This window comes from Cetorhinus maximus, chromosome 21, assembly GCF_964194155.1.
Source record: "Cetorhinus maximus chromosome 21, sCetMax3.hap1.1, whole genome shotgun sequence".
NCBI classification, from domain to species: domain Eukaryota; kingdom Metazoa; phylum Chordata; class Chondrichthyes; order Lamniformes; family Cetorhinidae; genus Cetorhinus; species Cetorhinus maximus.
In genome coordinates, this window is record NC_135899.1 from 4,283,475 (window position 1) to 4,344,422 (window position 60,948).

General features: G+C 44.5%; 1 protein-coding gene across 1 annotated transcript; it reads right to left on the reverse strand.

Annotated features, from left to right (window-relative positions):
- Nucleotides 1-23,688: 23,688 nt before the first annotated feature.
- On the reverse strand, nucleotides 23,689-54,849 carry LOC144695600 (zinc-binding protein A33-like). The gene is made up of 7 exons (XM_078566499.1): nucleotides 54,235-54,849; nucleotides 54,049-54,144; nucleotides 53,722-53,955; nucleotides 51,584-51,606; nucleotides 51,371-51,486; nucleotides 25,547-26,059; nucleotides 23,689-23,928 (listed from the first exon to the last, which is right to left on the reverse strand). Exons 1-6 carry the CDS (start codon nucleotides 54,640-54,642, stop codon nucleotides 25,551-25,553), a joined length of 1,386 nt encoding a protein of 461 aa, XP_078422625.1. The 5' UTR covers nucleotides 54,643-54,849; the 3' UTR covers nucleotides 23,689-23,928; nucleotides 25,547-25,550.
- Nucleotides 54,850-60,948: the final 6,099 nt, after the last annotated feature.

The following is a 60,948-nucleotide window of genomic DNA, read 5'->3' on the forward strand; positions in this document are numbered from 1 at the left end:
AAGGAAAAAACAGGGGCTTTCTAGAAGAACTGGGGAAAATCAAGGGCCTGCAGGCTAAGAGCTATGTTGACTCTGAAGCAACTCCTCATCTTTTTAAAGCTAGGCCTTATGCCCTGCAAGAGAAGGTTGACACCAAATTAAACCATTTAGAGAGGCTGGGGATCATCCAGCCAGTTCAATTCTTGGAGTGGGCAACACCCATAGGCCCTGTCTTAAATCTGGATCAGACCATCTGGATCTGTGGGAACTACAGGTTAACAGTAAACAAGGCCACCAAGTTGGACAAGTACCCCATCCCCAAGATTGAGGATCTCTATGCTAAATTAGCAGGATGGAGAACTTACACAAAATTAGATATGAGTCACGTGTGTCAGCGGCCGGAACTGGATAATACATCCAGAGAATTTGTGACCATGAACACATACAAAGGGTTACATCAGTATTTACAGCTGCCCTTTGTTGTTTCTTTGGCCTGTGTGATTTTCCAGAGCTTTCTGCCAGCACTATCTCAAGTTGTAGTCTACCTGGACGTCGTCCTAATAACTGGGTTCACAGAAGCTGAACACTTGACTAACTTGGAGGAAGTCTTGAAATGATTCTTGGAAGCAGGGCTGCACTTAAAAAAAGAAAAGTGTACCTTTCAGGCAAGTGAAATCCTTTACTTGGGCCACCAGGTGGATGCCCAAGACTTACACCCAGTAGAAGAAAAAGTTAAAGCTATTAAGGAGGCACCTTCACCTAAAGATGTCTCAGAGCTCAAGCCAATCTTGGGTATAGTTAATTACTATGGTTGATTCCTACCCAGGTTATCAATGGCTCCCCTACACATTATTAAACTAAAACCAACGTTCGGTTTGGAGGTCACCCCAAGAAGAAGCCTTCATGAAAGTCCAACAGCTCTTGCCTTCTTCAAACTTGTTAGTACACTACGACATGACGAATGAACTGGTACTAACCTGCAACGCGGCCCACTGTGGCATGGGAGCGATACTATCGCATAAAATGGATGATGATTCAGAAAGGCTGATAGGCTATATATCCAAGACCCTCTCTAGTGCCGAGAAAGGGTATTTACAAATTGAGGAAGAGGGATTATAGATTATTTTTGGAGTAAAAAATTCCATCAGTATGTACATGGGCGACACTTTACTATAGTATCTGATCACAAACCAGTCTTGGGTCTGTTCAGCAAAAAAAAAGCTATCCCTTCCATTGCTTCTGCAAGAATTCAAAGGTGGGCTTTGATTTTGTCAGCATATGACTATACCTTTATGCACAGATCAAGGATGCATATAGCCAATGGAGATACCCTAAGTCGCCTTGCTTTGCAGCAGAGCATTGAACATGCTCCAATCCCCCAAGGGATCATATTAGTGATGAATTTCCTGGATTCTTCATCAGTCTGCACAAGGCAAGTAAGAAACTGGACGAACCATGATCCAGTCTTGTCTAGAGTGTGAGACCAAGTTTTGAAAGAGTGTCCCAGGAACCAGTCCTGAAGAATTGAAGCCATTCTTCACTCGAAAGAATGAATTGAACAGGCAAGATGGTATCCTGTTATGGGGTCCATGAGCTTCGGTTCCTTCACTAGGAAGGGAACCACTCTTATCAGAATTGCACAGTGCACATCCAGGAATTTCAAGAATGAAGATGATTGCACCAAGTTATATATGGTGGCCAGGTATGGACGATGATATCGAGAAGATGGTCAAACACTGTCTCTAGTACCAGCAACGACAGACATTGCCTGTTGCAGCCCCACTGCACCCATGTGCATGGCCTGGTCAACCCTGGGTGAGACTGCACATAGATTATGTTGGTTCATTTCTTGGCACCATGTTTCTACTAATAATTGACACACATTCCCAATGGCTAGAAGTGTGCGAGGTTAGATCACCAATGTCAGGTGTGACTATAGAAAAGTTACACCAAAGCTTTTCTACAAATGGATTGCTAGAAGTCATCATCTCAGGAAATGGTACTGCATTTACTATTGCTGAATTTCAAAGATTCATGAGCCCAACTAGTATCAAACATATATAGACAGCAGCGTATCATCCGTCGTCTAATGGATTAGCTGAGAGAGCAATACAAACTTTTAAAGCTGAGATGAAAACATTATCAGGAGGATCATTGGAGACTAAACTTTCACATTTCTGGTTTCACTATAGAACAACTCGCAACACTACTACAGGTTCAACACCTTCCGAGTTACTTATGAAGGGCCACCTTCATATGAGATTGAGCCTGGTACTTACTAATTTGGAGGGGAAGGTAGAGAAAAGTCAAGGGAATCAAAAAGCGACTCATGATTTGCATAGTCATGAGCGAGAATTTACCGTTGGTGAAGCAGTACACATACAAAACTTCGGTGGTGAATTGAGTTGGTTAGGTGGTGTAACGGTTTCTGTGACTGGGCCATTGTCGTACCACATAGAAGTGGAGGGCCTGATCATCTGAAAACACGTGGATCATTTGAGAAGAAGGGAAATACCCCAACAAACCGATGTTCCATCTGTAACCATCGTAGAACCTGTGGTTTCTGTAGTAATTGATCAACCAAGGATAGACATACCAGATGTCTCTGTTGGAATAGATAACACTTAACTGACTGTGCCTAAGGAGTTACCTGATGTTGCTACGGTTCTAGGTAATGTGGATCCTGTAAGAGATTCTAAAGCCATGGAGCTATGACATTCCACCCGGATCAGCAAACCACCTGAGACTGGACTTCTAATTCCATGACCCATGTATATATTTGTAATGTCATGAATGTAGATGTTCTTGTAAATACAAACTGTAAAAAAAAAAAATGGGGGAGGAATGTAGTAATTGTAGCTTTAAGGAATGTAATGACTGTAACTTTAAGACTCATTGTATTGCATAGTTTCACAAGACAGTGTGAAAAAATCAGCCCTAAGAGTGGGGAAACTTAGGGGTGGAGTTATCGTCTAATTGTGGAGCTTGATGGAAGCATGTAACTGCTGCTGCAGCCCTATAAATTAAGTTCACTGTTTCGTATGTAAAACCTGTCTGGAAAATGAAGCCCATAACAATTATTGAGTAAGGATGCCATTTTCTTTCCTACCACTGATTCTAAGCTACCTGCTGGATGGCTTTATCAGTGTTGATCTATTTCTGTTTTAAATATGGGGATAACATTAGTTGTCCACAGGTCCTCCGGCAGAATTTGAGTTTTGAATGATTTTTTTTTACTAAAACTTCTCAGTATTTTTGGATGCAATCCATCCCAACCACAAATTTTATATGGTCTTTGATTATTTCATCAAATATCTCCCTTTCAAACTGGATTGGCCTGAAGTGGCCTGATAATCAATTATTATTCGATAGTTCAGTTCCTCCTCTCTTAGATCTTTCTCTGTTCTTTAGTCTCTGAATCCTTATTCACTGGTTCATTCTGCTCTGACTGTCCCACAACTGGTGTAACGTCTTCCCAATTGAGGCCGGAGCTGTGCTCCACTTGTCCGAATGGATAATATTTCAGTCTTGCCAGTTTGCCTCTCTCTATTCATAAGCCTAGTAAACCCGAGCTGTCATTAAACTCACAGTGAACGGGATCTTACTTGACACAATGATGTTGTTGCTATATTGGTTCCCCCCACCCCCTCCGCGACCCCCATGTTGTCCTGCTGGGATTTTTCTCAGGCGCCATCTGGAATTGATCTGTTTTGTTCAATTCACTTGCCATTCCCATTGGAATTAATCTCGGATTCTGGGGTGGGAAATGAAACATCAACTCTGGTCTCTCGATCCTCTGTTTACTGGAATGTTCTACTTTTAAGCTGAATGAGAAACAACATCCTATGTTTTTCATTAGACATGTCATTGTCTGTCAGACAGAGTATTGGAATTAAAACAATCAGATTATAATCACTGCTCCCATTTTCTCCAATGACGTGCCGAGAATGTAGGTTGATTACTTCAGAGCCACTGGAATTGGAGGAGATTTGTGCTGATGCTCTGGATGGGGCTTCACTAGTGGTCGCCGGCTGCTGCACATCACTGGGGTCCCTTTTATGATTCTTTTATGGGACGTGGATGTCGCTGGCTACACCTGAACTTATTTCCTATCCTTAATTGCCCTTCAGAAAGTAATGGTGAGCTGCCTTCTTGAACCACTGCAGATGATGTGGTTTCGGAACTGTAAAGAAACATATATTTTCATTTTTGTTCGACTGTTGCAAAGAGCATATCTTTTTATTTTCTGTTGGACTGTGGATTACAATTACAGTGGCTGCAGTTTAAAAGACATGCCCACTGGAACAGGATGAGAGACATATAAAATGCTGTAGTCCTGGAACAGAGTGTGCCATGAAAAACAGCCTGGTGCAGAAAGGAGTCCTGGACCAAGGGAGCTACCTGGTAACAATGTTTTAATTGGCTCCTGACCAGATGACTAGGTTTTGTGTGAGAGCAGTGCAGCAGAATAGCTTCTCGCCTGAAAGGAACAAGACCTAAAACCTCTTTCTCCTGTGTGTGAAAAATTTCATTAATTCCACAATAATAGCAAGCTGGCTTTTTCTTCCAATATCTCTACAACCTGCTTTCTGTGAAAACCCCTGTCAAGAGGCAACAGGGAAAATCACTGTTAGAACATTGATAGGCAAGTGCTCAACCATGAACTAAGTGCTGGAAGACCACCTGTGTCATCAACAAGAACTGAAAGGAATTTGGAAGAAATCAGTCAAAATCAGCCCATCGAATCCTGTACACCGGAATTGGTGCTATTGAACTGTTTTATTCCACTCTTAAAATCTATGTTTTTGTGTGTCTCATCTGTCTTGTATGTGTGTGTTTCGGGACTTAAGAAGGTGTAGAGCTTAGGTTCTAGAGTTAGTAATTAGCAGTTCGTATTTCTTTATCTTGCCACTTGTTCATGACAGTTTGTTCAGTAAACAGTTATTTACTTTTAAAGTTTACAAATCTGGTGTGTGTACTCTGTTAACCTAAATTAAACAGATAGGCAGAATTGGAGTAATCTGGTGGTTTGGTCAAGCCTTTTGGCCATTACTGAGACTAACTTTTAATTCCAGTTGCCATGGTGCGATTTGGAGCCATGCTACCATGTCCGAGCATTAGTCTGGGCCTCTGGATTACTAGTCCACCAACATTACCACTATGCCACCGCCTCCCCCACCTTTCTCCTGACATTTCTCCACCTTGTCATGTTTTCTTTGCTTCCTTTCCCTTTAGTTATTTTTCTACAGCCACGTACACGTCCTCTGGATCCATCTTTCCTTTCTTCAATAACACCATTCACCTTGCACCACCTTCCCTTTGGTCATTGAATCCCTCCCACCTGCCATTCAGCCAATCAGAGACTTTCATCTTTGTTATTTCCTCCTCCAACTCCACCATTCTTTGTCTCCATTATTCATTTTAAAAGTTAATTGCTAAGATATTCTAGTTCTGATGAAAGGCTATGGACATGAAACATTAACTCTGTTTTCCTTTCCACAGATGTTGCCTGCCCTGCTGAGCATTTTCAGCTTTCTCGGTGTTTTATCCAATTTAGAGCATTCTCACTACTTTGGTTTTACTCAAATGCTTTGACCTGGATATTATTAGGATCAGGTTATGTAGGTGGGGAAGATTTTCAGATAGTCCCATCTCTGTACATTGATCCCGAGAGGGGCAGAGTCTTGTCCTGGTAGGTTTCTAGTTCTTGCTCCCCACCCCACACTTAGAGTCTTGGGAAACCAGACCATCACAGTGAAATCTGAGAAACATGTCAAATCAGCTGCTGCCAGCCTCTTTGCAAAATTTAAATTATCAATGTATTTCTTGAGAGAGGTTGGCCACCTGCTGTACCTCTATTAAGCACATTAATTAGTAGATTAGAGTCCAGTTTGAGTCAGGGAGGAGATTTTCAGATTTTATTTTCTGACAGAACACTGACTTGACCGGTTTATGCATGCTAGAATCCAACCTTTACTGTCTGAACTCAGGCACAGGGAATATTTGATTCATAACTTCCAATATCTTTTCCTTGTTTTCTTGGGAAAAAAATGACAGTTAATTTGCAAGCGATTGTGAATCTGTCTCTGGAAAAATACGTGCTCTCCAATTGCATCACTCACTACCTGGTAGCTATCACAATTGAGCATCTGCTGTTTATTGTCACTAATGTCATACTGAAGCGGATAAATGGTTATTATTTTCGAGGATCTTTCCTGGACATCACTCCTGTGTGCAGTTATCGCATTGTCATGAATTATGCAGCCAGAGGCTGTTCTGTTTGGTTCACCGTCACTTTCTCCTTTGATTAATTCTTTGCTATTTGTTGTCAGAAGGTGAAATCAAAATATTGCACTGAGAAAACTGCAGCTGTGGTTCTAGCAACAACCAGTTTTCTGCTGTGTTAAACATTCCCACTTAATTTGCCATTGAAATTAGAGGGATGATTGACAATGTATTGTTTTGTTGTCAAGTTAAACCAAACTATTTTATCAAGCCCAGATGGTTGGGACTTGATGGAGTGATACAATTTTGACCCCATTGCTCCCTTTCACTTTAATTTTGTTGCTCAACCTTCTAACGGTCAGATATATCTTACTGACCAGTCGAGTCTGTGAGAGACTGAGGTCAAAGCAATGGAGAAAATCACACTGACCCAGTAATGGAGAGTAGAAGGAAATCTGTGACTTTACTTTTCACCATATCAGGAAGCTTCATACTTCTATGGTTGATACATGTTGCACATTTCTTATACTATAGCATTTCAGGAACAAATCCTGCATATTACAATGTTTCTTTATATACCCTTGAACGGGAAGGATATATGCTGTGGAATTTAAGTTGCTGCACAGATATATTGATTTATGGAGTGACTCAGTCCAAGTTCAGGGAGCAGGTCGCGAGTGCAATGAAATATCCAGTTACCTTATTTATTCAAATAATTGACAAACAAAAGAACTGAGAAGTTTGCCTTTCCCTTCATAAATGTTACATTTAGCTTTCTATCTGCAGAATTATACCAGGAATTGCTGGTGACCTGAAAACTCAGCCAGCGACGTCACAAGCAGCATATTTTTCTGACACGGCTCCATTTTGGGTGGACAGTTCTGACATTTCTATTGTGATGGGGCCGCTAGTTTGTTATATTCTGTCTGAGCTCATCCATCAGGAGTCAGTTAAACTATGCAGTGAGTTGCACATTCTAACCACTCTGAGTAATTAAATAATTCCTCATTTCCCTGTTGGATTTATTAGTATCTTCTATACATTTTTTGTATTTGCAGCCCCTATGATTGAATTTCCCCACAAGTGGAAACATTCTCTCCATATCTACCCTTTACAACCGGTTCAGTTTTATACATCTCCCTCAGATCTCCTCTAAGTCCCCAGTTTCCTACAGAAAAAAAGACTGAACTGTTTGACCTTTCCCAAGAGCTGCAATATCCCAGTTCTGGAAAATCTTCTTACACTTTTCCCAGTCATTCTATGGTCCCTTTTTTAATCTGGAGACCAGAACTGTGCACAGCACTAAGTGCAACCTGAAGAAAGAAGACAGTTGTCTGATAAACTCCTGTTAATATATTTTATTTCCAGGTGCTGGTAGGTTACCCTATATCAATCACTTGTTTGCATCTTTCCAACCAATGAATATGGGACAGGTACCCAAGATGTCAGGGTGATCACATCACCACCACCCTACCCACCCCCACCCGTTCCCCCCATCGCACCTCCCACCTTGTCCATCACTTCAGCTCAAGGTCACCTTTTTGTTTCCCTTATGTTGATTGTTATTTGTTAGCTCTTACCAAACACTTGCATGGATAATTGGGTACAAGATGCTGTCCTATTGACTTCGGAATGTCAACATGGAAGCCTAAATAAAGAGACCTCGACATTTCTAGGGATTGTTTATATGTTTTTCCAGAGAGAGAAAGGAAAAAAATTCTCTGCCAAGATGGCCTTATGCTATGCTGAGCAATTCCATAAGAATTATGTACTTATTCTGAAAAGTTTCAGTTATTAAAGGTTCCATTTCTGAAAGCCCTCCCAATTTTACACAAGTCCCCAGAGGTTAGTGAGGGTGACTTTGCAAGGTCAGTTGGGCAGGTTGTGCTTTTGTCATTTCTGGTGCCTAGGTACCTGATGGCCTATCCAGTTTTATTCTTATTTGACTTTTGTGTAGTGGTTCATTAAATAATGAAAATGGTCATTAATCTTATTGTGAGCTTTTCCTGACAATTGGTTCAAGTATAATTTCCGGGACTGTAAAATCACACGATTGATACAACGATCACCATCTCATTAATGTTGAAGGAAGTTTCAATGCTTCCTTATTTGTCACCAGTTTCCCATATTGGGTGTTTTATCAGACGCACAGGATTCTGAATGTAAATATGTGATGACATTATTCAGTAGCCTGAATAATAAAAATGTGGAAATTATTTGATGTTGTTCAATATACAACAAAAACCTAATCTATTGACTCAGTGGTAGTAGACAACATAACATTGAGCAAAAAAGAGCAGGAAAATGCTAGGTTAAATCCAGTTAGTGCAGTGTTCCTAATCTCAGCAAAAGCTGATAAGGGCTTGGTTTATTAGGGATGAGGGAAGCCATTCTAAAACCCAGAGCATTTGAGTTTCATCATGCCCCATCAATTTTGCAACTAATGTTGCATTTTTACAAGCCTGACAAAGGGACCTGAGCAGTGAATCTAAACAAGTGTGACTATGTTAACAAAATGTACACCGTTCCTAATGACGGTGCCAAAATTGTATCTATTGGATCTGCTGCCAAGCATGAAAGCACAACCTTGCTCGAAAGCCAGTTTCAAAAACGCTTGTTAAACTTCTGTAAGAGAACAAACTGCCTTGCGACCTATATAATAGGATTCATCTTCATGGCCCACAGTGTCCATGGATGGACTCCAGAAGACATACAAAAGTGATGCCCCATTACACTCTATTTTATCAATGACCAGTTCTACGCAGCATGATTTAGCCAATTTTTTTAAACATTCATTTACGGGGTGTGGGCCTTGCTGGCTAGGCCAGCATTTTATTGCCCATTCCTAATTGCCCTTGAGAAGGTAGTGGTGAGATGCCTCCTTGAACCGTTGCAAATTACTGTAGCCAATTCTTAGTAAGTTATCCACTTACATGATGAAGGATTCCTTCACCTTTGCATAGACTATGCGTGACTTACATGTTGATAGAAATGCCTTGTCTTTGTGGTTGTTCAGCATTGTGAGCTTATTTACAAACGTGCTGCTGAAGGAAGCCATCAACATTTGCACCACATCACTATATCACAGCAATATAGATGGGCTACCATTTTCTGAATCTGTTTTCATTAAACTTATGAACAGATGAGTTCAGTTTTAATGACACCATGTATGCTCAAATGGTTGGTGTTGTGATTGGAACACTTCTAGGTCCAGCCATTGCTAACATTTTCAATGGTTTCCACGTGGAACATATTTTTGATGCAATGAGCCCTAACCTCCTACCCCATGCATATTTCTGATACATAGATGATATGATATGATACATAGATGACAATCTTTGAATCTGCAACTGTAATGATTTTGTTACAATCTTTAATGTAAAACTGTGTTCAAATTCACTTTTGAGATGGAGTAATGTAGCATGCTCCCTTTCCTCAATGTGGTAGTTAAGAAATCAACTAATGGGTTCTCCATTATTGTCCACTGCAAGCCTACCCTCACCAATCAATATACACCTTGGGACTTGTATAGCTCCATGCTATAAGATTGGTCTTATAAGCAATTTACTCATCTTGCAAGTCTGACACAAAAATAGAATACATCAAAGCTATTCTGCAAGAGAATGTCTATCCTGGTCAGATCATTGTTCACTGAGTATCCTGCAAACTCGCAAATGGGCTGAAGACCACCACTTTCAGACTTCAAATCACCTTGAAAAGGTAAAGTATATAAAAAATTTAAACAACATGTTAGGCAAGCCGTTTCACGCTGCTATTATACAGTGGCTATGCGAGTGGTATTTTCCATGAACAGGATGCTGTTGTCAGTCCAAAAGGATGTTCTGCTTTTCACACAATTGGATTCCAGTGCTGCTGTGATGCCAGATGCCTGGGCCCTACATTCTAGTGATTGGCTGATCAAATCCAGCTTCAGTTGTTTGTAATAGGCTAAGTACTCAACCAGCCCACAGTTGCAAAACCCTAAACAAACATCTACTGGAAGATGTGATCCCATGATTGGGTAGCACTTACTAAACAATCCTAAGTGTGCTAATGGCTACACAAACAATCAATTTAAGATAATAAATCGAGCTCATTACATGGCTCATTTATGCATGTTAGAAATGACATAAACATTGCACTTATTTTTAATTGCCCGGGCACCTGGGGAGCCTATAATTCCCCTTTACTTCCTTCATGGCAACGCTTCAGCCAATCGTTGCTGACTTGCCAACCAATCAGCACTATTTTGCCCTGTGGTATAAGTTGTTATGATTGTTTGAAATTTTTCTTTCATGCATTTGCCCTGATCAGTGCAAGGTGAAGATCTTCAGCAACATGTCCCTCTTTTCAGCAATCTTCAAGTTCTGCACTACTAATTGACTCAAAAACAGAAAATGCTGGAAAAACTCAGCAGGTCTAACATCATCTGTGGAGAGAGAAACAGAATTAACGTTTCCAGTCCATGTGACTCTTCTTCAGAGCTACTAACTGATTACTAGTTTGAGAACAGATCCCTCATGATTTTTCTTCCATTCATTTCAATAGGAATCTATTTTGAATTCAGTAACCAGCATGTGCGCTCTCCCAGATTTTCCATCTGCTCTCCATCCAAAAGTTAATGCACATGGTAAAGGTTAAAATCTACCTAATGTTGGATATGCTGACAGAAATGAAACATTTTGCACGTTAGCATTGCATATTAATTCGATGCAGAAGAAAAATAAAATTCAAATCAAAGATATAAAAATGTCCATAATGTTTTTGGAATTTATTGTAAAATAGTGGTATTTGTGTCTATGTGTGTCTGTGTGTGTGAGAGAGAGACTTAATTGGCAGCATTTCAAATAATCATAACTGAAGACTTGTGTTCCAGAACTTGCTCCTAGCCAAACTGTTCCAGTACAGCTACAACACTGTCATCTACCAGCAATGTGGAAAATTGTCCAGTTATGTCCTGTAAACAAAAAAACAGGACAAATCCAACCTAGCTAATTACTGCCTTATCAGTCTACCCTTGATCTTCCGTAAACTGATGGACAGTGCTATCAAGCAGCACTTGCTTAGCAATAACCTGCTCACTGGAGCTCAGTTTGGGTTTTGCCAGTACCACTCAGATTCTGACCTCATTACAGTCTTGGCTCAAACATGGACAAAAGAGCTAAACTCAAAAGGTGATGTGAGAGTGACTGCCCTTAACGTCAAGGCTGTATTTGACGGAATGTGGCATCAAGGAGCCCTAGCAAAACTGGAGTCAATGGGAATTAGGGGGATACTCTTTGCTCTTCGGCGTCATACCTGGCACAAAGGAAGATGGTTGTGGTTGTTGGAGGTCAAGCATCTCACTTCCAGGATATCACTGCAGGAGTTCCTCAGGGTAGTGTCCCAGGCCCAACCATCTTCAGCTGCTTCATCAATGACCTTCCTTCCATCATATGGTCAGAAGTGGGGATGTTCGCTGATGATTGCACAATGATCAGCACCATTCGCGACTCCCCAGATGCTGAAGAAGACCATGTCCAAATGCAGCAAGACCTGGATAATATCCAGGCTTGGGCTACAAGTGGCAAGTAACATTCACGCCACACAAATGTCAGGCAATGACCATCTCCAACAAGAGAGAATCTAACCATCACCCCTTGCCACTCAATGGCATTACAATTGCTGAATCCCCCACTATCAACATCCTGGGGGTTATCATTGACCAGAAACTGAACTGGACTAGCCATATACGTACTGTGGCTACAAGAGCAGGTCAGCGGCTAGGAATCCTGTGGCGATTAACTCACCTCCTGTCCACCATCTACAAGGCACAAGTCAGGAGTGTGATGGCATTCTGTTCACTTGCCTGGATGAGTGCAGCTCCAACAACACTCAAGAAGCTTGACACCATCCAGGACAAAGCAGCCCGCTTGATTGGCATCCATTCCACAAACATTCACTCCTCCATCACCGACACACAGTGGCAGCAGAGTGTATCAGCTACAAAATGCACTGCAGAAATTCACCAAGGCTCCTTAGGCAGGACCTTCCAAACCTGTGAGCACTACCATCTAGAAGGACAACAGCAGCAGTTACAAGAGAACGCCACCAGTTGGAAGTTCCTCTCCAAGCCACTCACCATCCCGACATGGAACTATATCACCGTTCCTTCATTGTTGCTGGGTCAAGATCCTGGAATTCCCTCCCTAACAGCGCTTTGAGTGTACCGACACCACAGGGACTGCAGTGGTTCAATAAGGTGTATCCACTGCCCTGAATGTAGACAGGCATTTTTGGAAAGAAACCTCAGGGTAAATCGTATTTCATTGAATCTGGCTGAGAAAGTTCAAAAATTAAAGCTGAATCGGAAGGGAAGTAAACTTCACTGTGAGGAACATCAGGAAGAGCTGATTTTCTGCACCTGAACAGATTTGCTGCGCCTGTTCATGGAAGGCGTCATGGTGGGTGGGGGCGTGGAATATTGTGGCAAGGCCAAATATTAGTTTCACGGCGTTGTAAAACCAGGTTGCTGTTGTGCACACCAGCTGTCAATGGCGGGCCGTGTTTCTTGCGCTGGAACGTCGGGAACATCGTTTCAATGTTTTTGCATGACATCATAAGGTCTCGTTGGTCGGATCGTACCCCCAAGCTGGATCATCTGAGCATGTCGACGTGCAGTTAGAACAATGTGTTTCATGGGATATAAGCGATGTGCACCTGGTGACCTGCACTTTGCTCCTCACTTCGATGTTAGTTTGCCTACCTTGCATCGCATAGTGCACGCAGGAATCAGCGCCAGGCTTCGCAGGCAGCACCACTTTGTTTTCAGGGGGGTCTCACAGGCAAGTCTCTACCTACCAGACCAGTGGTAAGGCAGGAGTGTCTTCTTATAGGCTGCAGGGCCAAGGCCTGCACGGGGGAAGGGGGTGAAGGGGCCTCACACTGGAGAAGGGGCTGCACGGCTAGGGCTGTACTAGAGGTAACGAGTGGGGAAGGTTGCACTCCGACACATGACTAGGGAGAGCGTGCGGGGAAGAGGGGAAGTTGAACATTGTAAGTGGCTTTGAGATGGGTAGGGGTGAGGTCCACATGAGCCATAGACACACCCACTTCAAAATGGTCAGGGGGTTCACAAATGGACATGCACCAGAAGCACAACGGGATCAAGAAATTCACAAGATTGATGGAGAGTTCTGCGAGGGAGGGAAACCTGAACATGAAGCTCCTCCGGGACTATGGGAGGGGTTTCCATACTCAGTCACGGAGGTCCAGGCTCCTCTGGCAGTGAGCGTTCTGCACTACCATCTTCCAACCTGCAGCGATGGTGCAGTGCAAAATTAAAATGAGGAGAATCTCTGCTGGTGAGGACTCTGCGGATGGATTGGAGGGCAGCTGCAAGTACTGGGGGGATGATTACATTGACATGCAACTGAACTGTGCATTCGCAAATGAGGAGAGAGGCATGGCTGAGACCTGTTAGGAACCTTTCAATGACCGTGCAGGGAATCAGGAAAGTGAAGCAATGATACCCATTCATGCCAGACTAATCCCGCACAGTGGCATTAATCGATTTCCTTGTTTTAACCCCTTGTTAAAAGCACTGAAATTCCCCAGAGTAACAGTGAACTCCAGAGCAATTGGGCGAATGGACAAGCTTCAGAAGCCTGTTAGGAATTTGGCACTGGATGGTTCACAGAGGAGAAGCCTCAGACCCCCCTCAATAATCTCATTTCCTGAATGAACATTTACCCTCAGGTTTATTCCCAAGAGCGTAGTATTAGAGTGCAGTGATTGAGGCTCCCAGCGCCTGGACTGAAAGCAGCACATCCAAGCATCAGGCCAAAGCAATGTCATAACAGACGGTCATATTGGACAGCGGACCTTGACACATATCCTGCACTGGCCATCATTTCAGGGGCAAGTACTCTCCAAAATGGGAACAAAGCTCTCGAACCCACATTCATTGACAAACCATTGACAGAAGGAGGAACCTTGGAGACTAATGCTGACACTTGTCTTTCTCTTATTGATACTGCAGAGAGGGGACCATCAGGAAGATGGAGGCTGGATTTATCATTGCCTGCTTTCTCACTTACAGGTATGAGGGAAGAAGAAGAGTGCAGCAGAGGTGCCAGACTCACCAAAGAAAGGAGCAAGACCCTCAAGACCAAGGGCCATCAGGGCCTCCTCTGGATGCAGAGGATGAGGCTCACAGAGAGACTTCGTGCATAGGTGGCTCGCAAGAACCAGGGTCTACAGAACTCGTATGTCTTATCTGCAGATGAGCGAGAACCAGTGTTGCCAACGGCTCCGCATGTCCAGTAAACCGGTGACCCATATTTGCCACATTCTCCAGGACCTGGTGCCATGGGGACTAGGAAGGCATCCATTTCCAGTGGCTGTGAAAGTAACTGCTGCACTGAACTTCTATGCCAGTGGTTTCTTCTAGGGCTCCCCTGGTGACCCCTGTGGGATCTTGCAAGTGTCCATGCACAAACACATTAATGAGGTCACAGATGCCCTTTTAGTTGAGGCCCTCAATTACGTCAACTTCGACAGGTATCATACAAGCCAGGACACCAGAGCACTGAGCTTTGCTGAGATTGCCGGATTCCCACAGGTGCAGGGTGCTGTCGACTGCACTCGTGGCTATAAAAACTACCAGCAACAGGCACTGCAATACATAAAGCAGAAAGGCAACCACTTGCTCAATGTACAGATGTTCGGTGACCATAAGAAACTGATCATGCAGGTTTGTGCCCCATACGCAGGAAGTGTCCACGACTCATGCATCTTGAGTCAATCGCAGTTCCTGTGCGCCTTCAAGGGACCAAACAGGATCCAGTGCTGGCTCCTTAGTGACAAACTTCCGCAAAGGAAGTGGCTGATGATGCTCTTGCGGCGGCCTCAGACTCCTGCAGAGAGAAGCTGAGCATTGGTGGAGCACACCATAGGGATCTTAAAGATACAATTCCGATGCCTGGACAGGTCTGGCAGAGCACTCCAGTACAGTCCCTAGAGGGTCTCAGAGATCAGCATGGCTTGTGCAACCTGGCACTGCAAAGGAGGGAGCAATTGCCAGATGACGAGTTGGAGGAGTTGCATGTCTCCTTCGATGAGGAGGACCTTGAAGAGGACGACGGCGTTGAGTTTCAAGGAAGCTGAGGCTGCGGGGGCAGAGGCCATAGCACAGGCCAGATGAGGCAGGCATGTGCATGAAGCCCTAGCCATCAGATTCCACCAGGAGGATGATGAGTTGTAGTGAGTACCCTCTTGGACAAGTGCCCTCCATCATTGCCTAGCATGAGCATCAGCATTGCAATTCCTCCAAATAAATGGTGTGGCTATGGGTGCACGGATGGGCCCCAGTTATGCCTGCCTCTTTATGGGGTGTATGGAACATTCCTTGTTCCAGTCCCACTCAGGCCCCCTCCCACAACTCTTCTTTCAGTACATTGATGACTGTTCCGGTGCCGCTTCATTCTCTCACCAGGACCTGGAAAAATTTTATCAATTTTGCTTCCAATTTCCACCCCTCCATCATTTTCACATGGTCCATCTCTGACAGTTCCCTTCCCTTCCTTGATCTCTCTGTCTCAATTTCTGGTGATAGACTGTCCACCAATATTCATTACAAGCCTACCGACTCCCACAGCTACCTCGATTACAGCTCTTCACACCCTGACTCATGTGAGGACTCCATCCCATTCTCTCAGTTCCTTCATCTCCGTTGCATCTGTTCTGATGATGCCACTTTCCAAAACAGTGCTTCTCACATGTCTTCCTTCTTCCTTAACCGAGGTTTCCCACCCACGATGATTGACAGGGCCCTCAACCGTGTCCGGCCCATCTCCCGTGCATCCGCCCTCACACCTTCCTCTCCCTCCCAGAACCATGATAGGATTCCCCTTGTCCTCACTTTTCACCCCACCAGACTCCACATTCAAAGGATCATCCTCCGCCATTTCTGCCAACTCCAGCATGATGCCACCGCTAAACACATCTTCCCTTCACCCCCACTGACGGAATTCCGTCGGGACCGTTGACTCCGGGACACCCTGGTCCACTCCTCCATCACCCCTACATCTCATCCCCTTCCCATGGTACCTTCCCAAGCAACCGCAGAAGGTGCAACACCTGCCCCTTTACTTCCCCTCTCCTCACCGTCCAAGGGCCCAAACACTCCTTTCAAGTGAAGCAGCATTTCACTTGTACTTCCCTCAATTCAGTCGACTGCATTCGCTGCTCCCAATCCGGTCTCCTGTACATTGGAGAGACCAAACACAGACTGGGTGATTGCATTGCTGAACACCTTCGGTCCGCAAGCATGACCCAGACCTTCCTGTCGCTTGACATTTCAACACCACCCTGCTCTCATGCCCACATGTCCATCCTTGGCCTGCTGCAATGTTCCAGGGAAGCCCAGCGCAAACTGGAGGAACAGCAGCTCATTTTTCGATTCGGCACTTTACAGCCTTTCCGGACTTGACATTGAATTCAACAACTTCAGACCATGAAATGTCTCCTCCATCCTCACCCCCCTTTTTTCATCCCCCTTTTTTTTCATATTCATTTTAATTGTTTTTATTTTTTAAAAATGTTCATTAATTTTTTTGCCACTTATTTTCATCATTATTATTTTAAAAATTTATTCCCATTTTCTTTCATTGTTTTTTCTCCAGCTTTTGGCCTATTTTTGATCTTTCTTCCCCCACCCCACCCCCACCAGGGCCATCTGTCACTTTCCGGAGTGCTTACCCTGGTCCGGCCATTATCACATTTTGCTTTCTTAATGTCACCATTAGCACCTCCTTTAGCCAGTACAACCACCATTAACAACCCTTTGACCTTTTGTTTATGACATCTTTTGCCATCTCTCCTTTGCCTCCACCTATCGCTGGCCTTCTATCCAGCTTCACCGTTTCCACCCCCCTTAATCAGCATATATTTCACCACATCTCTACCTCCGTTTAGATCTGAAGAAGTCATAGGGACTCAAAACATTATCTCTGTCTCTCTCTCCACAGAAACTGTCAGACCTGCTGAGTTTTTCCAGCATTTTTTGTTTTCGTTACAATTCCTCTCATTTTGCCCATGCACTTCAAAACGAGAGTGAATAGTTACACACCAGGCTCACATTGTCCTGATCCTTTGAAGGATGATGCGCCCTCATGAGCATGTGTCCTTGCTGAGATGAGGTGCTAACTGGAGGAGGATGTCCCGGCATCAGACATCGGAAGGTGCTGCCTCTTCATGTGTCTCTCCAGCATCCCAGTCTGTAGGGGGTGGTAGTGTGTGTCAGTTTCACCTCTGACTTCTGAGTGATTCGAATCGCTGCCACTCCCTGGGTTCTAGACCTTGGACTTATTTGGGGGTTGTGACAAAGTGCAGCAGACAACTGGTTTTGGTGCAAGAAAAAAACTGTGTTTATTGAAGTCACAAATGAACTTATAACATTAGAATTACACTGAGATTATACAGACCTACAAAGTATACTTAGTCAAGAATGGGGAACCATGGCATAACGAGGGAAAATCACGCTACTAATCCCCTTACCCTTGTCCCTCCCCCATAACCTAATGAAATTGAACTAGGAGGTCAGGGATCATGCTCACCAACCAGGGCTCCTTGACAGTTCGAAATCCAGACAGGTAAGCCGGTTGCAGTTTTGGGGTACGCTTTTTGTGTCCTCTGGGGTTTGCCGTCCCCACTTGGTCTGTGGAATCTGCGAAGGTTCTTCAGTTGAGTGGAGGACGCGGTTGTGGCTGGTCGATCTTCGCGGAGGGCTGCGGTTGTGGCCTTGTTGTCTTTGTTTGAGCCTGCCATTCCCCTCGCCATGATGTTGCCTGCGGGCCTGCAAACCTCCAGATCTCCTTGGTTAAACTCTGTTTCAACTGTCTCAGAACTGCCCAGCCTCCTGCTAACTGGTTTCTCTCTCCCTCCTTCATAACTGACTGGGCCAGTTATACTGTCTTTCGAATTTCTTATTGGAATCCAAATCAAGGTTAGTTCTTTATTTGAGTTTGGTGGGTTTCCCCCGGTGATTGTTGTCTCGTTGTTTTTAATGGGCTCGCATGATGTTTATCATTGTCTTCCTGCCCCCGTAACTAGTTTTGAACTGAAAGCCATTGAATGTGTGGAGTATTGATGGATTCACATAATTGCATTGACTGTGCCTTCCTGCCTTAGTAGTTAGTAGCGATTATTTATGCAAGATTTTGATGGGCTTTAGTTTCGTGTAACATGAAGTCTTTCTCTGGTTTGATTGTTTTAAAGGGAAGAATGCGTATTCTGTCTCCTCTCGTCTGGTTTCAGGCAAAAAAAACCACACTGCACTCAACAAACCCGGGCATGTCCAGTTCCAGGCCTTCATGGGCCTAGCCTCCTGACTGTAGGGTTTTACACTTAACTCAGCAGTTTAAACGTCCAAAAGTCATATCCTTGTTGATGATATGAAAAATGTGGGAATTTTGAGAACCCTTCAATCGCAATGCCATCCAACAAGAGGCAGAAGCTGTCTGTCGATCCTCAATGGTCTCATAGCTGAATGCTTTCAATGTGACAAGGCTCCTCAAGGAGATCCATCTCAACCAATGGGAACTACATATGCTGCGTAACATCGATGGTGAATCAGTTAATCCACACTTGGGACAAGGCAGCCGATGATATTCCACTGCTGTGAATCCATTTAGAGATGACTCATTCAGCTGTAGTGCATTCTTCCAAATCACAATGACATTCGGCACTCTCAGTTTGAGATCCTCGTCTGCACTTATCCTGAGCTTGACCAGATTTGAACAGGAGGCCCTCGACCTGGAGAGGCGCCATGCGCCCAGTTCCAGTGGTATTGGTGAGGCTGGGGTGCCTCGGGCAGGTATGTTTGCCCAGCACTGAGGTCAACATTGGTCTCCCAGCAGCCTACTGGTTGCTCAGAATGTGAAATTTGCAACATGGCTTGCCCATTGCTTATGGAAGGATTAGCGCATAAAGATCTGGGGGACAGGCATGTATATTGACATTGTCTCCATGTTAACTAATCAAATTTCCTTGCTCTTGCTTTCAGTATCAGTGGCGCAGGGCCAGGAGGAGGAGCAGCAGGGGACCCCTCTCACACCTGAGGGGCCGGAAGTTGCAGCATCACGTGTGTCACACCATCTATGCCAGGCACCAGCACAGATACTGGCACCTCGGTGGCAATCAGATCTTCGGCTAGTGTCCCGGGACACAGCAGTGAGGGCACTTCAGATTTGCTGTGGGAGCTGGCAGAGACAGAGTGCCAGTGGCGCCAGCAGTTGGAGGACTGCAGGGGACCTGCCCGTGGCTGATGATGAACCTTTGGAGTCGTCAGCGATGGAGCCAGCACACGAGATGCGGCAGGGTCATCTGGTGGAGGTACATGAGGCTGTGCTTGGCTTGGTGTCCATGGTGGAGGAGTCTACGTGGACCGTAGCTGATGCTTTGAGCCTCATGGATGAGCGCCAAGCTTCCCCCATGGAGAGGGTGGCGACTCTCATGGAGAGGCTCTTCCAGGAGAACAATCAGTGTCTCCTGGGGTTGCGCTCGGACCTGCAAGCCCTCACAGCGGTATTGACCTCAGCTGGTCAGTGCCCATCTGGGCAATGGTTTGGGCACCAGGTATCCCAGCCCCATGCCCATCCATCTATGGTGAGCAGGGAGGTCCGACCCGACCTCACGTAGGCGCAGCAGCTGTCTGCCATCTCTGCTGGCTCCTCTCAGGCCCCTCTGCCAGTGACCGCGGCATCCGATGTGGCTGCGATGACTGGGGAGATGCCAGCCATGGCACTGGCCGCTCCTTCCCAGGTGGGGCCAGCAGAGGACCCTCAGGCCAGAGGACGTCCGCCAAGGTCATCGAGGCCAACAGGACAGCAGAGTGAGCAGGCTGGCTCAGATGCCAGTCCCAGCGAGGGGGCAGCACCAAAACCTAGTACCTGCAAACGTAAATTTAACGCACCTTAGGCACACCACGGGTTTATCACTGGTGATTTTTTTATTGGCCTGAAGTGAGTTCCTTGTTATTTTGTCTGAGGTTATAGACCATTTTCATTTTGTGACGTGAATCGCCTTTTGTTAACAGCATTACAGTGAGAAATGTTACCATGGCTGGCTGTGCCTCCTTTCTTGTGCAGGTGGATGGTTTCCAATCATGTTATGAGTGATTTGTGTGACATTCAGCTTTATTGGCAGGGCCCATCGTTAATGTTCCTGTCCAGGCAGGTTTCACACTGGGATAATCAGTGTGAAGCCTACAGCCCAGGCTTGTGCTGGAGGGCCATATGTGGTGTGCTCGCTGAAGGTGCGTTGGATTGGAGTGTCCCGGGTGTTCCTGCCTCCCTGGAGTATGCCCTGGTCAGCGTCTACCCCCTCAGCATTTCCCTGTACGTGGTCATCCTCGGACTCACTGCTGGACTCATCGTGTGCAGTCGCAGCCACTCCTTCTACATCTTCCTCATCCACAGCATCCCCCCTTTCCAGCGCAAGATTGTGGAGAGCGCAGCATGCAACCATTATCAGTGACACTCAATCTGGGGGGTACTGGAGTGCGCCCCCTGAATGGTCCAGGCATCAGAAGCACATCTTGCGAAGACCGATGGCTCTCTCCACCACAGCCCTTGTGGTGCCATGGCTCCTATTGTAGCGCTGCTCAGCTTCTGTTCTTGGATGGCGGAGAGGCATCATGAGCCACCTTCTGAGGGGATAGCCCTTGTCACCCAGCAGCCATCCATCCAGCCGAGCCAGCGCACTGAAGAGCCCCGGCACCTGGGAGTGTCTGAGGATGTAGGTGTCATGGGAGCTGCCTGGGTACCTTGCACAGACTTGTAGAATCAGTATCCTGTGGTCACACACTATCTGCACGTTCATGGAGTGGAAGCCCTTTCTGTTGACGAAGGCACTGGGTTCACCTGCTGACGCCTTGATGGCCACATGTGTACAGTCTATAGCACCCTGGACACGGGGGAAGCCAGCAATGGCCACAAAGCCTCTCGCTTATTGTGTCTGGCTGGCCTCGTCCCAGTGGTAGTGGATGAAGGTCAGTGCATGCCTGAACAGAGCGTCTGTCACCTACTTGACACAAGTGTGGACAGCTGATTGGGAGATACCGCAAAGATCACCCACTGAGCCCTGGAAAGAGCCGGAGTATAGAAGTTGAGGGTAGCTATGACCTTTAGAGCCGCTGGCATGGGTTGTCCACCTACACAGTATGCGGAGATCTCGGGCCCAATCATCTGCCAGATAGAGTTGACTGTCTCCCTTGAGAGATGGAGTTTTCTTCGGCACTGCACCTCAGACATATAGAGGCAGCTGCTTTGCCGTCTGTAAACCCTGGCAGCAGCATGGTGGCATCTTCTGTGGCCCCTTCTGCCTTGGACCACCTCTTGGCCTTGCGCCCCTTGTGCCTGCGCCTCTCCTCCCAAAGGTGGCTCCCCTGGAGGCTGAATGTGCACTCCTGGCCTCCTCCCCCTTCTAGCCCTCCCTTTCTCCACTGAGGAGGTGCCTCCAGGGGAGAGTTCAGCTCTCATTCCCCGGCTTAGGGAAGGCTTCCTGAACCTTGCAGGCCCCAAAACAATTCCTCACTGCAAAGTGCTGAGCTGAAGGTTTTGAGTCCAGTCCAGCAGCTGGTATGCGTTCTGAAGTTTGGCAGCTCACACAGGTAAGTATCAGTAACTTTTCAGACTAAACATTTAAAACATCAGACTCGCTATCCCACTCACCCTTCTTATCCCGCCCGTGGATGAGGTTTATACAAATGTGTCCTACCTGCCTGCCCGTTGCACCCATGCGATGACCCGAAGATAGCACGGGCCCCGAAAAATCGGCATCAATTGCTAACTCAAGGGCCTTAAGTGGCCCGTTAATTAATGGCGAGTGCGCATCAGGGACCATAGCGCGCACGCCCAACGAAATATCGCGATGGTGCGCAGATACATCGGGACGCTCACCCGACGTCACCGTGCGTCATTTTGCGTGTCAGCGTGTGGGTCCTGCCCCTGCATGCCGACGGGAAAATTCTGCCCTTAACGTCTCCCGACTTCTTTCCTATCAGACTTTCCTTTTTTTACCCTCCCCCATTTCACCTCTTTAAAATCTTTATATTTCTAACTTTTCCCAGTTCTGATCAAAAGTCATGACCTGAAATATTGACCCTGTGCCTCTCTTCACAGTTTCTTTCTGACCTGCTGAATAGTTCCAGCATTTTCTGTCCACGTTCTTGCCCTTCCCTATCTTTGTAACCTTCTCCAGCCCTACAAACCTCCCAGATATCCACACTCCTCTATTTTTAGCCTCTTGTACATCCCGGATTTTCATCGTTCAGCCTCTGCCAGCTATGTATTCAGCTAACTAGACACTAAGCTTCTGAATTCCCCCCTAAACCTCTCCACCTCTCTACCTCCTTTTCCTCCTTTAAGGCTCTGTGACCATGCTTTTGAAGACCTGACCTAATATCTCCTTATGCTACTCAGTGACAAATTTAGTTTGATCATGTACTTATGAAGCACTTTGGGACATTTTACTACACTAGAGGCTTTGTATAAATATAAATTGTTTTTGTTTGATTCAAATCCAAGACCAAGGGCTGAAGTAACGGTTTGACACAGACCGAGGGCACTGCCTAGGATAATCCAGTAACGACGTCTCCACTCACTTTTGACCAAAGTATCTCCCAGACACATCCCAGAAATAGATTTCATGTCTTCACACCCATTTCAGTGATTTTTAAGCCTTTTCAACCAATTAATCTCCTCTCTGTACTCTGGATGCAGTCCCACGATTTTAAATCTGTCTCTCCTGACACACATCAAGATCCCAAACTGGGAAATTTCACACTCCCAACCTGGGCTTTTTGGAACATTGTACAGACCGGCAGTGTGGAATTTCCCGATAGGACGTTGGTGTGTGACAGGAACATGGAAGTTTATTTTCCCTCCTTTTTTTGATCCAATTCTCTTTCAGTTGTGAAGAAAGGTCCTGCCTGAATTGTCTGATCAGCCGAGTGTTGCAGCATTTTCTGTTTTTGGTATTGCCGCCAGTCCCATGTCTCCAGCAGCAGGTGGCGATACTGCGCCGTAAAACTTGACTGATCTTTGTACAGCTCAACATCATCATCTTCTGGCTGAAATCGGCACTACAATGAACTGCAAGGGATTTTCACCGGACACAAAACAGGCGTTGATATCAAGGCAAAATACTGCGGATGCTGGAAATCTGAAACGAAAACAAAAACTGCTGGAAAAACTCAGCAGGTCTGACAGCATCCATGGAGAGAGAGACAGAGATAATGTTTCCAGTCCGGCGAGGACTGCTGAGCTTTTCCAGCATTTTTTGTTTTTGTTGGAATCAAGTGTGGGTGCAGAGGGAGAAATGGAAACCCAGAAAAAACCCCAGCTACAGACTGGGAAACAGGTGAAGAGATGGAGGATGGGACTGGGTGGTTTGACTGACTGAAGCAGGGTGTAAATGAAGGAAGGAGACACAAGATATTTCATTTATATTTTATTTTAATCCTCTGACATTGATATTTGTATTGGTTTTATTTAAAGTCTGATTGGGATTTTACAATTTGGAGATTAAATGACACATTTAGTGACAACCTGTTGTCAATGGTGGTTTCTAACCTCCAACCCCTGACCTCTGCTCCTGACCCTAATCACAGGGTCAAGTATGACGTCAGGGATGATGTGACCCCCCAGAGGCCCCGCCCCCTTTCCAGATCCGGATCAGATTCTGAGATAAAAACAAAAAGCTAAAAGCTACTGCGGATGCTGGAAATCCAAAACAAAAACAGAATTACCTGGAAAAACTCAGCAGGTCTGGCAGCATCGGTGGAGAAGAAATCAGTCAACGTTTTGAGTCTTCATGACACTTCGGCAGAACTGAAGCATAGTTAGGAGAAATATGAAATATAAGCTGGTTTAAGGTGGGGGGGGCAGGGGGAGAGAGAGAAGTTGAGGGTGCGGTGATTGTGGAGATAAGCAAGCAGTGATAGGAGCAGATAATCAAAAGATGTTACAGACAAAAGGATCAAAGAGGTGTTGAAGGTGGTGATATTGTCTAAGAAAGGTGCTAATTAAGAATGGAAGACAGGGCACTCAAGGTACAGCTCTAGTGGGGGTGGGGTGGAAAGACTGACAGGGCATTACAGGTATAGATTTAAAAATAATGGAAATAGGTGGGAAAAGAAAAATCTATATAAATTATTGGAAAAAACAAAAGGGAGGGGGAAGAAACGGAAAGGGGGTGGGGATGGGGGAGGGAGTTTAAGATCTAAAGGTGTTGAATTCAATATTCAGCCCGGAAGGCTGTAAAGTGCCTAGTCGGAAGATGAGGTGCTGTTCCTCCAGTTTGCGTTGGGCTTCACTGGAACAATGCAGCAAGCCAAGGACAGACATGTGGGCAAGAGAACAGGGTGGAGTGTTAAAATGGCAAGCGACAGGGAGGTTTGGGTCATTCTTGCGGACAGGTGTTCTGCAAAGCAGTCGCCCAAGCCCATGCCCACGCAGAAGATGCAACACCTGCCCCTTCACTTCCTCTCTCCTCACCGTCCAAGAGCCCAAACACTCCTTTCAAGTGAAGCAGCATTTCACTTGCATTTCCCCTAACTTAGTCTACTGCATTCGTTGCTCCCAGTGCGGTCTCCTCTACATTGGAGAGACCAAACGCAAACTGGGCGACCGCTTTGCAGAACACCGGTCTGTCTGCAAGAATGACCCAAACCTCCCTGTCGCTTGCCATTTTAACACTCCACCCTGTTCTCTTGCCCACATGTCTGTGCTTGGCTTGCTGCATTGTTCCAGTGAAGCCCAACGCAAACTGGAGGAACAGCACCTCATCTTCCGACTAGGCACTTTACAGCCTTCCGGGCTGAATATTGAATTCAACAACTTTAGATCTTAAACTCCCTCCCCCATCCCCACCCCCTTTCCGTTTCTTCCCCCTCCCTTTTGTTTTTTCCAATAATTTATATAGATTTTTCTTTTCCCACCTATTTCCATTATTTTTAAATCTATACCTGTAATGCCCTGTCAGTCTTTCCACCCCACCCCCACTAGAGCTGTACCTTGAGTGCCCTGTCTTCCATTCTTAATTAGCACCTTTCTTAGACAATATCACCACCTTCAACACCTCTTTGATCCTTTTGTCTGTAACATCTTTTGATTATCTGCTCCTATCACTGCTTGCTTATCTCCACAATCACCACACCCTCAACTTCTCTCTCTCTCCCCGCCCCCCCACCTTAAACCAGCTTATATTTCATCTTTCTCCTAACTATGCTTCAGTTCTGCCGAAGGGTCATGAAGACTCGAAACGTTGACTGATTTCTTCTCCACCGATGCTGCCAGACCTGCTCAGATTCTGAGAAACTGGTTTTCATTGCAAGTCCAGAAGAAAGGATAAAGTTTCTCAGTGAATTTATTCCCAGTGAAGCTGTGGAGATGGGACTTGGTGTCCGCGCTGTAAAATGAAACTGTCCCAGACTCAAAACTGAGATAAACTCCCACCTTCCCGGGGATCTGACCGATAGGGAGACGGGATCCAGGAGAGGATTTCATATAAAACTGATCCCCAACCCGCGCAATGGTCCAGAATCCAGTCTCCGGGCTCAGACTGACCCAGACCTTCCTCTTCACAGACTCTGCGGCTACTCCCAGACTCCACCACCGATTCCCCGTCACCTCCACCTCCCAGTAATGTCTCCCCGATGTGAATCCCTCTGATCCCAGGGCACAGGGCCAGAATGTAAACCTCTTCCCGGTGTCAGGGAGACTCCTCTCTGTCCGGGTCCATCTCAAACTCTTCAGATCCTCAGACACCTCGAGCCGGGGATGCGCTGTTTCCACATCCAGGGTCACAGAGACTGGGAGAGAAAAGCAGAGAATTAGAGACTCACTGGGGATCGGGGGAGAGACTCACTGGGGATCGGGGGAGAGACTCACTGGGGATCGGGGGAGAAACTCGCTGGGGATCGGGGGAGAAACTCGCTGGGGATCGGGGGAGAGACTCGCTGGGGATCGGGGGAGAGACTCGCTGGGGATCGGGGGAGAGACTCACTGGGGATCGGGGGAGAGACTCACTGGGGATCGGGGGAGAGACTCGCTGGGGATCGGGGGAGAGACTTTCATCGATTTGACCATTTTTGATTTGTTTTCCTCTTGTTCAACATGAAAAAGAGCCGCCCTGAGGGGAGGAAATGAGAATCTGACAACAGCAGAAAACTCTGGGACTTCCACAGAGGGAGGTCACAGCTTCTGGAAATATCAAACATTACACCCACCCTCCTCAGCTCTGTGGGACTGTGTGGGGATAGAAATACGAAAATGAACAAAAGCTGGAACTGGGTCCTGAATGTAAAAATAAATACTGTTCCCAGTTTAATGCATCACAAAAGGGATTTACAATATCTGGGATTCAAACACCCACCACACTGCTGAGCAGATTACTGATTGAGGAAAGTCACTCTGTAGCACTGGGGTTATGAGTGTATCTGCGGATAGGTTTGTGTGTATCTGGTGGGTATGTGTATGGGCAGGTGCATCTGAGAAGACGTGTGTAAATGCACAGATGTGTTTGTATCTGGTCTGTGTGTGGAAATGGACAGGCGTGTAGGGGTATGTGTGTGTGTGTGTGAGAGAGAGAGAAAACGTGGGATGAAAATTACCCACAAGTTACTCCAGCAAATTCCCCACAGGCATGGAGATATTTTACCGAACAGATGGGAAAGTGTTTTGATGGATGGGACACTGACGCCAGTACTGGGGACAGAGGGAGCTGTACCATTGGAACAGCCTTCACCTGAACTGCACTGGGACCAGTGTGCTGGTGAATCATAGAAATAGGGCTGCAGTGAGAGCTTTGGAGGGCAAGTGGGTAGTGTCCCTGCCTCTGAGCCAGAAGCTCCAGGTTCAAGTCCCACTCCAGGACTTGATGGCTGAGGAATGTGTGTTCATAACACAGTCAAAAAGGTTGAGAATCAACTTGTAAATCCTTCCGACATATGCCAAAGGTAGGCGGTAAGAGCGGGAGAGTTTCCATGCAATAGAATTGAAATTGGAGCCTTGACCATCAGTATTTATAGCTCCGGACTATAGCATGCAACTCTGACCCCTTTGGGGGCCCAGTTGGCTTGGCGACCGGTGTGGATCAGATTGGTGTCAACAGCAGCGTGATCAATCATCGTTCCAGTGGGATGGATTCGGGACCTGTCTCCTTGCCTCACGTGTGGTGAGAGTTGTAGTGCTGTGGTCAGACCTGCCTTCAGGGAGAGAACTGAAGAAGGGAGAGCTTTAAACTAAATAGTGACGAGTGGGAGTGTTCAGCTGAGGGGAGATTTGGAAAGTTAAAAGGAAGGAAAAGACAATAGTGCAGAGTAATGATAACAAGAGTATGAAAGGAAGGATCAGAGTGTACAAATATAAGAGTGCAACAGCAAATAAGGTCAGAGTAGGGAAAATGGTAAAAAGTCATAACTAATGGCTCTTTATCAGAATTTACACAACATTCATAAGAAGGTGGATCAATTGAAAGTATAAATAGAAATAAATGAGTATGATATAATCTCCATTACAGAAACATGGCTGCAAAGGAGTGAAACTGAACAACCACCCGTAATCGACCTCGGCACTGGAAACGACAATGGCAAACTCAGCCCTGTCCACCCTGCAAAGTCCTCCTTACAAACAGCTTGTGGCTCGTCTCAAAATTGGGAGAGCTGTCTCACAGATTAGTCAAGCGATGGCCTGACAGAGCCTTACTGATGGAATCATTCCTTACAGACAATATGTCAGAAACCACCATCATCATCTCTGTGGTGGTATACAGTACAGTAGCATACACTCGGGAGGAAGTTGCCCTAGGAATCCTCAACATGGACTCCGGACCCCATGAAGGCTCATGGCATCAGGCCAAACATGGGCAAGGAAATCTCCTACACTGCACCCATAACTCAGCTGATGAATTAGTACTCCTCCATGTTGAGAAGCACTGAGGGTGGCAAGGGTGCAGAATGTACTCTTGGTGACGTACTTCAATGTTCATCACCAAGAGTGGTTCAGTGGCACTACTACAGACCAAGCTGGCCGAGTCCAAAAGGACATAACTGCTAGGCTGGGTCTGCGGTAGGTGGTGTGGGAACCAACAAGAGGGAAAAACATACTTGACCTCATCCACGCCAATTTGCCTGCTGCAGATGCATCTGTCATGACCGTATCAGTAGGAGTGACTACTACACAGTCCTTGAGGAGATGAAGCCCTGTCTACACATTGAAGCTACCCTCCATCGTGTTGTGATAAGTGGGATAGATTTCAAACAGATCTAGCAACTCAAGACTGGGTATTCATGAGGCGCTGTGGACCATCAGCAGCAGCAAAATTGTACTCAACCACAATCTGTAACCTCATGGCCCAGCATATCCCCACTCTACCATTACCACCAAGCCAAAGCATCAACTCTGGTTCAATGAAGAGTGCAGGATGACAAACCATGAACAGCGCCAGCCATACCTAAAAATGAGGTGTCAACCTAGTGGAGCATCACAGTCTTCTGTCAATTCGATTCACTCCTTGTGATATCAAGACAACTTGAGTGTCAAACAGCATAAGCAGTAAGTAATAAACAGAGCAATGCGATACTACAACCAACAGATCAGATCTAAGATATGCAGTCCTGCCACATCTGGTTGTGAATGGTGGTGGACAATTAAGCAACTCACTGGAGGTGGATCCCACAAATATCCCCATCCTCAATGATGGGGGAGCACATTAGTGCAAAAGATAAGGCTGAAGCATTTGCAGCAATCTTCAGCCAGAAATGCTGAGTGGATGATCCATCTTGGCCTCCTCTGGAGGTCCCCAGCATCACAGTCTTCTGTCAATTCGATTCACTCCTTGTGATATCAAGAAGCGGCTGGATACTGCAAAAGTTATGGGTCTTGGCAATATTCCGGGTATAGTCCTGAAGATTTGTGCTCCAAAACTTTCTGCACTATTAGACAAGCTGTTCCAGCACAGCTACAACACTGTTATCTACCAGGCAATGTGGAAAATTGCCCAGCACAAAAAGCAGGACAAGCCTGGCCAATTACCACCCTATCAGTCTACTCTCGATCATCAGTAAAGTGATGGAAGCGGTCATCAACTGTGAAATCAAGCGGCACTTGCTTAGCAATAACCTGCTGACTAACGCTCAGTTTGAGTTCTGCCAGTTCCTGAACCCATCACAGTCTTGTTTTAAACATGGGCACAAGAGCTGAACTCCAGAGGTGAGGTGAGAGTGACTGCCCTTGACATCAAGGCAGCATTTGACTGAGTGTGGCATCAAGGCAAAAACTGGAGTCAATGGGAAACAGGGGGAAAACTCTCAGCTGGTCAGAGTCATACGTAGTACAAGGGAAGATGGTGGTTGTTGGAGGTCAATGACCTCAGCTCTAGGACATCACTGCAGGAGTTCCTCAGGGTAATGTCCTAGGCCCAACCATCTTCAGCTACTTCATCAATGAACTTCCTTCCATCATAAGGTCAGAAGTGGGGATGTTCGCTGATGATTGTACAATGTTCAGCACCACTCGCAACTCCTCAGATACTGAAGCAGTCCATGTCCAAATGCAGCAACACTGGACAATATCCAGGCCTGGGCTGACAAGTTGTAAGCAATATTTCTGCCACACAAGTGCCAGGCAACGACCATCTCCAACAAGAGAGAATCTAACCATCATCCCTTGACATTCAGGGGAACAGGTGGCATAGTGGTATTGTCACTGGACTAGCATCCCAGAGATCCAGGGAAATTCCCTGGGGAGCCAGGTTTGAATCCCACCAAGGCAGATGGTGAAGTTTGAATAATGAAAATGTGGAATTAAAAGTCTGGAATTATTAAATCTGGAATTAGAAATTAAGACCATGAAATCAGTGTTGATTGTCATATCTGGCTCACTAATGTCCTTTAGGGAAGGAAACCTGGTCTGACATGTGACTCCAAACCCACAGGAATGTGGTTGACTCTTAAATGCAATAAATGCTGGTCTAGCCAGCGAAGCCCACATCCCATTAACAATTTTTTAAAAAATTACCATTGCTGAATCCCCCACTGTCAGCACCCTGAGCGTTACCATTGACCAGAAGGACAAGCCACATAATACTGTGGCTGCAAGAGTAGGTCTGAGGCTAGGAATCCTGCAGCAAGTAATTCACCTCCTGACTGTCCAAAGCCTGTTCACTATCTACAAGGCACAAGTCAGGAGTGTGATGGAATAATCTCCCCTTGCCTGGATGAGTGCAGCTCCAACAAGAGTCAAGAAGCTCAACACCATCCAGGGCAAAGCAGCTCGCTTGATTGGCACCCCTTCCACAAACATTCACTCCCTGCACCACCGATGCACAGTGGCAGCAGTGTGTACCATCTACAAGATGCACTGCAGGAATTCAGGAAGGCTCCTTAGCAGCTTCCAAACCCATGACCACTACCATCTAGATGGACAAGGGCAGCAGATACATGGGAACATCACCACCTGCAAGTTCCCTTCCAAGCCACTCATCATCCTGACTTGGAAAATTATCGCCGTTCCTTCAGTGTTGCTGGGTCAAAATCCTGGAACTCCCTCCCTAACAGCACTGTGGATGTACCTACAGCACATGGGTTGCAGTGGTTCAAGAAGGCAGTTCACCACTACCTTCTTGATGGCAATGAGGGATGGGCAATAAATGCTGGCTAGCCAGTCTATGAATGAATAATAAAAAAAATGTGACCACGGTTGGGTCCTTAATATTCAAGCTTATTTGACATTTGGAAAGGACAGGGAAAAAGAAAAGGAGGTGGGGCAGCTCTGTTAATAAAGGATGAGGCCAGTACAGTAGTGAGAAATGATCTTCATTCAAAGAATCAAAACGTAGAATTTGTTTGGCTGAGAATAAGAATTATTAACAGAAAGAAGACATTGCTGGGATGGTTTATAGACCCTCTGAAAGTAGCTACACTGTAGTGCAGAGTATAAATCAAGAAGTAATGGAGGTTGTAAGAAAGCTACAGCAATAATCATGAGAGATTTTCATCTTCAAATAGGTTGTACAAATCACGAAGGCAAAAGTAACCTGGAGCATGAGATCATACTGCTTTTGGGACAGTTTCTCAGAATATTCTGTTTTGGAAGCGAACCAATGAACAGGCTATTTTAGGTGTAGTGATGTGTATTTAGACAGGGTTAATTAATGACCTCAGAGTAAAGAAACCTCTTGAAAGAGTGATCGTAATATGATAGATTTTCATGTTCAGGGTGAGATATGTGGGTCCAAAACTAGAGTCTTAAACTTCAAAAAAGGTGATTACAAATGCATGAAGACAGAGTTGGCTGAAGTGGAATTGGAAAATAGGTTAAAAGGTAAGATAGTAAAGAAGCAGTGTTAGACATTTAAGGTTATATAAGTCTCAACAAACATCTATTTAATTGAGAAAGAAAGAGTCTATTAAAAGGATACACAATTCATGGCTAACTGGAAATTAAGGATGGTATCAAATGAAAGGAAGGACATACAATGCTGCAAAGATTAATGGTAACCTGGAATATTGGGACATATTTGAAACCAGCAAAGAATGATTAAAGAAATAATAATGAGGAAGAAATTGGAGGGTGAGAGAAAACTAGCCAGGAAGATGAAATCAAACAGTGAAAGCTTCTACCAGGGTATAAAAAAGAGGAAAGTAGCTAAGGTAAGGTTTGTTCCCTTGGAGGGTGAGACTGGAGAATGAATAATGGGAAACAAGGAAATAGCAGAGACTTTGAACAAGTGTTTTGTATCTATCTTCACAGTAGAAAACACAAAAACATCCTAAGAGTGGCAGAAAACCAGAGGGGAAAGGGGGGGAGGAACTTAAAACAATCACAATCACAGGAGAAAAGGCACAAAGAAAATTAATGGGATCAAAGACTGGACTTGAAACCAGCATCCTAGGGTTTTAAAGGAAGAAACTGCAAGGATTGTGGATGCATTGGTCTTCCAAAATTCCCTAGATTCTGGCAAGGTCTCATTGGATTACCAACGTAGCACTACCATTAAAGAAAACAGGGTGACAGAAAGCAGGAAACTATAAGCCAGTTAGTCTAATGTCTCTCATTGGGAAAATGTTAGAATCCATTATTAAGCAGGTAGTTGCAGTTCATTTAGAGAATCAATACAATCAGGAAGAGTCAACATGGTTTGGTGAAAGAAATCATGTTCGACTAATTTACTGCTGTACTTTGAGGCTGGAACAAGGAGGATGGATAAAGGGGATGTAGAATATTTGGATTTCCAAAAGGCATTTGATAAGGTGCCGCATAAAAGGTTAATGTACAAGATTAAAGCTCATGTTGTTGGGCATGATATATTAGCATGGATAGAGGATTGGCTAACTAACAGGAAACAGAGAGTCAGGATAAATGGGTCATTTTCAGGTTGGAAAACTGTAACTAATGGAGCATCACGGGGATCAGTGCAGGGGCCTCAACTATTTATGATCTACATTAATGACTTGGATTAAGTGTCTAATTGTATTATCAACAAATTTGCTGATAATATAAGGAGAAGTAGGAAAGCAAGTTGTGAAGAGGATACAGAGTCTGCAAAGGGATGTGTGGAGAGGTTAAGTGAATGGGAAAATATGGCAGTTGGAGTATAATATGGAAAATGTGAGGTCACCGTCTTTGACAAGGAGTGTAGAAAAGTAAAATATTATTTAAATGGAGATAGACCGCAGAATGCTGTGGTACAGAGAGATCCGAGTGTCCCTGTACATGAATCAGAAGCAGTTAGCATGCGGGTACAGCAAGAGATTAAGGAGGCAAATGGAATGTTGGTCTTTATTGAAAGGGGATTGGAGTATAAAAGTAAGTAATCTTGCTGCAATTACAAAGAGATTGGTGACACTGCAGCTGGAGCGCTGTCTACAGTTTTTGTCTCATTACTTAATTAGGGATATACTAAAATAGTTCAGAGAAGGTCCACTAAGCTGATTCCTGGGATGAAGGGGTTGATTTATGAGGCAAGTTTGAACAGGTGGAGCCAGTTTTGAAGAATCAGAGGTGATCCTTTAGAAAAGTATAAGATTCTGAAGGGATTTGAAAGGGTAGATGCTGAGAGGATATTTCCCCTCATGGGGAAATATAAAACTGGGAGGCACAGTTTAAAAATAAGGGGTCTTTCATTTCAGATGTAGATGAGGAGGAATTTCTTCTCTCAGTGAATGGTTGAGGCTGGATCATTGAATATATTCAAGATTTAGTTAGACTGATTTTTGATCGACAATGGAGATGATGGTTATGGGTGGCAGGCAGGAAAGTGAAGTTAAGGCCACAGTCAGATCAGCCATGATCGTAATGAATGGCAGAGCAGACTTAACAAGTCAACTGGCCCATTCCTGTTCCCATTTATGATCTTAATGCATCTGCATGACCCTCATGTGACAGAGTCTGCAGATTGCACTATCTGAAAACCCATCGAACCGGAGTGAAAGCAAGAAATCCTCAATGCCAAAGGACTGTGCAACAAGTAAAAGAAATGTATGGGACTTTGATGTGTGTATAGGATGGGAGTGTGTGTGCATGTACATGTGTTTCTCAAAGTACAAAAATCACCCAATCTGGATGGGATGCATCTCAGGTACTGATGGAAGAACAAGTGGAAATTGTAGATGCTCTGCCAAAATCTTCCAAAATTCCTGGGATCTGGGAGAGTTACCGGAGGACTACAGGATTGCAAATGTTACACCCCTGTTTTAGAAAGGGGAGAGGGATAAACTGGCAATTACAGATCAGTCAGTCTATCATCGGAGGCGGTGAAACTTGTAGAGATAATTATCTGGGACAAAATGACTTAGCCTTTGCAAAAGAGCAGGTTGATAAATAAAATAAATGAACAAATAAAGAAATAATAAAGTCAGTATGGATTTGATAAAGGCAAAAAATGTTTGACTGTCTTGATCGAGTTTTTGACGAAGGAATGAAGAGGTTTTATGAGGATTTTGTGATTGATGCATTTCACAATGTAGCACATGAGACTTGACAGCAAAGTTAAAGCCCAGGATTAAAGGGACATGGATACAATTTTGAGTGAGGCCAGGATTTTACGGCCTTGCCACACCGTGTCTTCCCTCCAGTGGAGGCAGCGAGCCCTTTAAATCTCTATTCAGTTCAGCAGGACTGTAATATCCCGCCGAGTGGGAGGGACTGTAAAATGCTGGCCTCAGAGATAGAAAGCAGAGAATAGCAGTGAACGTTTCTGAGTTTCTCAGACAGGGGGGGAGTATACATGGTGTTCCCCGGAGGTCAGTATTCAGATCATTGATCTTTTTGATAGATATGCTAATGGACTGAACTTGGGGTATTCAGGGACACATTTCAAAGCTTGAGGATGACACAAAATTCACAAATGTAGTCAACAAGGATTAGAATAGTAACAGATTTCAGGAAGACAGAGACAGGCTGAAATGGGCAGACACAGGGCAGATGAAATTTAATACAGAGACATAAAAAAGGTTAATGCACAAGATTAAATCTCATGTTGTTGGGCATGATATATTAGCACATTTTGGTAGGAAAAATGAGATGAGGCAATATGAACAAAGGTGGTGCAATTTTAAAGGAGGTGCAGGAACAAAGAGACCTAGGTGTATATACTCAGGTCTTTGACAAAGGGTGATGGCTGGATTTTCTCTTGTTGGAGATGGTCATTACCTGACACTTGTGTGGTGTGAATGTTACTTGCCACTTGTCAGCCCAAGCCTGGACATTGTCCATGTCTTGCTGCATTTGGACATGGATTGCTTCAATATCTGAGGAGTCGCGAATGGTGCTGAACATTGTGCAATCATCAGTGAACACCCCCACTTCTGACCTTATGATGGAAGGAAGGTCATTGATGAAGCAGCTAAAGATGGTTGGGCCGAGGACACTACCCTGAGGAACTCTGGCGGTGAGGTACTGGAGCTGGGATGACTGACCTCCAACAACCACAACCATCTTCCTTTGTGCTAGGTATGTCTCCAACCAGCCAAGAGTTTTCCCCCTAATTCCCATTGACTCCAATTTTGCTGGGGCTCCTTGATGCCACACTCAGTTAAATGCAGCCTTGATGTCAAGGGCAGTCACTCTCACCTCACCTCGGGAGTTCAGCTCTTTTGTCCATGTTTGAACCAAGGCTGTAACGAGGTCAGGAGCTGAGCTGGAACCCAAACTGGCCTCACTGAGCAAGTTATTGCTAAGCAAGTGCCACTTGATAGCACTGTTGATGACCCTTTCCATTAGTTTACTGATAATGGAGAGTAGACTGATGGGGCGGTAATTGGCGGGGTTGGATTTGCCCTGCTTTTTGTGTACAGGACATATCTGGGCAATTTTCCATATTGCCGGGTAGATGCCCGTGTTGTAGCTGTACTGGAACTACTTGGCTAGGGGCACGGCAAGTTCTGGAGCACAAGTCTTCAGAACTATTGCCGGAATTTTGTCAGGGCCCATAGCCTTTGCAGTATCCATTCATTTCAGCCGTTCCTTGATATCACGTGGAGTGAATCGAATTGGCTGAAGACTGGCATCTATGATGCTGGGGACCTCTGGAGGAGTCTGAGATGGATCATCCACTTGGCATTTCTGGCTGAAGATTGTAGCAAGTGCTTCAGCCTTATCTTTTGCACGGATGTGCTGGGCTCCTCCATCATTGAGGATGGGGATATTTGTGGAGCCTCCTCCTCCAGTGAGTTGTTTAATTGTCCACCACCATTCACGGCTGGATGTGGCAGGACTGCAGAGCTTCAATATGATCTGTTGGTTGTGGGATCGCTTAGTTCTGTCTATCACTTGCTACTTATGCTGTTTGGCATGCAAGTAGTCCTGTGTTATAGCTTCACCAGGTTGACACCTCTTTATTAGGTATGCCTGGTGCTGCTCCTGGCATGCCCTCTTGCACTCTTCATTGATTGATGCTTGATGGCAATGATAGAGTCGGGGATATGCCAGGTCATGAGGTTACAGATTGTGTTTGAGTAAAATTCTGCTGCTGATGGCCCACAGCGCCTCATAGACGCCCAGTGTTGAGTTGCTAGATCTGTTCAAAATCTATCCCATTTTGCACGGTGGTAGTGCCACACAACACAATGGAGGGAATCCTCACTGTGAAGGTGGACTTCGTCTGCATAATGACTGTGTGGTGGTCACTTCTACCGATACTGACATGGACAAATGCATCTGCGGCATGCAGGTTGGTGGGGGTGAGGTGAAGTATGTTTTTCCCTCTTGTTGGTTCCCTCACCACCTGACGCAGACCCAGGCTAGCTGCTATGTCATTTAGGGCTCAGCCAAATTGGTCAGTAGTGGTGTTACTGAGTCACTCTTGGTGATGGACATTGAGTGCACCTGGAGTGCATTCTGTGCCCTTGTCACCCTCAGTGCTTCCTCCAAGTGGTGGTCAACATAGAGGAGCACTGATTCATCAGCTGAGGGAGGACAGGAGGCTTCCTTGCCCGTATTTCATGCCAACAGACATCATGGGGTCTGGAGTTGATGTTGAGGTCTCCCAGAAACTCCCTCCCAACTGCTGCCACCTCTGCTTGGGACAGGACATATCCTGGGATGGTAATGTCTGGAACATTATCTGTAAGATATGATTCCTTTAGGATGACTATGTCAGGCTGTTGCTTGAAGAGTCTGTGAGAGAGCTCTCCCAATTTTGGCACTAGCTCCCAGATGATAGTAAGGAGGTCTTTGCAGGGTTGACAGGGCCATTGTCATTTCCGGTGCCTAGGTGGATGCTAGGTGGTCTGTCCGGTCCGGTCTCATTCCTTTTTTTTTGGCTTTGTAGCAGTTTGATACAAGTGAGTGACTTGCTAGGCCATTTCAGAACCACGTCATCTGGAGTCACATGTAGGCCAGACCAGGTAAGGACAAAAAATTTCCTTCCCTAAAGGGCATTGGTGAACCAGATGGGTTTTTACAACAATTAACAGTTTTGACAACAGTTGACAATGGTTTCACAGTCATCATCAGACTTTTAATTTCAGATTTTTATTGAATTCAATTCCACCATCTGCTGTGGCAGGATTTGAATCCGGGACCCCAGAGCATTACCCTGGGTCTCTGGATTACCCGTCCAGCGACGATACCACTACACCATTGCCTCCCCATTAAGGATAGCATTTGTACATTCGAGAGAGATGACCTTAGTTCTAAAGATCAAGGTGTAGAATCAGTTTGAATAAAGATAGAAAACGTAAACGCAGGAAGTCACTTGTGGGGGTGGTTTATAGGCCCCCGAACACTAACCGCACTCTGGGATGGGATATACAGGAGGAAATGTGTGCTTGTGAGAAAAGTACAGCGATAATCATGGGTGATTTTAAACTACGTACAGGTTGGACAAATCAGATTGGCAAACGGTTGTATGGAAGATACACATGGATTAGGAGCAGGAATAGGCCAACTGGCCCTTCAAGCCTACTGCGCCATTCAATAGTATCATGGCTGATCTGATTGTAACCTCAACTTACATTCCCCCGATAACCTCTTAACCCCTTGCTTATCAAGAATCTCTCCAGCTCTGCCTTAAAATTATTCAGACTCTGCTTCAATCGCCTTTGAGGAAGAGAGTTCCAAAGACTCACAACCCTCTGAGGAAAATCAATTTCTCTTCATTTCTGTCTTAAATGGGTGAACCATTAATTTTAATCAGTGGCCCCTAGTACTAGATTCTCCCATGAGAGGAAACACCCTCTCCACATCAACCCTGTCAATACCACTCAGGACCTTATATGTTTCAATCAAGTCACCTCTAACTCTTCTAAACTCTAGCGGTAATAAGCCTAACCTGTCAAATCTTTCCTCAAAGACAACCTGCCCATTCCAGGTATGAGCCTAGTAAACCTTATCTGTACTGCTTCCAATGTATTTACAACTTTCCTTAAATAAGGAGACCAAAGCTGTACACCATACTCCAGATGTGGTCTCACCACTGCCCTGTGTAACTGAAGCATAACGTCCCTACTTTTATATTCAATTCCCCTCGCAATAAACGATAACATTTTTATTAGCTTTCCTAATTACTTGCTGGACCTGCAGACTAGCCTTTTGCGATTCATGCACTAGAACACCTAGATCCTTCTGCATCCCAGAGCTCTTCAATCTCTCATCATTTAGATAATATGCTTCTTTTTTATTTTTGCTGCCAAAATGGACAGTTTCACACTTGTCCGCATTATCCTCCATTTCCCAGGTCTTTGCCCACTCACTTAACCTATTGTGATGATATGTGTATATTTTTATATATCTGTGTTTATGTATATATTCTGTGTAGGTAAGGGTAAGCTGTGTCTGTGTGTGTCCAGGGCTAATCAAAGGAGAGATTGTTGGAGTCAGATTGTCTGCAGAATCTAAGAGATGAAAGACTAAAAGTGTTACCTTCTTATGGTGGGTCTTAATTTACAAGGAATTGGAGTAGATTTAAAATTCGCATTTTAGGGATAAGTTTTGAAATGAATTTGTAATGTTGAATTTCAAAGGAGTCTCATATGTATTAAAGAACATTTGCATTTTACTGGAGATCAGTGAGTAAACATGGGCAGGTGTTTTAAATTTTATTAACGTGATATAAAGGTAAAATAGGAACATGAAAGGTTTTAATATTTGGCAAACTGAGTTTTCAAAGGAATATTTAAAAACAATGGAGAACTAAGATGAAGGGGTGAAAAGGTATTTATGAAAATGAGCTTTCAGCTGTAGTAGTTCCTGTGGGCAGGGCAGTCACATTGAAAGCCAACTGCTGTGTTTTGGCGTGTACTGAAAAGTTGCGATAGTCTTTTAATTGAAGAAAGCAACTCAGTTCAGGGCCAGGGGAATATTTGTCCTGAGAAACAGTTTGCTTTGAATCTCCCTTGGGAAAAACCACATCAGCGTGGACTTGTTCTGGGAAGTCGTGATTGTACTTCTGTTTAAAGCGAAAGTAATTTCTCAGTTTGGGTAATATTTTCTGCATTTTATGGTTAAGAATCTTTAAGGGCTGTTGCCAAAAGATAGTTTAATACATACCTTTGATGAAGCATTTTGGGGGTTATTTTGCAAGATTTCTTTCTAACTGTATATCTATTATCTTGTGTGTTTAAGTTTTATCTTTTCTTTTATATCATTTAATAAACATTTGAATTCTTCAAATTAAAAAAGTTATCACTGAAGTCCTGTGCTTTTGTGCTTAGTAGCTTTCTCTCCTCGTTTCTACAATGCAGGCAAAAAATTACAATCAGCTAAGTCGGATTTCAATCTGAGATCTGGCTTGCTCAGTAATAACATCAGCTGCGGTCATTACAAATTCAGCGGCTCTTTGTGGGATCAAAATTCCTTGAGTGAATTGGAATTTGCGAATCTAAATGATACGACTACATGGAGGATATTGAGCTCAGGAGATTTTTGTTGAAAGATATTGAAGTGGTCGGATCTCAAAATGGCTTTATCAGTTGCTAAGAGTTTTCTCAAGGAAAACAGTATTAGCATGGTTTAAAAACAGAAAATGCCGGAAAAACTCAGCAGGTCTGCCAGCATCTGTGGAGAGAGAAATAGAGTTAACGTTTTGACTGTATGACTCTTCTGCTTTCATTTCAGTATAACCATAGATAATTTGAAAGTTCTGACAAAGCTTCAATTAAGAGACTTAGTGCATGCATTAGAGATAAAGTTAGAGGAAAGGTGCGTAAAGATGAAGTAGTTGAAATCATTGCCCAGCACTTGGAATTTAAAGATGTGAAACCTGAGAATGGTGGATCAGAGCTAGTATTAGCTTGAATTTTGTTGCAAATGACAGAGCTTGAGCAATAGGAAAGAATGAGAATGAAGGAGCTAGAGTTGGAAAAAAGATGAAAGTCTGAAATGCTTAGAAATGGAATTTGAAAGGTGTGAAGATGGATGTTACTTTTAAAAATATTTTTGGAAATATGGTGGTATTCTGTAAAGAAGGATGTGTGTGTCTGTGTGTGTGTGCGTGTGTGTAATTAAACTGGGAGAAGGTTAGTAGAGACAGTTTGTCTGTGGGAGCAGAGAGATGAAAGGGGAAGGAGCTAGATGCATGCATTTGTAAGGAAAGGCAATGGTGAAGTTGAATGTGCAAGTAAATAGGTTGGGTTTGAAATTTGCTTTCTAAGATAAGTAGGAATTTGACTTTTCAGCTGTTAAATTTCAAAGGGGGTTTAGAAGTGAAAGGGACTCTTACCACTTACAAAGGTTTCATAAGAAAACAAGGGAAGGTTATTAAATTTTATTTTACCTGAAAGTGGAGGCAATAGGAAAATGTGAAAGACTTTTATATTTTGGAAAAATTGAGCTCAAAGAGGTGCTTAGAACAGTAGAGTCTAAGATCAAAGGGGGAAAGGATATTTAAGGAGAGGTGTTGAGTTGAGTCATGTTGACTGTGTGGGGGAGTTGTTCTGAGACCAGCTCTGTGCTGAGAAAAGTTGTGAGTTTGAAGCAGCCATCCAGTTTCAAGGGAGAAAAGTCTTTGTTTTCAGAAAGCAGTCTGTTTCTGAACTTCCTTCGGTTCCGCAGCAGAGTGGAAGAGAGTGAGAAGTCGTGTGGTATATTTTATTAAAGTAGTAGCAGTTTTTGCCTTGGGTTATATTACTGGATTTTTATGGTTAATATCTATAAGGGAGCTGTTACCAAGTAGTTTACTTGTGTGTTCTGACCAAGTAGTGTTTTTGGGGGAATGTTTTGTAAGACTGTTTTAACTTGTAATTTTAATCTTGTGTGCTTAAGATTTTTTCTTGTTAATAAATCTTTTAATTTTAATATCCTAGAAGTGTTACTAGTTTGCACTACGTACGGTAGCGGCAAGAAAAAGGACATTTTACCCGCCAGCCGCAATGGCGGCTTTTCACGCTATATTGCCCCGATCCTGTCTCGTTAATCATGCATTCCCGGGAAGCATGCGTTTTGATGATGGGTGGGCTCTGATTCACCTGCCAAGCCATCACTTCGCCACTTCATCACGCCGGGCATCACTGTTAAAGTGCAGCTGCGTGCACACCTCTCAGTGCTTCCAGCCCAGGACTGCTGCACAGAAAGACATGGTCCCGAAAGGCAAGGAGACTTCAGCCCCCTGGTTGAGTGATGCATCCCTCAAGTGCCTTTTGGACAATGCCTTTCGTGATGTCCTCCACCCCAGCCCAGGCCGCAGGAGGGGCAGCAACATTATCACTCTGGCTTTGTAGGCGATGGTGGTGATCAGTGTCAATGCTGCACAGAAGAGGTTGGCCATCCAATGTCGATTCATGCCGCCAGGATAAGGCAACCATCTCATAACTCTAAACTCACATGCTCACAAGGCCAGCACACATTCACTGGCATCTCGCTCACTGCCATCTCAAGGGATATCACCACTCACTCTCTCACTCACATCTCCATCTGGCCTGATATCCTCTGGAGGCTGCCTCCTCAGCCCTCACCACCTTGAGGCCACTTGTACAGATCAACTGGTGCTCCTACACACGTCCTGGGATACCCCCTTCCCCAGCACTGCTCGTGCCCTGCAGCCTCGTCCCTTGCCTGAGGCCACTTCTCTCCTTCTCCCCAGAAAACCCTAGCCCTGCCACTGGTGAGAAGCCACCTCTGCCTTTTGGCTGTTCTGCTAGGTTGAGATCTGCCCGTGAGCCTTCCTTCGCTGACTGTGAAGCCTGGCGCGGGTGACGGCGAGTGCTGCCTGAAGTGAGGCAAACAAACCTCGATGTCCCGAGCGAAGTGCAGCTCGCCAGGTGCATGTCGCTTATATAGAGTTTCAATCACGCCGACGTGATCAGATGATCCAGCAATGGGGGGATGATTCCAGCGAGCTAGGCTTATAGTGGCTTGCAGATACATTACAATGAGGTTCCTGACTTCCGCCGGCAGTAAACGCAGCTTGCCATCGATGGGCAGAGGAAACAATTGCAAACTGGTTTCACGGCTTCATGAAACCGATGCTTGACCTTCTCGCCATATTGTCCGTTCGGGTCGCCAAAGATGCCCGACGCCAGCGGGCACGGAAGACCATCCCTGGGATTCTATGCTTCTGGGATTGGGAGTTTCCCCCTCTTTTTCAAAATAGAAAAATGACATTATGATCAGTAAGACAAGTTTTCCTCTGGGGTTTGTCTTGCTCAGTGAATAACATCACCTGCTTTTCATAACAAAGGAAAAAAATGAAAAGGAAGAAAGAGAGAGAGAGAAAGTACGATTTAGCGAAAGAGAAACTTAAGTTAAAGGGTGAAAGAAGGAATGGTGAATCAGGAAATGAATCTGATTCTGCTGAGAACTTTGATTTGATGAAGAATCTTTGTTTAGTGCCTAAATTTGCAAAAGATGGAGTTGAGAAATATTTAATCTCATATGAAAAGGTATCTGTGATATTGAAGTGGCTAAAAGATGCTTGGACTTTCATGTTTTGATGGGCATTGCGATAAATGTGTATACAAGTTTATTTGTGGACCAGTCAGGGAACTATGAAGTTATTAAGAAGGTCATACCCAATGCTTACGAGTTAGTCCCTGAAACCGATCAGTTAAAGTTTAGGAGTCTGAGCCGGTGGCCTAAACAGGCTTTTCTGGAGTATGCAAGAGAAAAGGTTATGTTGTGGGAGCAATGATTTTGCTCTTTGAAGTTGGAACAAAGTTTTGATAGTGTAAGAGAGATGGTAATTCAAGAGGAGTTTCGAGATAGTATTCCAATGAGTATCAAAACTTATTTAGATGAAAGACAAATTAAGGATCAAAGCTGCTGCTGTCTTGGCATATACTAATGATATCTCACACAGACAATTGAGTGTGGGAAAAGGTTTGGAAGGAGGTCAGGAAAGGAATTGGAGATATAGAAAGCCTAGCGATGAGAAAAGAGCAGACTGAAGGATGCCAGCCTACTAAAGATGGAAAAGTAGAATCCAAAGATGAAGTGAAGACAATAATTTGTTATCATTACAATAAAGCTGTACATGCAAAGTCAAATTTCTGGAAATTAAATGGGAAGCTGATGGCAGTGATAGGAACTAGGAAGGACTCTGTAAATAAAAATGCTTTGGGATCTGAGTGTCATGAAGCTATTAATGTTTATAATGTTATTGGAATTTAATATTTTTTAAATAGGGGTTTAGTCTGTGGGTGTGTCTGTGTGTGTTTAATTGGATTAAAGCCCCCTAGTCTGGGAGCTTTGATGTATAGTAGTTTTGAGATGCAAATGGAGAGGTACATTTGCATTTTGTTGAATCGAGCATTCAAGAAGGGGAGTGAAATCTTGCGCCTAGCTAGGAGACACCAATCAATGTTTATATTACTAATAAAATTGGTACCATGAAAGGGGTTTTATTGTTAGAAGAGGTAGAGTTCAAAGGGCCTGATGATACAATGAGAATTTGCATTCAAAAGGGAGTGCTGGGTATAACAGAAAGCAGTTTTGTGTGTGCAGGGCAGAGACATGTAACATTAAAGCAGCTGCAAGCCTACAACTGTCTGCAAAGGAACCAAAGTGAAAGGAACCTCATTTTGAATTTGTAAGGTGAAACTGCTTAGCCTGGTGTCTGTTTAAATTCTATGGGTTGTTGTTGCCTTGGTGGAGATTATTTAGGAATTTGTTAAAAAGCTATGAAAGTAGTAATTTGTAGCCAGGTATATGTGTTTAATACCTTGTTGTAAATTAATAAATGTCTCATTAACATTGATATAAAAACCTCTTGAGAACTGGTGGGCTTATTCCTGAATTTAGAGCTGCAATTCAAAATACACCACTTGAAAATATAGGTTATGACAGTTGTTTAAAGTTTCCCTCTGGGATTTTAAATAACAGCCTTTACCAACTGCTGTGTCATAACACTGAGTATCAAGTTAGCGACAAACCGATGGCATTCGTATATGTACAAAAGGAGAAGTCAGAATTAGCCAGAGAGGTTTCCAACCAACCCAGGGAAATTCTGAAACAGGATTTTGTGTGTGAGGGAAAAGTGTTTCCTAGTATTTCAAGAGAAGAAGGGAAGCCTATCAGAATTTTGAGAGATATTGGCGCGTCCATCCCTAATGTTATGGAATTGTGCCATCTGTTGCCCAGAAGAATTATTGCAGGAGAAATTGTTAATTGGAGGAATACGTGGTGAATTCAAACCCGTACTATTGTAGGGGGTGGGGTTAAACATGATTTGAAAACAGAAGAAGTAATTGTTGGAGTGGTAGAGAAACTGCTCAATACCAGAGTTCAGTTCATTTTACGAAATGATAATGTTGGGTCTCAAATATTGACTACCCCTAGTGTGGTGGAAGAACCATTTGAAATACAGTCTACTGAGGTTTTACAAGAGCGTCCTGGGTTATTTCCAGATTGTGTGGTGACAAGATCACAGGCACAAAAAATTAGACAGGAAGAGGAAGAATCTAAAAGAAAAGGGGAGGATGTCGAACCTCAGTTGGTTGGGTCAATTTTTGAAAAGTTATCCTAGGAGGAGAAGGTTAGAGAGAATGAGGCTGAGGTGTTTAGTCCATCAAATTTCGTGATGTTACAGCAGAAGGATCCAGAAATAAAAGAGGTGTATCTGACAGCTTGTCCTGAAACTGGGGTAGAATACATTCCAAAGTGTTATTATCTCAAGGACAATGTACTAATGAGGAAATGGAAACTGGCTCAAGTCCCTGCAGATGAGAAATGGGCCATAGTCCACCAGGTAGTAAATCCTCTAGATATTGGAGTGAAATTTTGAGGGTGGCTCATGAAATCCCAATGGCCGGACATTTGGGAGTACGGAAAACCCAAACTAAAATACAAAAACATTTCTATTGGCCTGGACTACATAAAGATGTAGTTAAATTGTGTCAGAAATGCCACACATGTCAAGTGGTAGGAAAACCTCAAGCAGTAATTAAACCTTTAATTCCTATTCCAGCACTTGAGGAACCTTTTAACAGGGTCCTGATTGACTGTGTAGGGCCCCTCCCTATTACTAACAGTGGGAATCAGTATTTACTGATGATCATGGATGTGACGATGAGATATCCAGAAGCAATACCTTGAAGAAAAATCACAAAAGGTGACTGTAGAAGAATTAATTAAATTCTTTACGAGATACGGATTACCAAAAGAAATACAATCTGATCAGGGTTCAAATTTCATGTCCCAGCTGCTTAAGGAAGTAATGAGCAGTTTGGAGTAGTTTGGCCATCTGCTTATCACCCTGAATCTCAAGCTGCTTTGGAAAGGCAGCATCAAACTTTAAAAACCATGATTAGCGTTTATGGTCAAGAATATCCTCATGCTTGGGATCGAGGGATTCCATTCTTGTTGTTTGCTGTTAGGAATGCCCCCAATGAGTCAGCAGAGTTCAATCCATTTGAGTTAATTTAATTTATTTATTTAAAGTCTTGCTTCAATTGTAAAGAAGCTTGGTTAGACCGCACCTGGAGCACCTTGTGCAGTTTTTGTCCCCTTACCTCAGAATTGATATTATTGCCATAGAGAGAGTGCAATGAAGATTCATCAGACTTGTTCCGAGGATGGCAGGACTGTCTTATGAAAGGAGATTGGGCAAACTGGGCCTGTATTCTCTAGAGTTTCGAAAAATGAGAGATGATCTCATTGATACCTACAAAATACTTAAAAGAATAGACAGGGTAGATGCAGGTAAGATGTTTCCCCTGGTTAGGGAGTCTAGAACCAGGGGACACAATTTCAAAATAAGGGGGAAGACACTTAGGACTGAGATGAGGAGAAATTTCTTTACTCAGGATGTTGTGAATCTTTGGAATTCTCTACCCCAGAGGACCGTGGAAGCTCAGTCATTGAGTACGTTTAAGGTAGAGATTGATAGATTTCTGATTAACAATAATGTAAAGGGTTATGGGAATAGTGTGGGTGAAAGACATTGAAGTATTCAATCAACCATGAGTGTATTGAATGGTGGAGCATGCTCAACAGGCTGAATGGCCTGCTCCTGTTCCTATGTTCCAGTGTCACAGAGTAAGGGGACCACTCAAACTGATTCCAGAGAAATTAGTGAATCAGAGTTTTAAAAACTACCCTCCTGAATTACGTAACAAAATCCAGAGAAAGGTTAATTAGTGCACGTGAGTGAGCCAGGGGCCATTTAAATTTATCTCAGCAAGTAATGAAAGCAAATACAGATAAAAGGGCAAAAGCTCGTAGCTTTGTTTGTAGAGAGAAAGTTCTGGTGTTGTTGCCAGTCTCAGGTGAAACATTGAAGGCAAGGTTCAGTGGACATTACCAGATTGAAAAGAAACTGAATGATGTGGTGAGTACTCCAGATAGGAGAAAGAGTCAGTGTCTGTGCCATGTGAACATGCTAAAGTGTTACTTTGACAGGCGGGATAAACAGAAGGAAGTGCTAATAATTGTATTTAAAGAGGAAGGAAGAGAAGGGTTTTCAGAGGATAGAACAACATTTCAAAATTCTGAAATTTATCTTCCTCTGATTAAATTGGAAAGTAGGGAATCACTTAAGAATTTAAATATAATATTAAGTTACCTTCCAGAGAATTGTAAAAGTGGCTTACAAAACCTGTTGCAGTCACATAAGTCAATTTGTGAGAATTGGGAGAACAACTTTAGCTATGCATGATGTTAATGTGGGGAAGTCAGTTTCAATAAGGCAACACCCATTTAGATTAAATCTGGCAAAATTGGCTCAAGTTCAGAAAGAAATTAAATTTATGCTTCAAAATGACATAATGAAATTAATTTGTAGTTGTTGTATTTCAAAGGAGTCTCAAAGGTATTAAAGAACATTTGCATTTTACAGGAGTTCGTGAGTAAATAGAGGCAGGCGTTTTAAGTTTTATTGACCCGAAATAGAGGTAAAATAGAACATGAAAGGAGAATATTTGTCCTGAGAAACAGTTTGTTTTGAATTTCTCTTTTGAAGAAAACCACATCAGTGTGGGTTTGTTCTGGAAGTCATGGATTGTACTCCTGTTTAAAGTGAAAGCAATTTCTCAGTTTGTAATATTTTCTGGGTTTTATGATTAAGAATCTTTAAGGGCTGTTGCCAAAATGATAGTCTTATTGCATACCTTTGAGAAAGCATTTTGGGGGTTATTTGTAAGATTTCTTTCTAACTGTGTATCTTTTATCTTGTACGTTTCAGTTTTATCTTTTCTTTCTTTTAATAAACATTTTAACTCTCCAAATTATAAAAGTTATCACTGCAGTCCTGTGCTTGTGTTTAGTAGCTTTCCCTCCTTGTTTCTACAATACAGGGAAAAAAATTACGATCAGCCGAGGCAGATCTCAATCTGAGATCTGGCTTACTCAGCACGAACATCAGTGGCGGTCATAAGGCTATCTACATCCCTTTGTAGTCCTTGTGTCCTCGTCACATCTTACTATCCTACCTACCTTTGTGTCATCAGCAAATTTAGCAACCATACCTTTGGTCCCTTCATCCAAGTTGTTAATATAATTGAAAAACGTTGAAGCCCAACACTGATCCCTGTGACACACCACTTGTTATATCTTGCCAACCAGAAAAATACCCATTTCTGCCCACCCTCTGTTACCTGTTAGCTAGCCAATCTTTGATTCATGTTAATATGTTACCCCCTACACCATGAGCTTTTATTTTCTGCAATAACCTTTAATGTGGCACCTTATCAAATGCCTTCTGGAAATCTAAATACAGTACATCTATCAGTTCCCCTTTATCCAAAACACACATTACTTCTTCAAAGAACTCCAATAAATTGGTTAAACATGATTTCCCTTGCACAAAACCATGCTGACTCTGCCTGATTATCCTGAATTTTTGCAAGTGCCCTGCTATAAATCTTTAACAATAGCTTCTAACATTTTCCATACGAGAGATGCTAAGCTAATTGGCCTGGAGTTTCCTGCTTTTATCTCCCTCCTTTTCTGAATAAATGAGTTACGGTCACTATTTTCCACTCTAATGGAAGCTTCCCAGAATCTAGGGAATTTTGGAAAGTTAAAACACATCAACTAGCTCATTAGCCACTTCTTTCAAGACCCTAGGATGTAGCTCATCAGGACCCGAAGATTTGTCATCCTGCAGCTCCATCAATTTTCTCAGTACCACTTCCCTGGTCATTGTAATTTTCCCAAGTTCCTCCCTCCATTCCATTTCCTGAATTACAGCTTTTTCCAGATATTAGTTGTATCCTCTATAGTGAAGATCAATGCAAAATACTGGTTCAATTCATCTGCCATCTCTTCATTTTCCATTATAAATTTCGCAGACTCACTTTCTATAGGACCAACACTCTTTGTGAACTCTTTTTTAAAATATCTATAGAAACTCTTCCTATCTGTCTTTATATTTCTAGCCAGGTTTCTCACGTACTCTAATTTTTCCTTCCTTATCAATCTTCTGGTCATTCTTTGCTCTTTTTTATATCTGCCCAATCTTCTGAACTGTCATCCATCCTTGCGCAATTACAAGCTTTTTCTTTAAGTTTGATACTCTCTTTAATTTTGTTTTAGTTAAGCATGGATGGTGGGTCCTCCCTTTGGAAATTTTTCTTTCTCGTTGGAATGTATCTATTCTGTGTATTCTGAAATGTCCCCTTAAATGTCCATCACTGCATCTCTATTGCCCTATCCCTTAACCGAATTTGGCAGTTCAGTTTAGCTAGCTGTGCTTTCATGCCCTAATAATTTCCCAATTTTTAAGTCTAAAATACTAGTCTTGAACCCACTCTTCTCTCCTTCAAACTGAATGTAAAATTCAATCATATTATAATTGGTGCTATTCAGGGCACCTTCACTATGAGGTCATTAATTAATCTTATCTTGTTGCATTTCCCCAGGTCTAGTAAAGCCTGCTCTCTGGTTGGTACCAGAATGTGCTGCTTTAAGCAACTGTCCCGAAAACATTCTCTGAATTCCTCATCTCGGCTGCCTTTGCCCATTTGATTTTCCCAGTCTATCTGCTGATTAAAATTCCCCAGGATGCATCTCGCCTGATCCTGCCGCTGCTGGCATGCAACGTAGATAAAGGAGAACCTGAATAAAGGAGGATATGCTGCACTTAGATACACAAGATAAAACCTCATAGTGTAGGGGGTAACTTATTCGCATGGATAGAGGATTGGTTAGCTAAGAGGAAACAGAGCTTAGGCATAAATGGGTCATTTCTGGGTTGACAAGATGTAAGGAGTGGAGGGCCAGAGGGATCAGTGCTGAGGTCTCAACTATTTACAATCTATATCAATGACTTGGATGTCAGGATTGAAGGTAAGGTTACTAAATTTGCTTATGACACAAAGATAGGTAAGGAGTAAGAAAGTAACTTTTAAAGAAAACATTATGGCCCATAACTTCTGATCTCAGGGGTGTTGTACCTGGAGGGACGGAGGGGGGGCGGAGGGGTGGGTGTAAGTAGGGGGAATGGGTTTGGAAGGGGAGGGGGGTGAAGGGGGCATGGGGGTGAAGGGGAAAGGGGGGGGTGAAGGAGGGGAAGTGGGGGGGTGAAGGGGGATACCCTGAAGATGTGCTGGGGGACCCACTTCTGGAAGTCCCCACGTAAGGATTGCACAGCAATTGCTCAGGAAGTTCAAACTTCCGTTGTGCAATTTACTTGCACTGGGAACCATCCGAAACTCTGACATAAATCCTAGACTTTGGAGGGTTATGACTGTCTTACAGGAATAGTTACCCAGAAAAATTTAGAAGTATTAAAATCACTTCTAACCCTATAGTACTAACATTCTGACTCCCCACACAGGATCCCTTGACTACCTGACAACCCCCCTCCGACTACTCTCCACATCATCCCCAATAACCCTACCCCACCCACACGCCAACTACCCCCCAACCACCACCAACTGCCTGCCTGACCTCCCGACTGCCCCTCAATCATCCAAACTGCCCGGCTAACCCACCTCCCCCCCCCCCCCCCCCCCCCAACCAACTAAAACACCACCCCCAACTAAAACCCCCACCTGACTACCCCCACACTCACCCGACTAACCTCATTGACCAACCCCCTCTGATTGCCTGGCCCCTCCCACTGACCACCCCCGCTCTGACCACCCACACCCCCATTGACCAAATTCCTCTGACCACCCATCCCCCAACTGACCACTTCATCCCACTAGACCATCCCACCACTGACCACCCAACCCTCCCCAATGACCACACAAACACCCCCACTGACCACTGCTTTACTGACCACTGCCTGCACTGATCAACCCCTAACTGACAAATGCCCACTGACCAGTCAAACTCTGCCAATGAGCATTCCCCCACTGACCACCCCCTAATGACCACCCAGCCCCCCACCCCACCCCACCCCACCCACTGACCATGGTTTCATCAGCTGACCAGTTGAAGGTGATGCATTTTAGAGGTTGGATTAGGTGCATGAATCAGATTTTCATTCTATTCAGGAACATCTTTAGTTATGATCCTTTTTAAACAACTGCTTAAATATACTGGGTGGAATTTAATGCCCTCCTCTGTGGCAACTTTGGCGGTGGGGCCATTTAGTCAGGCACGAGGGTGTTGGGTTTTGACCCTGTCACCTTCCTGCCTCCACCCCAATTAAGTCCAGGGTGGGAAGGGCTGTGGGTGGCCATACTGCCCAGCTGCCAGTTGAGGCCCTAAGTGGGCACTTAATGCCCACATAAGAGCCTGATCCTGCCGCTGCTGGCATTAACCCAGCAGTGGGCTGGACTAATCACGAGCAGCTTGGCAACGAACCTGTGTGGGGTTGCTTTCTGTCTCCCGGGTGTTGCCTCGTTCAAAGGAACTCGGTGCCTGATTGGCGGACCCGACATCGGGAAGGAGAAGTAAGACCCCCGCACGTGCCATTGCTACTGAACTCCCTCCACCGCAAAGCCCCTCCAGCCATCACTCACCTTTTTGCCTGGGTCCATCCATGATCTGAGGCCTCGGGTCAGTTTCGTACCTGCAGCAGCCACTGCCTCTGGCAGCTTCTGATTGGCTGGCTGCTCTCAGCAGGTGGGGCCTCTGTCCCCGGGGTCCTTGATCCTGGGGCAGGCCCGCATCTGTCCTGTCAAGTGCCTGAGTAGCTCTTGATGTGTTGGACCTTCCCTGGAAGAGGTGACATGGGGGTTCTTAGTTGCTCTCTAGCTGGTGGCCTCCATTAAACACTGCCCACTCTGATGCTTTTACATATAATGATTCAAATCATCAGATATAAATGAGGACAAAGGAACTTATCTGACTTTTACCAGGGTTAATGGCATCCAACATTTCTCTCCACATTGGGAACGTTAAAGGGCTGTTGAATTTTTCACTGGACAGGACACCATCTGCTACTGACAGCTCATTACCCTCTTCACTAATCCTGTAAATATTAAACAATTGAGTATAAATTGACCATAAACACTTTCCTGAGTAAATTTACTAACTTGCACTGAGTTTCAGTAAAGTTTATGTCCTACCTCCTCTTCCGAGATGCTTCCTCCTGAAATAAAACAAAACACAAGTCTGAGTTTAAAAATAAAAACAAAAAACAGCGGATGCTGGAAATCCAAAACAAAAACAGAATTACCTAGAATTACCTGGAAAAACTCAGCAGGTCTGGCAGCATCGGCGGAGAAGAACAAAGTTGACGTTTCGAGTCCTCATGACCCTTCAACAGAACTAAGTAAAAATAGGAGAGGGGTGAAATATAAGCTGGTTTAAGGTGGGGGTGGGGGGAGAGAAGTGGGGGGTGGGGTGGTTGTAGGGACAAGCAAGCAGTGATAAAACAGATAATCAAAAGATGTCACAGACAAAAGAACAAAGAGGTGTTGAAGGTGGTGATATTATCTAAAAGGATGTGTTAATTAAGAATGGATGGCAGGACACGCAAGGTACAGCTCTAGTAGGGGTGGGGTGAAATAAGACTGAAAGGGCATAAAAGGTAGAGATTTAAAAACAATGGAAATAGGTGGGAAAAGAAAAATCTATATAAATTATTCGAAAAAACAAAAGGGAGGGGGAAGAAACGGAAAGGGGGTGGGGATGGAGGAGGGAGTTCAAGATCTAAAGTTGTTGAATTCAATATTCAGTCCAGAAGGCTGTAAAGTGCCTAGTCGGAAGATGAGGTGCTGTTCCTCCAGTTTGCATTGAGCTTCACTGGAACAATGCAGCAAGCCAAGGACAGACATGTGGGCAAGAGAGCAGGGTGGAGTGTTAAAATGGCAAGTGATAGGGAGGTCTGGGTCATTCTTGCGGACAGACCGAAGGTGTTCTGCAAAGCGGTCGCCCAGTCTGCGTTTGGTCTCTCCAGTGTAGAGGAGACCACATTGGGAGCGATGAATGCAGTCGACTAAGTTGGGGGAAATGCAAGTGAAATACTGCTTCACTTGAAAGGAGTGTTTGGGCCCTTGGACGGTGAGGAGAGAGGAAGTGAAGGGGCAGTCTTGCATCTTTTGCGTATGCATGGGGAGGTGCCGTAGGTGGGGGTTGAGGAGTAGGGGGTGATGGAGGAGTGGACCAGGGTGTCCCGGAGGGAACGATCCCTATGGAATGCCACTGGGGGGGTGAAGGGAAGATGTGTTTGGTGGTGGCATCATGCTGGAGTTGGCGGAAATGGCGGAGGATGATCCTTTGAATGCGGAGGCTAGTGGGGTGACAAGTGAGGACAAGGGGGACCCTATCGTGTTTCTGGGAGGGAGGAGAATCTGCCCTCACGCCTTCTCCTCCACCGAGAGCTGTCGACCAATCAGAGGCTGGCAGCTCTTCATTGCTCAGCAGCACCACTGGGGAGGCGATGGTTGGTACCAGTAATGCACCCACCAGAGTCCCAGGAGCATGGAGGAACCTGGGCCACAGGTGAGTGATGGATGGTGGGGGGTTATGGGTTGATGGTTGCAGGCAAAGGTGGAGGGGTGTGGAGGTGGGGAGGGGTGGAGCTGGGGAGGGGTGGAGGGGTGTAGAGGTGGGGAGGGGTGGAGGGGGGTGGAAGTGGGAGGGAGATGGGGAGGGGGGGGTGGGTGGGGGAAGTGGGGACGGGTGGGTAAGGAGGGAGGGGAGAGAGGGAGGGCGAGGATGGGGGGTGGAGGAAGGAGGGTCAACAGCAAGGACAATAGAGTGGCTCTCAGTGACTCTCCGCAGCTTTTCGATGCCAGATCCCTCCATCAGTCACTGAGTGCCTTTGAATGAGGGACCCCCAGAGAAACGCAGCAGCAACTCTGACTGGGTTTGTGTTTGAGCTTCCCACTTGGTGATATCTTTACCTGCCTGCCGCTGGGGGAATACCAGCGACAGTGAGATCAGACCGTTAAATGAGCACTTAAGCAGTTCAACTGTCAGTGGGAAGGCAATTCACCAGCCCTCCCGGTATGGAATTAACCAGGTCAGAGGCTGGAAGCGGCCTCCCACCACCAAACTCACCTGGTGGGAGAATATTAAATTCCGCCCACCAATGGGAAAGGGAAAAAAGCATTTAAGGGGAAGTGAGATAAGCACATGAGGGAGAAAGGAACAGAAGGATATATTGACAGGGGGAATGAAGTAGGATGGGAGGAGGCTCGTGTGGATCATGTTGTGATTGTGCACTTTCATTGAACTAAACTGAAATATAATCCCTCACCTTCAGAAATATCACTCTGTCTTTTTGTTCCAACTGTTTTTCCAACTTTGAGAGTTTCTCCTCAATAGAATTTAAATTCTCCTGAATTTCACGAAGATTTTCCTCCATTGTTTTTAGAATTTTTCCCTCTTCTTCCCTGAGATCTCGGATTAAACGCTGCTCTTTCTCAGTGAGAATCTGGTGCATTTTAGTGAACTCGGATGTGATGTGGGTCTGCAGACCGCTCGACTGTTTCTAGAAGAAGAAACATTAAAAATAATATGTTTCTGTAATAAAAACAACAAAATAATGAATTAAATTTGGAAGCTGAGCACAAGGAGACTTTACTCTAATTTGGGAAATCTTCTGTTTCTGCTGCTGCTCCATTTCTAGAACCGCCGATTTCTTCTCTGTGAGAGAATCGAAGGAAGATTTCACCCGATCCTGGGATTGGGAGAGAAAATCAGAAAATAAAAGTGTGAGACCATGAAAATGTGATCAAATAATCAGGTGATCAAATCTGTTCCCTTTTACCTTGTACATTCCAACAGCTTCTTTAATCGGCATGAAGCGGTGCTCTCTGTGTTCCCGCGAATCTCTACAAATCAGACAGATCAATTTCTTGTCAGTTTCACAAAACAGCTTCAGCTCTTCCTCATGTTCCTCACAGTGAAGTTTACTTTCCTTCTCTCTCAGGTTCACCTTCATTTTTCGAGCTTTCTCAGCCAAATTCGCTAAGGCCCGATTTATTCTGAAGTTTCTTTCCGGAAACTCCTCTCTACATTCCGGGCAGGAGGTTATCTCCTTTCCCCAACACTGGGTGATACAGGAGCGACAGAAGTTGTGTCCACACTCCAGTGAAACCGGATCGTTGAAGAAATCAAGACAAATGGGACAAATTGCCTCCTCAGTCCAACTCTCCTCCTGCTGTCTGGAAGCCATGTTCACACTTAGCACTTCCTGATTCAAACCCCTTTTAGTGTCGATGTTACTGAGCTGGTGAACACCTTTGGCTCAGCAATTTCCTGATGAAGTTCACTGCAATGCTCAGGGAATTATTATTGTCCACTAGTCTATTTCCCATCCACTTTTACACTGGGCGGCCAAACCTGGAGTGATAGTCAGGAAAACTTTAGCGAGAGGGCTGAAGAATAATTGAACGCAGGGGAGGAGGGTGAAAGTCTCTGGAGGGAGAATTTCGTGGAGGATGAAAGTCCGTGGAGGGTTGGGCAGTGGGGGTGGCTGGAAAGAGCATGGGAGGAAGCGGAGTTTTAACCCTGTGAGTGACAGGAATCCTGCTGCTCTCCTTCATATACTTCTGCCTCAAAGCAACTGTGACCACCTCCCCGGGAGTGGACGGTGAGGATGTTCTTAAAACGTGTGGGACACACAATCTGAAATGTATTGTACAGTGCATTCTGTCCTGTCCCTTTAAATCCACAATATCGATCATTCTCTCACTGGTCACTTGGGTAGAGACATGTGCCTCTGTATCATTGCTGGAACCATCCATGCAACTTTTGGCAGGAAATTTATTTGTGTCGGCTGTCCATTGACATACGTTATATGTTCGTGTAAAAGTTCCTTTGTGTAAGAGTTCCTAAGATTAATCTTTAGTCAAAAAGTAAAGAGGTCAACCTTTCCACGAGTAACATTTTGGATGGTTTGAGATCCACCATCTCCCACCATCTCGCTATCGCGGAGTTGTCAAGTCCGAGAGTGTTCCTGTTAATCCCACTCCCAAAAGTGATGCAAAATGAGCCAAAAGTATTTTTAATTATTAAATTTTTATTTATAAATAAATAATAACCTTCATGGAGACAGACATGAATTTCTGTGCACTAAATGCATAAACTTATCAAAAACAAAAGTGATCTCGATAAATTTGTACAATTTAATTCAGTATTTTCACAGAACAGAAAAGAATTCTACTTAACAGCAGAGCATGAATTAAAATGCATAAAAATCACCCTCCTTCTCCTCATCTTCAGAACCAAATAACACGTCCCAATCTGTTTCTTGAATGGCATCAGAATATGGATCATCAACATTATCTTCATCAGCAATCACCTCGGCATCGGCCCTATCATTCCACAAATAATCATCTTCTGTCCCATAAAGTGCATCGGATAGCCCACATTTGTTGAATGATTTGATGACAACCTCCATTCTGATTTCATCCCAGGCCTCCACAACCCATTCACACAGGGTTGCTAACATCAGAGCCCGTTTGCTGCCTCTCTTGTTGAATGTCTTCTCTCCTCCGATCATCTAGTTATTTCACTTTTCACTCATACTATACTTGAAGGGCTTGTTTAGAGAGACATCCAAAGGTTGAATAAGGCTAGTTGGACCACCAGGAATCACTGAAATGTCGTGATCTAACTTCAGCCACAACGTCATTGACAAGGTCTGGTCAGATCATGTCCCAGATGAGACATTTTTCTTTATATAATCCACCTGATCGGAAACTCCAAACTTTCCTCAGGCATATTTTCAAATTACCTTCATCCCTCCTTAATCATGAATGTGGACAGCTTCTCCTTTGCTGTTTGGGGAGGATTTTTCACTTTAATATCACCGTTAGCTTGAGCTTTGTCCTGTCAGACATAGACGGCAACACAACTTCTGAGAGCAATTGTCTTCACTAACACTGTTTTCTCTCCAACTTTGCTCACCATTTGTCTGGCTGGCATCTCAAAATTCACAGGAGTCTCATCCATGTCCCCAATTCAGACCAATTCGTATCCGCCCAGGGCTGGCTTTGAAATCTGCAATGCCTAATTTTCTTGTTTTTTTCTGGGTGAAGATTTGGATAAGTGTGTGAGAAACTGAGAGTCCATTCTGGTGATTTTCACCAGCGTATTTTACAACTTCACTTTCCAACTGTGGCCACATGCTGGGCTTTCCTCTGTTTGCACATTTATTCTTAGGCACCTGCCTGAGCTGTGTGGAGAGCTTCCTCCGATCTCTAATGTTCTTCTCTGATACCTTGAATCCCCTAGCAGCTGCACAATTATTTCTCAGCTCTGCAATCTCAATGACTTTATCTTTGAACTGGGCTGTGTATCTGCCGTTCCTTCCTGATACCCCTATGATGTTGCCATATTAGAGGGCGGGATTGGCAGGAATGCAGAGTGCACCAGTGAGGTCGTAGCCTTTAAATCACAAGTTGACATCTGCAGATACGAGAAGTTGTACAGCTGCCTTCAGTGGTGTGCTAGTCTATGATTCTGTCAATGAATTAGTAGGTTTGCACCAGGGAGAGTTTGACTTCATTGCCGAGCGGGTGGTAAGTACTAAGAGTTTGGATCTTTTCACTAAAATTCGGAGGTCAACTTTTATATGAGATCAACCAATACTCCAGTGTCTGTGGTAATTTTCCTCCTTTACACGTGCTGGGTGAATAAACCCAGACAATTTTCAAATGATTTCATATTGGTGAGTAGGATCATATGCATATTGTCAATACAAGCTACAACATCGACAACACTGCAATGTAGAAAACTTATCCAGCTGTGTCCTATCCACAAAAAAAAATGACAAACCCCATCCATTACAGGCTCATCAGACTACTCTCAGTCATCTGCAGAGATAGAAGAGGCCATTCACAGTGTTATCCAGCAGCACTTACTCAGCAATAACCTGCTCACCAACTCTCTGTTGACATTCCACCAAGGTCACAAGGCTCCTGACCTCATTACACCCTTGGTCCAATCATGGAGAAAAGAGCTGAATTCCAAAGGTGATGTGAGAGTGACTGCCCTTGACATCAAGGCAGCATTTAACTGAGAGTGGCTAAGGTAAAATTGAAGTCAATGAGAATCAGGGGAGAACTTGTGCACTATCTCGAGTCATGTATAGAGCAAAGGAAGATGAATGGTGTTGTTGGAGGCCAATCAACTTTGCTCCAGAAGTCACCCAGGGCAATGGCCTCTGCACAACAATCTTCAGCTGCTTCATCAATGAACTTCGCTCTGTTATGAGTTCAGAAGTGGGGATGGCATGGGCACAGGACAAAGGGAGTGTTAAAGGATGTGCATTGATGATCATTCACTGTTCAGTACCATCCTAACTCCTCACTATTAAGAAATAGACAGTGGTGTTGTGGTAATGTCATTGGACTAGTTATCCAGAAGCCCTGGCTGTTATTCTGGGGAATAAAACCAGAAAATGCTGGAAAAACTCAGCAGGCCTGGCAGCATGTGTGGAGAGGGAAACAGAGTTAATGTTTCAAATCCGCATGAGTCTTCTTCAGAGCTGAAGAATGGTAGAAAAGTGATGGATTTTATACTATTTAAGAGTGGGTGGAGCAGGTGGAGCAAGTTGGAAGGTCAGGGATATGTGGGAGCTAGGGACAGATTGACAAGGATGTAATGGACAAAGGCCAAAGGGGGTGTTAATGGTAGTGGTAAAGATTAAAGAAGGTGCAGATAGCGGCAGAATAATAGCAGAACAAGGGTCAGCGCTCTGTGAAAGCACAACATAGAAACAAGTGACAGGTGGCCTGGTTGGTGGGCAGGTGTGTTTTGGGAAAAAGGATAATAAAGTATAATAAATAAAAAGAAATAAATAAAAAATAAAAATGAAGCGGACTGAGCGAAAGTGCCCCACAAGGCGGTCATCCAGATTGCGTTTAACCTCCTCAATGTAGAGGAAACCACATTGGGAGTAGTGAATGCAGTAGACCAAACTGAAGGAGGTGCAAGCGAAGTTTTGCTTCACTTGAAAGGAGTGTTTGGGGCCCTGGACAGCAAGGAGGGAGGTGGTAAAGTGGCAGGTGTTGCACCTTCTGTGATTGCATGGAAAGGTGCTGTGGGAAGGGGATGAGGAGTTGGGGTGATGGAGGGTGTCACAAAGGAAACAGTTCCTATGGAATGCTGACCAGGGTGGGTGTTTGCTGGTGACATCATGCTGGAGTTATCGAAAATGTTGGAGGATGATCCTTTCAATGCAAAGGCTGGTGGGGGGTAAAGTGAGAACAAGGGGGACCCAATCATGGTTCTGGGAGGGAGTGGAACGGATGAGGGCAGAGGTGCAGGAGATAGATTAGACACAGTTGAGGGCACAGTCAACCACAGTGGGGGTGACCCCTCAGTTAAGGAAAAAGGAAGATATGTCAGAAGCGCCGTTTTGGAAGGTGGCATCATCGGAACAGATGCGACTGAGGCGAAGGAACTGAGAGAATGCGATGGAGTCCTTACAGGAAGCAGGGTGTGAGGATCTGTGGCCAAGATAGCTGTGGGAGCCGATGGGCTTGTAATGAATATTGGTAGACAGTTTATCACCAGAAATGGAGACAGAGAGATCAAGGAAGGGAAAGGTAATGTCGGAGATGGACCATTTGAAGGTGAGAGAGGACTGGAACAAGTATTGTTCCACATACCCCACAAAAAAACAGACATAACTGGGCCCATGCGGGTACCCATAGCCAAATCTGTGAGGACATATGGACATGGGGACATTGTTTTGGGGACATGGGTTCAAATACCACCATGAATATGGAATATAAAACTAGTTTCAGTAAAGGTGACCAGCTATCATTGATTGATGTCAAAACCCATCTGGTTCGCTAAGGCCCTTTAAAGAAGGAAATCTGCCATCCTTATCTGGGCCAGTCTACACGGCAGTCCAGACCCAGAACAATATGATTGACTCTTAATTGCCACTCAGTTCAAGGGTAATTAGGGATTAGGAATAAACGCTGGTCTTGCTATCGATGCTGACATCCCATGAAAGAATGAAAAAAAAATATGCAGCAAGACCTGGACAATATTCATACTTGGACTGATGAACAAAAATTAACATTCACACCACTCAAGTGCAGACAATGCCCATTTGCAAAAAGAGGAAATCTAGCCATCTCCCCATGAAATTGAACAGCATTACCACCAATGAATACCCCACCACAAACATCCTAGGGGTTACCATTGATCAGAAACTTAACTGGACAAGCAGGCCAGAAGCTAGGAATATTGCAGGGAGTAACTCTCGAAAACCTATCGACCACCAAGAAGGCACAAGTCAGGAGTGTGCTGGAATACACTCCACTTACCTAGATTAGTCCAACAACATTCAAGAAGGCCCAACGCCATCCAGAAACAAGCAGTCAGCCTGATCGGCATGCCCTCCATCACCACAAGCATTCATTCCCTCCATCACCAGCGCACTGTGGAAGCAGTGTGTACCATCTGCAAGATGTACTGCAGTCACTCCCAAGACTCTTTTGCCTGCACCTTCAGTTCATGACCTCTAATTCCTAAAAGAACATGGGCAGCAGACTCATGGTGCCACCAGCACATGCAAGGTCACCTCCAAGTCACACATTGCCCTGATCTGGAATTATTTCCCTGTTCCTTCACTGTGGATGGGTAAAACCTTACAACTCCCTCCCTGACACCTTCCGAAGGTGCTGTCGGAAACCCTTGGTGAGTTGCTGCAATGCAGTAAATGGTACACGCTGCTGCCACGCGCTGATGGTGGATGGTGTGAATGTTTAAGATGGAATCTATTTCCCCCCAACTCCACACCCTAATACACTTCAATGTGACATCAGTTTCCATCATTCCTGTATTACATTAAATGGCAGGCATTCTATGTAAATACAATGAATGGATTTGCCATTTCCAATTGTTCAAAGGGTGCATCAATATTCTATTGCAGGTTAGCAGTATTAGAGCGAGAGAGAGAGAGCACAGTCAGGTTATTGCAGCAGTAACATTGAGCAATTTATGATCCTAATCTGCCTGACCTTCATTCACACTGAGTGGAGTTTGTGTACTATGAACTTAGCTGACTGGAATGCTGATTAGATGTATTTTGTCAGCATACGGAAACAATTCAGAAAACCTTAATACAAAGTCGGGTTTTGGTGTGTTAGCTTGGCTTGGACTGGAATTGTAGACATACGGACATACAAAATAGGAGCAGAAGTAGGCCATTTGGCCCCTCAAGCCTGCTCTGCCATTCAATTAAATCATGACTGATCTGTTTATGTTTTGAGTTCCACATTCCCATCTACCCCCGGTAACCTTTGATCCCCTTGCCTAACAAGAATCTATCTACCTCTGCCTTAAAAATATTCAATGACCCCGCCTCCACCACTTTCTGAGGCAGAGTTGCCAAATCTCACAACCCTCGGAAGGAAAAAAAATTCTCCTAATCTCTGTGCTATAAGGGCGACCCCTAATTTGAAAACAGTGCACCCTAATTCTGGACTCACCAACAAGAAGAAACATCCTTTCCTCA

Bases quoted from the DNA above. Each gene is read 5' to 3' on its own strand.
- LOC144695600 (XM_078566499.1), bottom strand. From the start codon at position 54,642: ATGGCTTCCAGACAGCAGGAGGAGAGTTGGACTGAGGAGGCAATTTGT. The intron at 54,145-54,234 runs GTAAAAGGGAAC...TCCCAATCCCAG, and splicing joins AAGCTGTTGGAATGTACAAG to GATCGGGTGAAATCTTCCTT. The intron at 26,060-51,370 runs GTAAAAGTCAGA...TTTCTCTCCCAG, and splicing joins GTTGGATGCCATTAACCCTG to TCTCTGTGACCCTGGATGTG.